The following is a 72,089-nucleotide window of genomic DNA, read 5'->3' on the forward strand; positions in this document are numbered from 1 at the left end:
CTAATAAAAATAAAAGAGGGGGAAATAAATCTATAAGGAAAGCAGAAAAGTACTGAGAACATTGTAAACTTAGTACTTCAATAATTAGAGTCTGATCTTCAAAACACCATGAAGATTAGTGTCAACTCAGCTGAGAACAAAAATGTTAAAATCAGTCATAGGAATAATAAGCTAATTGGATTGGAATAATAACATTAGAGGTGATAAAGTAGAAAAGTGAGCTTAGAATATTATTTTGATGACATTTGCTAAAATGGGAAGTAAGGACTGGACACTAATTAAAGGAAAATATAAAAATGAGACTTTCTCTTCTTTTAATGTGGGCATTTTAACAGCAGCCAATTTTATTTACAGAATGTTAATAAAGAGATCATGTTTCAAATTAAGATTAGAGTATATAACCTGAGAGACCTTTTAAACTGACCTACTTAAGAAATTCCAAAGATGTTGAGTAATTATGAACAAGTGGCATGGTTGTTCTCAAATCTAGTTTTTTCACATAAAGCAGAGCTTAAATGGTAGTGGGTGTGTTGTAGCCAGAATAGGAAATTCTGTTCTGACTATCTTTCTACTAGTTTTAGTAACATATGATCATAATTTGGGAGAACAGTGGTTAATCTTACAAAAAAAATAGTAGATATCACAAAAAAGATATTAGAGTGACCAACTGAAAATTACTCACAAATATATAGTAGATTTCCAGACATGACTGAGGACATATTGATATTTATGGCCAAACAATAAAATTGGGGAAATTTTTCACTACTCTGGAGATTTCTTTTCTATTCTCCAGAAATCTGCTTCGCTTGCAGAGAAGGTGACAATTTTCACTTAAAATGTTAAATATGAGACAAAATGTGAAAACTAAAATATAATTACTGAAATAACAACTTATAATAAGTACACTGAAAAGTAAACTACACAGAGATAAAAATTAACTTTTCATTTTCTTTAAGGAAGAAGTAGAATCTTTTAGAATGATAATGTTAGAAGATGTGTTCTAAATCTTTAAAATAAAAAGCAGTGGAGAATAAATGGTAAAGGGAAAACATCCCCTTAATAAAAGTGAAAATATAGCTGATTAAATCAATTGGGAGAAAGAAATTGGGAAAAAATGTAAGAAGAATTCCTGACTGAAAACCTAAATATTGCCAAATGATAGGGATCCACTGAAATGCAGTGAATCAAAATAGTAACAATAATTTTAAAAAGGTACAATAGCAAACTCTTATGAAATTTCAGAATGTTCAAATACAACACTCTCTAGCAAAGTCCTAAACTGAAAGAGCCTGAAGAAAATGATTGATAGAGCTGAACACAGCTCTAATTAGCAAAATAATTAATGAAGACACCAAATCAGTTAAAGTAGAAGGGAAGGGACAGATAGGGGAATACAAAGCTAAGCGTTATTATAACAAATAATCTTCACTATTACTATTATTATATTAACATTATAGTGCTTTTATTACTAATGTCCTTTATTTATAAAATATAAGTTGAGTTCCATAGAAAGATTCAGAGCATTTCAATATTCTCTTTACCAACACTGGACATAATTCCCTCTTTTACTAACATCATAGTATAGTACATTTATTGCAGCTCATATAACTATTGTGATGAATTACTATTAAAGCACTTAGTTCTTTCACATCCCTTTAGCTTTTACCTAACTTCCTTATCCTGTTCTAGGATTCCATTCAGGAAAATGCATTATATTTATTTGTCAAGTTGCCTTCAACTGGAATATAGTAACAGATTCATATCAGATTTCTGCTTTCTCAATTTCTGCCACTACTCCCATGTTCTAATATTTTTATGTACTGTTCGTTGCCTCTTTCCATTAATAGATAAGTAATGTGGCCACAAATCTCTTTTCTTCAGTAATCTATCTCAAGCACCGAGAATATTATATGGTACTTAGTTGTCATTCATCAAATTTTGGCTCAACCATTTTAAATAATGTTCTTGTACAGGTATTTTTGTTTTCATATTACTATGCATTTACAAATTGTAATTTCTTAGATTTTTTGGTTATAAAATGATCTTAAAATATGTATGGGTATAGATATATAATATGTATGTATATTATATATATCTGACAGAGGAGATATTATGATTAAATGAAGTTAATTAGCATACATGTCACATCAAATGCTCATATTTTTTGTGGTGATAACACTTGAAATTTACTCTTAAGAATTTTAAAATATGCAGGGAACTATTACTAACTGTGGTCACCATGCTGCCCATTACATCTCAATAGATCTTATCATCCTCTAACTGAAACTTTATAGTCTTTGACCAATATCTCTCCATTCACCTCAGGATCCAGTAACTACCATTCTACTCTCTGATTCTGACTTTCATTCCTATAGTTTATAAGTGCTTTGAACTACCTTTTCAACATCTTGGGTGTGTCATGCAGTTGGCACCACTTGCCCCAAAATTTATGGCCATAGATTTCTGTGGCAACCATCAGCTATTGTTGTTATCTTCAGTCTTCTACACATTTACATTCACATTAAAGACTCTCCACACATATTCTTACTCTCTCTTCTTTTCTTGTCATCATTGTAAGTCACTTGAAGTTTCACACTCAGCCAAAAATATTCCCTGGATTAAAAAGTTAATCCAATCTTCCCCCAACTTTTTTTGTCAACTCAGTCTTACTTTCAACTTCAGGTACTTGTTCCTAAACTTTTATGTTTTAATTAAGTCAGATACTGACAATTTGATAAAGAGATTATTATAAATTTATTTCATTGTTTGCTTTTAAGATACAAGCACTTTAAAGCAGCAATCCTTATGATTTTTCATGTTTGTTGCTGACACTGGCATTTTTTAAGTAGTGAAAGAACTTAACACAATTAATGGAGATGGTTTCCCCGGATAAAATTAAAGGCCATATAATAAAGGACAACTTTAAAGTAATAATCACTATACATTACTGTCTTGTTATGCACTATGTCCTCCTCTTCTATAAAATCATTGCAGTTAGTGTCACAGTGTTATGGTACTGATGGTATTTAAAGTGATTTAATATATCACTTTAAGGATAATAGATACCACAGTGGTGTGTATGAACTTTTATCTCAGCATGTTTTTCACTTTGAAAATACAGGTTACGTATTTGACAGGGTACAATTCAGCAGAAAATGGGCAGATACCATGGACATTATATTCGGTGCAAGGAAGATTCTAGCTACCATACTTGGTACCTCAAGCCAGGGAGTATTTAGTAGGGAGCTCTAATATAATGATAGTATCAAACCGTCTGTCTTGAAAGCCTGCAACAGAAAGGCCTGCAGCTGTCTTATATGCTTAAAAACAGACATTTGAAGAGTTAAATAATAGATTATACTTCACAGCAAGAACTAATTAGTGATAAACTACATAAAATTTATTTTTTTTGACAGGATAACACATTTACATGTGAGCTGTGACAATGCAACAAAGGTAGTAAGTTTCAAAGCTTTTGGTTTAATGATTTATGTGTCAGTTGTTCAACCAACTGGAAGAAGCCTGTTTCATGTGCTTTGAGAGTAGCATAAATTTTCCCTTTGAAAATTTCTATTATAGGATTAAAACTGTTTTCAATGTAGCATGGTTTAGATACTTATTAAGTAGTATAATTAACAAACAAACATAATTTTAGAATCTATATACCCAAACAAATGTTAATGTGGTAGTTTTTATATTTCTCATTTTGCTGATTTTTTCCTTTTGATATAGATTGACCTTATCCAAAATGTCTAGTATAATTTTCTTTTGTAGTCTCCTAGCAGGGACACATGTTTCTAAGTGGCCAATGTTCATGAATTATTTTAGAATTTAAAATATGAAAAGGTTGTATGAAAAGATCAAAGCTGCTGCCACAGCAAAAGACCATACAGTGAGTTTCTAGTACTAACAGAAATACATTATCGGTAAGACGTCAGCAAGGCCATCATCCCTCTAAAGACTCCAAATAGGAAATATTCCATGCCTTGCTGCTAGCTTCTTGTGGTCAGGTCATCCTTTTGTTTGTAGATGCATGACACCAATCCTCAGCTAGTCATCTCATCATTCTTGTGTATCTTCACATCACCTTCCCTCTGCATGTGTTTTTGTTCAAATTTTCCCATATCATAAAGACACCAGACACACTGACTTAAGGCTTACCTTAATTACCTCATTTTAAATGGGTTAAATGTACAAAGACTCTATTTCATTTCTGAATAAGGTCACATTAGGTTAAGGACTTCAACCCATATTTTGTTATGGAGAATACAATTGCATCAACAGTATGGTCAAATTTGGAATGTTATTTCTGAAAATTTTATAGTCTTAGGCAAGTTACAAAATCTCTCTGTGCCTCTATTTCCTTAACAGCACAGTAGAATTCTAGTGAAGAATAAAGGATACTAATACAGGGTGATAGGCATGGATCAAATTTCAGTTTTTTTGCAGGCAGATATCCACTTTTCCCAGGAACATTTGTTGAAGAGGCTGACTTTTCTCCCATCGTACGTTTTCTGCACCTTTGTCTAAAATACAGCGAGCATAGTCGTGTGTGGATTCATATCTGGGTCATCTATTCTGTTCCACTGGTCTTCATGTCTGTTTTTGTGTCAGTACCACGCTGTTTATATTGCTACACTCTGTAATATAGTTTGAAGTCGGTATTGTGATACCTCCAGCATTGCTCTTTTGGCTCAGTATTGCCTTTGCTATTTGTGGTGATAAATGTCATTGGAATTTTGATGGGTATTTGGTTGAACATGTAGATTGCTTTTGGTAGTGTAGTGATTTTTACTCTGTTGATTCTACCAATCCACAAGCATGGGAGATCTTTCTACTTTCTATAGTCTTCTGCGATCTTTCTTCAATGGTTTGTAGTTCTCCTTGTAGAGGTCATTTACATCCTTTGGTAAGTTTATTCTTAGGTATTTGATTTTTTTTTTTGAGGCTATTGTAAATGAAATTTTTTTTCCTATATTCTTTCTCAATTTATTCATTATTGGTGTATAGAAAGGCTACTAATTTATAAAGTTGATTTCATATCCAGCTACATTGCTTGTCTTTATGGTGTCGTAATTTTTGGGTGGAATTTTTTGGTTCTTTGTGCTATAAGATCAGTCTCAGACTGCCAAAAATAACATGTTCATCCTTATATACAGATTATAGACCTAAAACAAATATAGTAATATTATTGTACATGGGTCACACTCTAAGGAAAGAATATGTATGGGAAGAATGGGGAAAGGAAAGGAAGCCTAAAACTTGAATGTGTTTGATGTACTCACTGTATAGAAATGAATATACTAATCTTAAACTGGCAGAGATCACTATGGGAAGGGGGCAAGGAAGTAGTGAAGAGGTCAGGTAGAGAGAAACCAATATAGGTTGTAATACACATGTGCATGGAAGCAATGCTAAGAATCTCTCTGTACAGCTATTTTTATCTTAAACTAGCAAAAATGCAATGTTTTTCTTATTATCTCTTAAATTTTCTCTTAAACAAAATTGGAGAACATGAGGGCAGAACAGGTTCTCCCCAGAAGCAGGGGTGAGGTGAGGTGGCCTAAATAATGTATACAAATGTAAGTAAATTTAAAAACAATGAAATAAAATAAAAAAAGAATAAAGGACATATTTAATAAAGGAACTAAAGAGTGAAAAAACTTGGAAATAAGACAGATGCTGGCAAACACAACAATGGGATTGGACTATGAGCACATGATAGAAGCGAGAGCACACAAGGGAGGGGTGAGGATAGGTAAGACACCTAAAAAATTAGCTAGCCTTTGTTGCCCTTAACGCAGAGAAACTAAAGCAGATACCTCAAAAGCAACTGAGGCCAATAGGAAAAGGGGAACAGGAACTAGAGAAAAGGTTAGATTAAAAAGAATTAACCTAGAAGGTAACACCCACGCACAGGAAATCAATGTGAGTCAATGCCCTGTATAGCTATCCTTATCTCAACCAGCAATAACCCTTGTTTCTTCCTATTATTGCTTATACTCTCTCTACAACAAAATTAGAAATAAGGGCAAAATAGTTTCTGCTGGGTATTGAGGGAGTGGGAGGGAAAGGGAGGGGGCGGAGTGGGTGGTAAGGGAGGGGGTGGGGGCAAGGTGGAGAAATGACCCAAGCCTTGTATGCACATATGAATAATAAAAAAAAAGAAAGAAAAAAAAAGACAGATGCTGTATTTGTGCAAGACAAATAAGAGTCAATATTTTAATTTACAATTATGTTGACTGTTCAGTTAAGTACTGCAATGATATGGTGTGTCCTGGCACAGTCCTTCACCAAGCCAAGTTCCCTAGGTTACACCCAAATCAATAAACATTTCATGTCACTCCCTATACCTGTATGACATATTACCTTAGTCTCTGGTGTCTAATAACAATGACATGAGAAGATTGGTGGGCTATGTCACATTTACATTCCTACTAGAAATCTCATCATCCATATAGAAAAGAAGCAATGCCAATGTTTGGAAAGATACTTTATTTATTGTTGAGGTGCTTCTTCAGTTTCAAAATGAAATTATTCAGAACTGCTTTTTATATCTCTCTGTCTTTCTCTAGGTGATAATGTATAATCCTAAGTGTTTTAAGAGACAGAGATAGCCTGAGTTAAAATGCTGGTGAGAAACATTCACTTATTCTGGTGACAGGGTCACCTCTGACATAAATAGGTGCAGTTTGAAAATCCAAGGTCTGATCTCAGAAGTTTATGCAGTTCACTAAGACAAGATCAACTTTTGGCTCAAATGTCTACTTCAGGCCTGTGGAGTGTGGGCAGCAAACGTATGTCAGCCAAATCTCCAAACAAGCAAAGAGTATGAAAGAGAGTGGATTTACTTTGAAACAAAAAGCTCAGAGAGTTCACCTACTAGAAAAAAAAAGCTTTTAGGAGGATGGGAAAACAAATAACAGTAGCAAGAATACATATGTTTTATGACTGAAACCAGAGGACTCTTCTTCTTAAAGCAGCAAGCACAATCTGCAGACACAGCACACAGTTCAATATCAACCATCCAGATGAGCTAAGGAAAAAAAAAAAGATGAAATGGATTTAAAAACTTTTGTGAACAAAATCTTAGATCAGTCATGGGAATGATGCATGGCCACTATCTGAAAGGTATGTAGAAATGATGGAAACAAGACAAGCCAAAGCAAAGATAAGATTTGAAACTAGATCCCTTTAATACCAAGTGTGATCCTAAAGATCTCTGAAAGTAGTAGTCAGAGAAAAGTTACACAGGCATAGTTTCATATTCCATGTCTGAACTACACATACTGTTCACTGTCAGCCTGTGTGGTTTATAAAGAAAGCCTGGACACTCATCACATATCTGTGATGACTGCAATGAGTTCATTGATATAACTATTTTTGGAGTGTATAACTGTCATCTACATATGTACGATCAAACAGTTTTTTATGTGTTTGTTTGTTTGCTTTTTTGGTGAGAGTGGGGTTTGAACTTGGGATTTTATACTTTCAAAACAGATACTCTATCACTTCAGTCACATTTCTAGTCTATTTTTCTCTCATGGAACCATGATCTTCCCAATCTTAGTCTCCCAAATAGCTTAGATATCAAGCATGAGCCACTGGTACCTGGCTCAATTTATGTTTCTAAATTTGTGAAGATTGGAAAATGGAAACTAGATTGAGGACCAGAAGAAGACAAATAACTTGATCATATCACAAGATTTTTACAGAGGCTAAAGAGCTGTACAATGCTATTTTGAAATTCAATAACCAAGTTTTCTCTATCGAAGTCACATGAAGTTAGATACTTAAGCTAATATAGCTGATCATGTTGAAAATGGCATCTGTTTCAAAAATGATACAATCATTATACAAAATAAAGGAAAATTTAAAAAAGAAGAAAGCATTCCTAGTTGGACTGGCATGGAATGCTGGATGGTGTTAATGACATCCTTATTTATAGTACCTCTCAGGTTTACCATCAATTGACAAAGCCCACAGAATGCTATTAGTCTTCCATTGCTTGATCTAACCTAGCTCAATGCAAGCTGCTCCAATGAAAATGTTTTATTAAAATGACAATACTCTGCTATGGGTTCATACTGAAAAAAATCTGCTTGCATTATGTATTACTTTAGCTAACACTGAATGGTCTGAAATGAAGAAACATCAGTGATGTTGCTTCTCCAGGTCTACCTTTTGGGGTTTTTTTTGTGTGGTGCTAGGGCTTGAAAACAGGCCCTACACCTTAAGCTACTCCATCAGGTTTTTTTTGTGATGGGTTTTTCCAAGGTGTGGTCTTGAGAACTATTAGCCTAGGCTGGCTTCAAACCCCAATCCTCCTGATCTCTACCTCCTGAGTAGCTAGGATTATAGGCATGAGCCACCAGCACCCAGCTTCTGGTCTATCTACAAGGAGACATAGCATAGCCTATTAAGTACAAACTTTTGATCTGCAGCTACGAGGTATAAAGAAGATACTCAGAATCTGAGAATTTCACTCTGACATCTACTCCAAATCATTACATAAAAGTGAAAAATGACTGGGAACTTTCATATAAGTAAATCACAAAGCAGTGAAGATATCAATAAAACTACATTTACCACAGAAAAGGCCAGGTGCTCAAGCCATACAGAAATACAAATCTTTGTAACAATTTTCATATCTTAATTGATTCCTTTGAGACTAAATCTTCATAAGCACACTGAGCTAGAAGAATAAAGAAGTTACACCAACTGTTGAATATGAATGTTTCAAATATTTGCTGCCCTTGATAAATACAGGTTACTATCTACTGAGAAAAAAATGCCATGACCCTTTGGCAAGTCATGGTTATCTTGTAATAGGTCTTCTCTGTATCATATTTACAATGGGAAATACTTGCAAGGTTTCCATTATGATAGAAGTGACACTTCTAATTAACACATAATTCTTACCCAATAAAATCCAAGTATGTGCTTCTGTATAGATAACTACTGACCTTTCTATTTAAATTATTGGGTAATGTGGGAATTTTATGTACAAGAATTGTCCCCTGGAAAGAAATTATTGACAAATACAAATGAATGCCAAACTTTGTATCATAATGATGGTAAGGTATGCTAGTCCAATATGAAATATTACTCAGCACTGCATTAGAATCATGCATAGTTCTTAGGCACCAAGTATACCACCCTGAATTCAACCTTTACTCACATTTATAGGCCATCACTAATTATTCACTATATAATTAGTTAAATTAGATATCTCAGACTAGACAAGAAATATTTAGCCATGTAGTATATCTCCTTATGAAAACAGGTACAATAATATCATAAACTTCATGTTATATGTGAACGTGCCTAGATTTCCTCTAGATAGAGGAAAGCATGTAGTTTGTAGGTTCTATACTTAAACCCCCTAATCATACTTTCTTGTCCAAGGAAGAGTTCTACAGGGCAATAGGGCCCAACAACCCTTAAATAATTAACACGGCATTTGACTAAACTCCTCTCTAACCTGTCTCAGCTCCAAGGCATTCAGAAGTTAGAGGATTGGGAGCAAGGAATATTTGAAGAGGAGCAGTCTTGAAATTCTCTTTTACAAATAGCACAACATTTCAGAAGACTGGTACACTTTTTCTCCCTTTTTACCACACCTACTTTGATTTGGCATGTGGATGGCTTGCTTGTATAGTTGTACTGAGGGTGCCAGTATACCTGGTCTTAGATCCTGACTTTTTAAGTTGAATAGTACTAAGTTCATATATTATTTTCCTAGGATTTCCATAGCAAATTACCACAAACTATGTGGTTCCAAAGTAACAGAAGTTCATTCTCAAAGTTTTAGACATTAGATGATTAAAATCAAGATATCAGCAAGACCATGCTTTCTCACCTTGCTCTGTTGGTTGCTGGCAATCACTGCTATTCCTTGGTTTCCAGCTGCACAGTTCCAATTTCTGTTTCCATGGTCACTGGAAACAGAAACGCCTTATTGTGACTGGTGTATCTGTGTCTTCAATGATGGTTTCATTTCTGTACATTTGTTTTTATATTTCTTCTCCTTTTCTTTATAAGGTCACAAAATATATTGGATTTAAGGACCAGGCAACTATAGAATAACTTTGGTCTAATATATCTAACTTCCTCTCTTCTACACTATCACAAATAAATTGATATTTTGAAAGTACTAGTGATTAGTAATTCAACAGACTGCTTTGGAGACACATTGAACTTCCCAGAGTCATTTGCTCATTAGCCTTAGATCACAAATAGGATAAAAATTTCTTAACCCTGGGGACCTGGTAGAACTCATCAGTTTGCAAAAAAGTGGTCATAATTTCTAGCACTATCCTTTTCTTAATAACATTTATCACAAAGTTTTCAGATCATTTAAAATAGGGCATTAAAGGAAAAGAACTTTAATATTTAGAGAATGATCACATTATAAGAAATGTTTCAATCAGATGCCATTTTATCTATTTCTATGTAGTAGAGTTTGGCAATGAAAAATAATAGATAAATCTAATTAAAATATACTACTGGAATGCTTTATTTTAAATTATGTGTCATTTTGTAACTACTGGATTACACTCAAATTCGTAGTTATGGTTTAAAAGAATCAGAAAAAAAAATCATGTAAACCTAAACTTTGGCCTGATTCTTTCTGTTGCAGTTATTTTATTCCAAAGTTGAGATGTATGCAGGTTTATAAATACAGAAAATAATGTATAGGGATCTTTACTGTCAGTTTCTTATACATTTCCCCACATGAGAAAATATTTGAAGCAAAATCAATACAAAAATTATAACCTTATAATAAATTGAAAAATTTAATATACATAAATAATTTCTTAAAATTGAAATTGTTTTGACCAAACACAAATAAGAAGCCAAAATCTCATATTGATCCTATGCTCCGCTATTCACCTGTAACTGAAAATTGATGGTATTTTACTACTTCAGCTTTTGTAGACCCTGTCTTTACTAGCAATCTCACAAAAGTACTAAATTATAAACATTTTTATTTTCACATAGATTGTTGATATTGCTGGGAAATTATGACAGGGATTGTATAGTAGATATTCTAGACAATACATATTTCAAATACAGCTTTTGGTCAGGTGTAGTGGTTCATAACTCTATCATCTGAGCACTAAGAAGTCTCATGGTAGGAGTATTGAGAGTTCAAGGCCAGCCTAAATTTTATAGCAAGACAGTATGTCAAAAAGTCAAAACAAGAAAAAGAAAAAGAAAAAAAGCTAAAGTCTTAATTTATGACATCTAAATTTTATTTAGAAAATATGTCATCATGATGAATATATACATGGCAATAATAAATTTGTGGTTAAATCAACATTGTATTTTATAAAATGTATTCCTCTAAGCAAATTCCTGTGTGTGCATGTGTATTTTCTTCATTAATATCACATAACTATATTTTAGCCTCTATATCTTTGGTTCCATGGAATGCAATTTATATGTCATGGGATTAATCCAAATGCATGAAGGATACATGTTTGAATTTACATTGAAAATATGTACAGTTTCTAAAGATATCCACTTTAGTACAGAAATTTTAGAGACCCATGTTGACTAAGGAATTAGTTTTCGATTGAGTACAGAATCAAGCAACCATTGAACTTAATGCAATACATTACAATATTATTAATTTTTTTCTCCTATATAGTTGTTTTTAAGGAAAATGTAGTTACATATATACATTTAAAATATATTATACTACAATCACATGACATGTAAAGAAATACAAGTCCCCCAAAAGCACACCCAAGTTATACATAAAAATATATTGGTCATTTTTCAAGTGAAATGTATAAAATTTACCACTCAGTTTCGATCTGTTTCTGCCTATTATATATCTTCTTTTTAATCAGATACTTCAAGACCCATTTTTTATATTTGTAGCTGATAATTTAAACATAGTTGAGGAAAAAAAGGTTGTTATATTAACCCAAGCCTTTATAATCAAAATGTGTTACATTAACAACCAACATTTGATTATGAAGAGAGTGTACATATCCATTTTCCAGTACAAATTATCATAAAGGCTAAAAAGTTCAGTTACATTTGAATTTGAAATAATATTTTTCCTCTGTTCTTAATATTATGGTTTGGACCTTAAATATCCTCAAAACTCATTTGGTGAAGGCTTGTCCCTAGCTGATGATGCTATTGGGAGATAGTTGAAAGTAAGCATTGGGACCTAATTGGAAGAAGTAGCATTGTTTTAGGTCATGAAGGGTGTAAACACAGGCAAGAGATCATGGACTACAACCTCTGAAACTGTGAGCCAACATAAATTTTTACTTTTTTAGAATGATTTTCTCGATGTTTTGTTACAGAAATGGAAAACTGACTAAAACACGTAATATCTCAATTATACCACTTGCACATAGAATTGTGCTTCCTGTTACATGTGCCAGCATTACTTTGTAACATTATAGTAAACAAGAGATGTACTACATAATTCAAAATGTTAGTAAGAGAGATTAATAAGAATTATATATTAACCTCAACTTTTGTAAATCTCTTGATTTTCTTGAAAATAATGGTCCTTTCAGAACAAAAGATACCCATGGATATTTTTATTTAATGTATTCATATACATTTTAGTATCAAAAATATACCACTTTCAATTTAATTTAAATGAATTTTCATCATCTCATTCAAATAGTTCTGATTTTAAATATATCTGATATTCAAAATTTCATTCGGGAACCAAAATTGTTATGACCAACTCTGTTTCTTAGTACATCTTTTATATTGATTAGTTCAGATACCTTTGTAATCTACTAAAGAAACATATTTTTGTGTTTATGTAGAGCATATTTGTCATTTTTACCCCTCCAGATACTATTAGAACACCAACATCTTTACACAGGCTTAGGAACAAAAATACATCTAGATATCAATGTCAACCCACTTTATAAAAGTATGCATTCATTCTTGGTCTATGCAGGTCTATTTATCTTTTATTTATGTTAATTGCAGTTAACTCTTTAGAAAATTCTCAGAATCAATTTATACAGAAGTATTGGATTTAATGCATTGACTCTTCAAGTTAAAGAAAGTAAACTTTTTAAAGTTATAAAGGTGAGTAAGCATTTAAATAAATATAAATCAATACTAAAGCATGTATACTAGATGTGAAATCAGTTTACCAAACAATACCAACATTCATCACCCTTTATCAATGTTAATTACTGCTAATAATTTTAACAATATCTATAGTTCTATTTATACCTATTTATACCTGGATAATACAAAAATTATTCAAGAGTTGTCTATTTGGTAGTAAGGTTTTAATTCATCATCTCTTTATAAATTCCTTTTGCATGTCATATGGTGAATAGATGGTTTTACCTTTCATCCAAATGGTCTAAAAAATAATACATTTTTATCTTTATTTGAAAATCATCAGGGAGTCCCATCTTATCAATTCTCTACCCTGTCTATGCTCTCATTGACTAATCTCTATGAACTATGTTGTATCAGTAAACTTTCTTAGCCTTGGATATCAAATTTATTTTGGTTAATGGGAGATAATTGCATGAGTTTTCAATTACCACTGGAAGAACTTGAAAATTCATTCCCTCTCTCTCTCTTTGTCTTCTGAGATGGAGTCTTGCTTTCTAGAGAGGGCTGGTGTAGAATTCAGATCCTCCTTACTCAGCCTCCTGAATGCTGAGATTGAAAAATTTTGCCACCATATCCAACTCTCTTCTTATCTTTTATTAAGAAACCTCTTTATTAAACTTCCATCAAAATTGAGTATGTGTGAGTAATTTGCTCCTAATGTGCCCAGACATATATGTTTAAATATTTTTTTCAGTTGGACATTGGAAGAAAAATCCTTTTCCTGTTTGGATAAACTCCATGTTACTTGTATAGTACTAATGTATGTTATTTATTATTAAAAATAGAAATATGGGGGGAGAGGGAGGGGTCATAGGGTGGGGGGAGAAATGGACCAAACAACGTGTGCACATATGAATAAATGAATAAAGAGAAAAAATTAAACAAAATAAAATAACTACTTTAAGACAAAAAAAAATAGAAAGACCATATTTAGAACAGTCTAAATGCCTTAAACTAGCTCTAATCCAACTTCAGTTTTAAGAAAATGTTACCAATTTATATTAATTCCTGAAGTTTTTCATTATCTTCCTTTTTAAAAAAATTATGCATTTATTCACATGTTGCATACACTTTTTGGGTCATTTCTCCCCTCTGCACCCTTCCTCCAACATCTCCCCCACTCCTCCACTCAGTTCCAGGCAGATCCTGTTCTGCCTTTACCACAAATTTTGCTAAAGACACAAGCATAATAAGAAAGACAAAGCATTTTTGCTAGTTGACTTAAGGATAACTATACAGAAAAATTCTTAGCATTGCTTTTATATACACATGTGTTATGACCATGTTGATTCATCTCTAACTGATCTTTGCACTGATTACAGATCCCCTTCTCATGATAACCTTTGTCACTTTAAGGTTTCTGTATTAGTTCCTCTGGAATGGGGACATAAAACGCTTTCATGTTTTAGGTTTTCTACCTATTCCTATATCTCCCATATGTGCTCTCCCCTTGTCATGTGATCCAATTCCAACCACTTTGTTGCATTTGCCCTAGATCTAAAGTCCGCATGTGAGGGAGAACATAAGATTTTTGGTCTTCTGAGCCTGGCTGACCTTGATCAGAATGATGTTCTCCAATTCCATCCATTTACCTGCAAATGAAAAGATTTCATTCCTCTTCATGGCTGAGTAAAATTCCATTGTGTGCAAGTACCACATTTTCTTGATCCATCCATCAGTAGTGGGACATCTTGGCTGTTTCCATAACTTGGCTATTGTGAATAGTGCCACAATAAACATGGGTGTGCAGGTGCCTCTGGAGTAACCTGTGTTACATTCCTTTGAGTATATCCCCAGGAGAGGGATTACTGGATCATATGGCAGGTCTATGTTTAGATTTTTAAGAAGTCCAAATTTTTTTCCAGAGTTGTTGCACAAGCTTGCAGTCCCACCAGCAGTGTACCAGGGTTCCTTTTTCCCCACATCCTCACCAACACTTGTTTTGGTGGTGTTTTGGATGATGGCTATTCTAACAGGGATGTGGTAGAATCTTAATGTGGTATTGATTTGCATTTCACTTATGTAGCCATAAAGTTGGTGAGCATATTTTCATGTGCTTTTTTGCCATTTGAATATCTTCTTTTGAGAAAGTTCTGTTAAGTTCAGTTGCCCATTTCTTAATTGGTTCATTGATTTTAGGAGAGTTTAGTTTCTTAAGTTCCTGCATATTCTGGTTATCAGTACCTTGTCTGATGTACAGCTGGCAATTATTTTCTCCCATTTGGTGGATGGTCTGTTCAGTTTAGAGACTGTTTCTTTTGTTGTGCAGAAGTTTTTAATTTTATGAAGTCCCATTTTTCCATCATTTCTCTTACTTGCTGGGCTGCTGGTGTTCTATTGAGGAAGTCCTTGCCTATACCTATTGGTTCCAGAGTGTTTCCTGCTCCTTCCTGTAGTAACTTCAGAGTTTTAGGTCTGATATTTAGGTCCTTGATCCATTTTGAGTTGATACTAGTACAGGGTGATAGACACAGATCTAGTTTCAGTTTTGTGTAGATGAGTAACCACCTTTCCCAGCAACATTTGTTGATGAGGCTGTCTTTTCTCCATCATATATTAATGACACATTTGTGAAAAATGAGGTGGATATACTTGTGTGAATTCATATCTGGGTATTCCATTCTGTTCCACTGGTCTTCATGTCTGTTTTTATGCCAGTACCATGCTGTTTTTATTGCTATTGCTTTGTAATATAGTTTAAACTCAGGTATTGTGATATCTACAGCATTGCTCTTTTTGCTGAGTATTGCCTTGGCTCTTCACAATTTCTTGTGTTTCCAAATGAACTTTAGGGTAGATTTTTCAATCTCTGTGATGAATGACATTGGGATTTTGATGGGAATTGCATTAAACATGTAGATTGCTTTCAGTAGTATAGTCATTTTTACTATGTTGATTCTATCCATCCATGAGCACAGGAGATCTTTCCATTTTCTGTAGTCTTCCTTGATTTCTTTCTTCAAGAGATTCTAACTCTCCTTATAGAGAACATTCACATCCTTTGTTAAATTTACTCCTAGGTATTTGATTTTCTTTGAGGCTATTGTGAATGGAATTGTTTCCATATATTCCATCTCTGTTTGTTCATTGTTGGTGTACAGAAAAGCTAATGATTTTTGTAAGTTGATTTTGTATTCTGCTACCTTACTGTAGCTGTTTATGATGTCTAAGAGTTTTTGGGTAGAATTTTTTAGGTTTTTAAGATATAAGATCATATCATCTGCAAATAAAGATATTTCAACAATTTCTTTACCTATTTGTACTCCTTTTATTTCTTCTTCTTGACTAATTGCTCTGGCTAGAAATTCCAGTACTATGTTGAATAGAAGTAGGGATAGTTGGCACCCTTGTCTCATACCTGATTTTAGGGGGAATGGTTTCAGTGTTTCACTATTAATACAATGTTAGCTGTAGATTTGTCATATATAACCTTTACAATGTTGAGGTACTTTCCTTCTATTCCTAGTATTCTTAGAGCCTTTATCATGAAGTGGTGTTGGGACTTGTAGAAGGCTTTTTCTGGATCTATTGAGATGATCAAGTGAATTTTGTCTTTGCTTTTACTAATGTGCTGTATTAAATTTATAGATTTGTGTATGTTGATCCACTCCTTCATCCCTGGGATAAAGCCAACTTGGTCATTGTGTATGATCTTTCTGATGTGTTGTTGGATTTGGTTTGCCATTATTTTATTAAGGATTTTTGCACCAATATTCATTAAGGAATGTGGCATGCAGTTCTCCTTTTTTGGAGGTGACTTTGTCTGGTTTTGGAATGAGATTAATATTGGCTTCATAAAATGAGTTAGGCAGTGTTCCTTCCCTTTCTGTTTCATGGAACAGTTTAAGGAGAGCTGGTATTAGTTCTTCCTTAAGAGTCTGATAGAAATCAGCAATGAATCAATCATGTCCTGGACTTTTCTTTTTTGGGAGGCTCTTGACTGCTGCTTCAATTTCTTTTTGTGTATAGATCTGTTCAGGTAATGAATATCTTTTTGGTTCAGTTTTGGTGGTTGTAAGTTTCTAGAAATCTGTCCATTTCTTCAACATTTTCAAATTTATTAGAGTAGATAGGCTCTCAAAGTAGTCTCTGATGATTTCCTGGATTTCTGTGGTGTTTGTTGTTATCTCCCCTTTTATGTTTCTGATTTTATTGATTTGGATTTTTTCTGTCCTCGTTTTAGTCAGGTTTGCCAGGGTTCTGTCAATTTTATTTATTTTTTCAAAGAACCAGCTTTTTGTTTCATTGATTCTTTGTATTTTGTTTTGTTTGTTTGTTTCTCTTTCATTGATTTCAGCACTTATTTTAGTTATTTCTTTCCTTCTGCTTGTTTTGGGATTTGCTTGTTTGTGTTTTTCTAGGGCTTTGAGTTGTAGTATTAGGTAATTGATTTGACATCTTTTTGTCATTTTAATATATGCAGTCATGGCTATAAACTTTCCTCATAAGACTGTGTCCCATAGTTCTGACTGGTTGTGTTTTCATTTTCATTAACTTCCAGGAATGTTTATTTCCTCTTATTTCATCAGTGACCCATTCATCATTGAGCAATGTGTTTTTCAGCTTCCAATTGTTTGCTTGCTTTTTACTATTGTTTCTGTTCTTGATTTCTGGTTTTAATGCATTGTGATTCAATACAATGCATGGGATTTTTTTATATTTTCTTATATTTGCTGAGGCTTGCTTTGTGTCCTAAGATATGATCAATTTTGGAAAAGATTCCATGGGCTGCTGAGAAGAATGTATATTATGCAGAATACAGATGAAATATTTTGTAGACATCAGTTAGATCCATTTAATCTATGGTGTGATTTAGTTCTAGGATTTCTTTATTGATTTTTTGCTTGGATGACTTATCTATGGGTGACCAGGGAGTATTAAGTTCTCTCAGTATCCCTGTGTTGGAGTTTCTATATGTTTTTAGATCCTTCAGACTATGTTTGATGAAATTCGGTGCATTGACATTGGGTGCATATAGTTTGATAATTGTTATTTCCTTTTGGTGTATTTCCACTTTTATTAGAATGGAATGTCCTTCTTTATGTTTGATCAATACAGGTTTGAAGCCTACTTTGTCCAAGGTAAGTATTGCTACCCATGCCTGTTTTCGGGGACCATTGCCTTGGTAAATCGTCTTCCAGCCTTTCACTCTCAGCCAGTGCTTATTTCTGTTGATGAGGTGGGTCTCCTGTAGGCAGCAGATTGTTGGATCTTCCTTTTTAATCCAGTTTGTCGATTGGTGTCTTTTGATGGGTCAATTTAATCCATTAACATTCAGCATTAGTATTGATAAGTACATGGTGATCCCTGTCATGTTGTTGTCTTTGTTCATTAAGAGTTTGGTTGTGTAGCTGAATCAATGATACTATTTTCTTTCTTGCCCTTTCTTCTCCTTTGGTTTGGTATTGTCTGCCCTTTCATGGTTTTGTTTGCTTTCACTTTCTGTGTGCAGAATTCCTTGAAGGATCTTTTGTAGTTATGGCTTGGTGGTCATATATTGTTTTAGTTTATGCTTATCATGGAAGACTTTTATTGTTCCATCTATTTTGAATGATAGTTTTGTTGGGTAGAGTATTCTAGGGTTGAAGTTATTTTCATTCAGTGCTTGGAAGACTTCACTCCATTTTCTTCTTGCTTTTAATGTTTCTGTTGAGAAGTCTGCTATGATTTTGACACATTTATCTTTGTATGTTACTAGTTTTTTCTCTCTTACAGGCTTCAATGTTCTTTTTCTAGTCTCTGTACTTGTTGTTTTAATGGTAATATGTAATGGGGTAGTTCTATTTTTGTCAAGTCTGTTTGTTGTTCTGGAGGTTTCCTGTTCCTGAATGGGCATGGTTTTCTCTAGATTTGGGAAATTTTCTTTGATTATTTTGTTGAATATATTACACATTCCATTTTTGCACCTCTTCTCCTTCTTCAATTCCCATGATTCTCAGGATTGGTCTTTTGATGGAGTCAATGAGTTCTTGCATTTTCTTTTCACATGTCTTGAGTTGTTTAACAAAGAGTTCTTCAGTTTTTCCTTCAATTGCCATTTTATCATCAATTTCTAAGATTCTGTCCTCTGTTTATTCTATTCTGCTGGAATGGCCTTCCTTTTTGGTTTGTATTTCTGTTCCATTCTTTTTTCTGAGGTTTTCCTTATCATGGGTTACTTCCACTTTAATATTGTCAATTTTTGCCCTTAATTCATTTATCTCTCTGTTTATGGTGATCTCAGTTTCAATTTTATGTTTGTTTAGTTCTTCTATGATTTCATTTATTGTTTTCTTGTTTTCTCATATTCTCTGTTTTTGTTGTCTTGGAATTTCTTGAGTGCTTCCTGTACATTTTGGTTGGCTATGTCTAGTAACATCTTTATGAAATTCTCATTAAGTACTTGTAGGATTTCTTCTTTCAGGGTGTTCAGGTGGGCTTCATTGGATTCCTTGGTATAGTTTATCTTTGTTTTGTTGGAGCCTGGATCTGGGTATCCATTTTCTTCATTTTGCTCTAAATCCCATACTACTTTATTTTTGGCAGAAGAATGGTATTCATCCCTTTTTCTTCTTTCCATATTTCCACTTGGTACTGTTTCTGTCCCTGGACTATGTGTAATTTAGTATTAGCTGGGTTACAATATTAATACTAACAAAACCAGGAGAGAAGGATAAAAAAGAGAAAGAAATGGAAAGATAGAAAGAAGAGAGAAGAGAGGAAAAAAATGTGATAGTGGATGATCAAACAGCAAACCCAGGCAGCCAAACTCTTAAAGATGGGAGAAAAAAAAATCACCAGTTCTGGAACAGTATACAGTCTTAGTTCTGATGTTATTCCTTTATCATCCAGTCCTATCTTGTGTGTTTCTTATGCAGGTTTGGAGCTTTCTAGTGCTGGCCCAAGCAGGAGCTTGGTGGAGCAGTTATCTAGAAAGCCTGTACAGCTGGTGCCCAGTCCAGGGCAGGAATTCCAGCAGTTGGGTGGACCCAGCAAGGGGCTGAGGCCCGGCATGGTCCAAGGAGTGGGGTTCCCATTGGTGTGTGGATCTGGCAAGGGACTGTGGCCTGGTACAGCCCAAGGGGCAGAGAGCCTGGCAGAGCAGAGCAGCGGTTCTACAGGCCTATGGGGCAGGAACTTGGCAGGCCGGCTGTTCTTTTATTAGATCGTGGTGTGGAGAAGCCTTCCAAGATCTTAGTGTTTAGAGTGCCATATTTTTGGCTCTCCCTGGTGCTTTACCTCAGCCAAGCATGTCTCCAGTGTCTCAGCAGAGTCCCTGGTTCAGGAGCTCACAAGGTCTGCAGCTCTGTCCCAGTAACCATCTTGGATCTCCTTTCATTTTCTTTCATCCATGACTGTAAGCACTGGTTTTGGAACTGCATCATTCTGTTCCAGAAAATATTTTTTCAATGTCAAGTCATGTCATTTTTCTAGAGCAGAAGTTGAAATTTCTAGAGTGGTGACTCCCTTATTTCATACCAAATGTAAATCATACCTAAATATTTGAAGTGTTTTATTTCTGGCTGCATATCCTAAGATTTAGGAATATGAACAAAATAGTATGATTTCATCACACAGAATTCTTTTTGTTTTTTATTATTATAGATTAGCCCCCTTAATTAAAAATGTAAAAACAAATTTTTCAAACTGTTTTATTTTGTAGTGCAAAATGTCAAATCCTAGATTCTTTCATGAAATTTTTAGATAGATTTGACACTCAAATTGTACAGTAACATTGACAGGTTTAATTTATTTTCTTTTCAGCTACATTTTATTTTTACTTTAGAAGATATCCTGGTATATTTTCCCTTTTATCCAAACAATATTTTAAAGGAATCACATCAAAAACTTGCGCAACTAAACTGACAAACACACACATTTTCCCATGTGATATATCATTTGGAATCTAGCTTACTTGGGAAATATTTTCATAGATTACCTCCTTATTCAGAAAAGTGGAACAGGTATGAGAATTGGCAGTAGAACAAAACCTACATTCAAAATAATTTAGTAATGCTCAAGTAATATTTAAAAAATCTATCACATTCAAATTATATATTTTTGAAACATAAAGTGACATATAACCCTATTTTAATTCTAAGAAAAAAATAAAGAATGAAGTTTTATTAAATATACCCAAAAACTATTACAGAAAAATTACAGTGGTAACTGCTAGTAACAGACACTAAGTAGTAAGAGAAAAAAGAATTTGATATTAAGATTGTGTATTGCTAAAGGTATAACAGACCAGATGGGATGCATCCTAGAGATTATGAGGGAACTTCCTATAGAAATTTTATGCTTGAACCACTAATATTTGAAAAGTCTGCAAACAAGTGATATGTCCCATACCTGTACACAGTTAATTGGTTCTGATTTTAAGAATGATAATAAGAATATAGCTAGCAATTGTAAGACTGTCAATCTTGAATTCAATCCAATATTAAGATTAAAAACATTAGCGACATGATCTATGATCATCTCACTGTTGGTTGTTAGTAATGCCTAACTAGATGAGTGGAACATAATGTTTGACAACTATTACGTGTCTTAAATGCTGAGCTGGTAAGGGAGACTCCAGATTCTTATATCTTATCATAGAAAGATAGGACTAGTTGGTTTCATGAGGTAACATGTTAGAGACATGTTTTATAGAAAAACAACTTTAACAATCTTAAGCTTTTTATCTTTCCAGGAGTGAATAAAGAACTATAATTGCTTCTTAAGTATAATGCCAAATGGATAATCTAGTTTGTTGATTCTACAGAGCCATAAAGCATCTGACATATTAACTGGGAACTATATTTTTTCCTAGCTAAAGAATAGTTCATACTTCAAACTAAACTTAGAACTTCATTCAGATATACCAACAATTCACTTGATTCTATAAGAAAAAGTCATATATGGAAAGATCTTATTTGGGTAATTACTCAGTGCAGATAGATATGACGCTCTCAAGCTACTTGATTTGTTGACATTGGAAATTATTTCTTAATTCAAAATTAATGTATAGGTAGCAAGAGATGTGACTTTATATTCTACTAGAAACTTAAGAAGACAGAAATCATTTATCATCTTACCTCTGAGTCCTAAGGACATAGAGGATTTACATAATTTTCCAATGCTACCTCCCAATAAGAACTGCTGTAAAAGAAAATTTATAGATAATATAGTCACTACTTCAATGCATTTAAGAGCATGCTGACTTTACTTGCTGCACTCAGGTTTTAACACACACTGAGGTTCTAACCTAAATTCTAATCCAGAATTTCTGTTTTGTCAAATCTTGAAATGTCTCACATTTCAATATTTTTTCACTTTTAAAGAATTCTCCTTTTATACAAAAATTATATTTTATGCTTATCTTCTTTATCATCTTTCCTACTTTTGTGGTTACTCCATTATAATTTGCCTTTAAAACCCTTAGAAATAAAAGTAAGTGGATGGTCAAAATTCAGCAAAATGATTTTATTTTCCTTCAGCACTATCTTTCAGATATGTTTTCAACTCTCATCAAAGCATCATGAGTTGCTTTAACATATATATGTATATATGCATATATATGTGTATATATAAAACATATGCCATTGATTATTATCCAATTGTGTATTTAAAGTAAGCTGAACAAATTTAATCTTGTTTTAAATGTCAATTATGTATATAATTATCATTTCAGTGTCAGATAGTACTTGTATTAATGAGTCAGTACAGGAAGCAAATGCATCCTACTTTTTCATTTTTTTACCACCTACTTATTCTTTTTCAATTAAGTCTTCAAGTTATAGTTCTTAAGTGAAGAAACAAAGAAGAGAGGGTAGAGGTGTATTACTTAAGCTAGTATTTCTGTAATCCTTGAGTGATTGTCTATGCCCAGTTTCTGGTTCTTTGAAGAGTGGTTGTATGACTTTAACAGGTTGCTATGTCATGGGATTTCTTGTAATATATTTCCTTCATAGAGGAGATATCTGTCTTGTGACCTCTTATGTGACAATTCTCTGATTCTTGTAGTTTCTTGATGATATGCTATATTTTGTTCTAATAAGTTTCAAGTCTAGCCTTCTTTCTTGCTGAATCCTTAGGTCTTCAAGAAAAAAAATTTTTTTACCAAGTCAAATAATTCTTGATCATGAATTGCATCTGCCTTCTTTGATATGAATATATCAAAGAATTATATGACTATATAATGCATTTTACTGTACAAAAATAAGCACACAATGTAGACCACTAAATCACTTTCTGATTTAGTGACCAGGGAATAGAATGTCAGTCTCTTTTTTGGACATGTCCAAAATCTGTTTTTAAACCTGTAAGAGTCCTTTCATTATGTTTGGAGGAATAATGAACTTTCTTCCACATGTTGTATACCTTTCAGCATGAGCACAATCCTTCTGAAAGTTTCAGGTTTACTCACGCATTTACTCAGGAGCTACCACCTGTTAAGTACAGGTGTGGTGATGGACTGAAATGACTGTTGCATCTACTACATTGTTCCACTGTAAGTTTGTGTATACTGTTAGTTCATATCTATCTGATTGGTAGACTAGGTGCTTTGTTTTTCCAATATTCATCTCTCATTATAATTGTAATGACACAATAAAATTTTTGCAAGACATAGTAACATGAAAATTATGTTTAGTCTCAAACCATTACCTTTATGAAAAATTTATTTCTATTTTCTTATATTATAAAATACATTATTAATTATTACCTAAAAGTGCCTATCCTAGCACTCACAAATCACAGCATATTATTTATACTACTTTTTTGTAAGTAGAGAGATTGTCCATTTTTCATTGTTGATTCTAACTAGATTGTTTGTTTGCTTTGTTCTCTCCCTTTTCCATGACCACTTGAGACTCTATGATATAATTTTACTTATGAATCAGTCAGAATTATGATTTCTCTTGACTAATTTGTCTATTTGTCACATTCACTTTGTTGCATACCACACATGGGAAAGGGTAAACAAAAATGTCTACTTTTTTATTTACATCAGATGAGAAAGTATCATTTAAGAAAAGAAGGGGAGATGAATGAGAGCAGTAGAGGGCTTGAATTCAAGTAGATACATTTGACACATTGTAAGAACCTTTGTAAATACTCCAATGTACTCCCACTAGCACAACAATGGTGAATAAAATAATTTAAAAAGACATGAATATGAAAAATTGATACCACTATACATATGAAACCAGAAATTTCAACTGTATCTTGAAATCCATGCAAATTTTGTAGGCAACTAAATGTCTTATTCACATAATGCCCCTCCAAACTTTCCAGTAATCTACTCCACTAATCATCCTGGTGAAAATAATCTACTCATAAAAACAGGAAATCCCTTCATCAATAGGATATGAAATATTACATCTTTCACTCTTCTGCAATTGCCATATTCTCAGATAAGATTTCTTGTCCTGTGGATTATACAATTAGTGACTTTATTCTGAATTCTGAATACATTACACAGTGCATATGGATGTTTTTCTGCTTCATCAATGAGGTCTGTTTTTCATGACTGATTATTTTGAAGATTATTGGTCACTTAATTTTTGTACACACTTTAACTTGGTTTTCCTGTGTTTGCTCATGAGTGGAACAGGACTATGGAATTTTAGGGGAGGAATTTCCCAGAAAAGAAGTGTTCTTTTTTATATTGTCATGTTATTTACTACCAGCAATGTTAACTTGGGTCACTTGGTAAGATTGCATCTACCAAATCTCTTCTTTATAGAATTACCATTTTCCTGTTCCATACTCTATTCTTTGGAGATTTGTGATTAAATTGAACCCATAATCACAGTCAGGAAGAGTATTAAGATCAATCTTGTAGAATGAGATGCTACCTGAACACATTTTTTGGAAGTTTAAGGAAAATTTGTTCCTCTTACTTCTATTAACCTTATTTCAGCAAATCCCTCATCTTTCCGTAATTCTTCATGTTCACCACTAAATGTCATATCCAAATTACCAACACCTCTCAATTTCACAATTCCATTATATTTCCTCTGAAATACCCAGAGTAGATCCTATAAACTTCAAGGCCTCCTCACTATGGATATTATAATCTGCTCTTTGGTTTGACTACTACTATCCTTCTAGCTATAACTTGGTTTATGATTTCTTTTTCTCTCTCTCTTTTTGAATCACCTTGACTTTCTACAATTTCACTTACTTGTTATTCTCACTCATCCAAACAGTTGCAGGTGGGAGCCCTGTATCTGAAATGTTTTTTCCATTCCATTTCACATATGAAATATTTGTTAGTTCTTGTAATAGTAGGAAATATTTTCCTGATATTCTTACTCAAATTGTAGCTCTCAGTATCTCTCAATTTGAGGACTTGTCATTATTGTAATGGAAGATTTTTGTGTTTGATAATTTAATCAATTAAAACATATTTATTACAAAAGCTGGAATTTATCTGCTGCTGCACTTTTGACATTATACCCATAGCATGAAACTTAGAGTCTGCCACTTTGGTGGTATTCAATGAGTTTTGGCTGAATTTGTTGGAAAATAGATGAAGGAAGGAAGGAAGGATAGAAGGAACTAAAGAATGAAGGAACAGGGAAGGTAGGTTAGTTAATAATATTTTGGCCAATCTTATTCAAGAATACTTATCTAAGGAGAATCTGGGAAAGGTAAAGTAAGCATTGATGTTGGTGAATGATGCATTATTTGAGTTCACATTTTAATTTTTATTGTCTTTTTGACTACTTTTTTCTGTTTCTATAACTTTGCATATATTTCAACATTTTAACCCATTTGGTTCACCTACTGTTACTTGGTATGAGTTTCTTCATTGATTAGAAATTCATGTTTTTCTTTAATTTGTTTTTTTTTAATCTTGAGTTTTGTTTTCAACTCTTCAGATTACAGTTTACAGAAATCTAATTGAGGTTACTTCATATAAAGTGAAATATTTTGAAATAAGTGTGCAATATAAAATTCAAGAACACATTAAGGATGAGAGGAGTAAGAACAAACACAGGACAAAATTTCCACAACTACCTTCTTTTATTCTTTTATCTGTTTCTCTCTGTGAATATCCTTATTACTCTTTTACAAAAGATTACACAGCATGGTTGATATCTTGTATTTGTACTCTACTTTTCATCATTCTTTCTTAATTTAACAAATCATAAATTTTGTTTGTCCTAATTAATTTGGTGACTGAAGAAAGCCTCTACCAAGTAGTGATTTGAATTAAAAAATGTGGTAATAAATTCTCAGGTGATGAAAAGTATTGATTATATAACTTCTGATTTCAATTAGAGCTTTCTACCTGAAACTTAATGTAGAGTAACTCATTGGAGTAACTTAATATTCCAGCTATAAAACAAAGATGAAACACTCTTCACAATTATAGACAAAATCAAATTAAGTAACCTACATAAAATAAGCATATTAGTCATAATAACATTTAACACTTGTAAAACTCAATATGGAATACAAAATTTATACAAGTATTTTAAAAACTGATATTTGTCACACATCTAGATACATGAAATATTCAGAGGATAAATTTTGTTTATTTTTATGTTGTACTCAAAGAAACAATAAATCAAAAGATAGCAAATTGATAGTTTTACCAGATTTTTAAGTATAAAAAGTGCATGAATCCAGATGTCCAGCTCAAAAGGAAATGATATATTTAATTAAAATGCAAACACATATATGAATCAACAAATATAACGGGAAAGCAAAAACAGACAGAACTCTAAAAAGTCCATGAAATTTCAAAATGGAATGACATCCTTTTGCATTTTCTATTTCCTATTTTTTTGTATGGAACATAATTTTGTACAAAGTTGCTTTTGCACTTGTGACTATAGCTACAAAAATTCCTACATAAGATTGAAAATATGACAGAAATTTTATTTCAAAACAATTTGTACCTTACATGATAAAAATCTAATGAATCAATGCTTTTTATTATTAGCATAAAATCATATTAGCTGAGGGTTAAATTAACAAAATATTGAGTAAGTTTTCGGCCTTGTAGACTTTTAGTTAGGCATGTAATTTTTCCTCATAAAGAATCCATTAAAATCTATTTTAAAACTTATCTGTTGATAACACCATCACGTTTCTATTGAAATGTTAATGTGAGAATAAAACCTCATTACTCTGAAAAATCATGTGGTTCACAACACAATGAAGGAATCCCAGTTACTAGCCTCCAGTACACATCAAACGGAATTTTATTGAGAATAGTTTCCTAGACATCCTATCAATCAGAAGAAGGTGGGAAGTCTGTATGAGACAAGGAAATAACTTTCTCAGTTTTATTCTGTCCACTTTGAGAAACAGAGATATACATTTGTCATAATTAAAGCACTTTGCAGAAATGGCTTTGTGACATAGATGGTGATTCATGAAATTTTTTCTTTCCTAAAAGATGTCATCTTTTTAAAAATTATGAAAATTAGACGAGTAGATATACGACCCACACCATATAAAGTGAATTCTCACAGATTCATGGTAGTGGTGTGGCTTTTCAGCTTTTAAAAAAGATAACTTTCATTTACAAAGTTTTTCCAAAGTACCACAGGACCAAATACTGGGAAGAGGAAAAGGATATGATAAATTATCCCAAATGAAGGACATTTAGATATTGACAAACAGCTGTACTAAAAATGAACATAGAAGAAATGAAATTGGTGTGTGGCATTTTAACACTCATAATCTCATGTTCTAACAGCAAATTTAAAAATAAATAAGAAGAAATAGAACTATATTGAGTGAATAATTATAACATTGTCATTAAAATTCAAGTATACATTTCCTTCTTTAAGCTATGTCTCTGATAATTCCAGACTCTATTTTCCTTTCTTATTCTACCTAAGTAATATTAATAATGAAGAATAGAGATTCTTCATCTCTCTGAACTTCAAGAATACAAGTCTTTCATCAGTTACCTTCCATGATAACTTAAATTTGAATTTAAATGTAGGAGGAAATCATAAAATTTTTGATAAAGGACACAATCTTATCTGCATTTTTAAAAGCATCACCATGACTGCTATGGAGAAACGAAGGGTGACAGTGAAAATGAAGGTAATTTAAAGTTAAGGCTGATAGACAGATGGATAGATAGATAGATAGATAGATAGATAGATAGATAGATAGATAATCTGAATGTGGGTATAAAAATAAAGGTTCACAGAAAATTCTCCAGGTTGGAGAAAGTACAAAGCTTGAAATATAAACTTGGAAGTTATCAATATAGAGTTCAGTTTTAATGTCTTAAAAACAATTAAGAGACTTTCCAGAAAGTCTGATGCTGACTACATTCCAAATCTAACGATGAGCTACTAAACACATGCTAGCATGTAAATATTTTACCATACATTTTTATATTAGCTGAGATGATCATATTGAAGTATTGTAATGTTATATCAACACAAACCTAATCATACTAAATGCTTCTAGTCTAAGAATCAAGAGCAATTTCTTAAGAGTAACTTTTAACTCACCAGATAGTCTTGACTTTTGTCTCACCCACTGTGTAATTGAATATTTGGTTTGTTAACAAAGTAATGATTTGTTAACAAAGTAATGATGCAATTCTCACTACTATCACCTTGGTCAAAGCAAATTCTCAAATGCAAAATTCTCCTAAATTGTCTCCCTGGCATTGACTCTTGATGTCCCTTGGTTTTTTAGCAAGTAAAATGTTCAGTAGAAGTTCATTTGTATACCCTTTGCTTAAAATCATTCACTTTTATTGAAACACAAAGTTGTTGCAAGTACATGAAAGCTCTTCAGATTTTATCTTGACCTCGGTTCTCTAAGTTTCTGCCTCATGAATTCCACTTCCAGTCAGGTTGGCCTGTTTTCTGATGCTCCACAATCAACCCTTTCTCCTGCCTCAGGATGTTTTTCCTAGCACTGTTTTTCACCTGAAATGCAATTCACCCACACATTTACATTCCTCCCTTAGGTGTCTTCTTTTGTGACTTCAACTGTTACCATTCCAGTGAGGTCTTCTGGGTGAATGCAAATTATAGTTGCCCCTCAATGATCTAATGTTCAACTCTCACTCTGAAAACTTTTTTACTTGAATCATTTCTTTTCTTGACTCACTAGAAAGTTACTTCCATAACGGAATTTTTTTTTCTGTTTTGCTCATAATTGTAAACCTAATGCCACATATAAAGAACAATTTTGTATAAACAACTAGAGATACTCCAAATCTGGACATAATTTTATTAATAAGGTATAATATAAAATTAACATGTACATAATTGTATTATGTTAAAAGTAAGGAATACATTACCAACTGGTTTATATAAGGAAAAGGGTACGATATTCTGAAACATTACTGCAATATAAATAAATAAATGAAATAAGTAACACTTTTGGCTGTTCACTGAGTACCTGGTGTTGCATTAAAGACCTTTATTACATTATTATAGCTTAACAAAATTCCTATGCATCCACAGTCATAACACCTTGTATTTCTGATCCCAGAACATAAACTGATAAGCACTACCCCATCCTCCTTCTTGTTTAAGATTGTATATTCAAGCCTGTTTCCAAATAATGACCAACTTTGAGGCTGCTTGGAAAATCATGTGCCTCATTCTTTACCCTGAAATATCAAATCTCAATCTTCAGGGGGGTAAATAGGAATCTTTTCTAAACAAACAAATAAGAAAAGTCTTTAAGAGAACTGATATGTATCCAGCTTTAAGAACAATGTACACAGAATATCAAAAAATTATTCAGCCAGAAAATAAACCACCTAGAAAAAAAAGTTTTATTCATTGGAATTATCAGAAGTTAAAGTTAAAACACAAAAAAGGCTTTTTTTTTTCTATCTCATAGACATAAAACTTCACAAATTATTTCCCCGGCTTCTGAAATAGCAAACTAATTTCTGCAAATGAAATTAGACAGACAATAGGATTTGAAATCAGCAACCACACAAGCAATGTGCATAAAAAGAATAAAAATACTCCAAGGAATTATTTGTTTAAATAGCTAATATACACTTTTTAATTAAAAAAAACCACCAAGACCTTTTGACATAACAGAACGTGCAGTGTATATTCAGAGGTATTGCAAGCACAATTTTTTTCCAGTCCTTCACAAATTAACAGTGAGCAAAAGGAATAAAAATGTATTGAGCAATATAATCACTCAGGGAAAAGAGCATTTGTTCTTGTGCATAAAGTGATTTTCTTAGGCAGGCTGAAGGAACATGAAATATACATAAAACACTAGTGCTGTTTGCAAAAATCCCAAAGCAAAGGTAGAAAAGAGGTCCATAGAAAAGTACTTTAATAATATGTGATGAATGAAATAAAGCTCATTTGAAAAAGTTGTGATATGTGTGCTTAGAAATGGAATTAGCATGATATAAACAGTAAGTAGCCTCCAATTTTATTGTGATACAGTTGGCTACCCAAAGTTGTGCAACTTGACGGTGTGATATACATATACAGTGTGACATTTTCACAATTAAGCTAATTAATTAACATATCCAGGAAAAGTTCCCTGTTCTCTCTTCCCTTCCTTCTTTTCCCCTTTTCACTCCTTTCCTCTCATTCTCTCTCATTTTTTTCTTTTTTTTTTTTCCTTGCCTTTGCTTTCCTTTGCTTTTTGTGGTAAGAACACTTAAGGTCTACCTTCTTGGCAAATATAAAGTATACAATATTGATAAATATAGTGACACTTTTATGTGTTAGATCTCTAAAATATGTTTTTCCTCTGCTCCTGAAACCCTTTACCCTTTGAATTATCTTAGTCTCTCTAACCCAGCCCTTGGTAATTATGACTGTCCTCTGTTTCTATGAGTTGGACTATTTTCGATTCCACATATAAGTCAGAAAATGCAGAATTTGACTCTCTCCATCTGGCTGATTTCACTTTGCTTAGTGCTCTCCATCTTTATCTGTGTTGTCACAAATGCCAGGGTTTTCTTTTTTCAGAGCAAAAATTATTTTAAAGCCCCATAGTTTTAATATACCTCATTTTCCTTATTCATGCCTTTGTTACTGGATGTTTAGTTTCCTTCATGACTTGGCTATCATGAACAATGCTGAAATAAACATAGGTTAACAATCCCACTCATGGTTCTAAATCCAACATTTGAATTTTTATTTCAGCTTCCACAGTGGCAAGTCTGAGGGTTGTTTATGAATATTTCAGTTTATTTTATTTAATCTCAATATTGCAGGATTATAACTGGTTACATGCATAGTTTATTTGATGTTACACTTTCCAGCTCATTTAATCTTTCATGTGACTAACTTGTAGCCATGAGATTTGAACAAGCATAGTTCAATCCACTAAGAACGGAATGTGTGAAACTCACTAATCTTGTTCTCATTGTAACAGCCATGAAGAAAAACAGCAGGCATGGCCTCAGAAAGGCTGTGTAAGGTCGGCAGGTTGGTTTCACCCTTGTCAATCGATATCCTTTGAACTGTGGTATAAGAGGAAATTACGATTTTATCTTGCTGGTATAACTATACTTTTAGTTGTCTTGTCTTGAATAGTATCAGCAATTGTTTTCATTTTAATTTAATTAATTGATTATTTTGCAGTCTGATTTTTAAACCTAGGGTCTTATGCATGCTAGCAACCACTGTACCCACAAGGATGGTAGGCAAGCTACACCCCAGAACACATAAGCAGTTCAATAACCCATCTACTTGCAAGCCACACGAAATTCCTTGTTACATGTATATTTCATTTATCACAGATTACTCATTATGAAAGAGTTCCATTAATATTATATGGAAGACTAAACTCATTAACATATACATGGCACTTATTAACACATAATCACTAAATACTGAATGTAAAGGAAAAAACTGGCTTAATCTGTCCAACTTCACTCATTACAACACTTATAGATTGTAATCTCTCAGTTTATATTAAGAAACATCTTATACGTAAATTTCAAAGATCAAGTTGTTACAGTCAGTGACTTAGTCCAATATAGTTTTTGTTTTTTTTATTTTATATTTAATAAGTATATACTCAATACTCCATTGTAATACTTGGAATATACCTCAAATTCCATAAAATCTCTGTTTGTCTTAATCCAAAGTATTTGGCCATAATGTTGAATTATTCTTATAACTTTTTAAATTAATTCACATTAAGACATGAAAGAGATTTTGATTACTTTTTCCATCCTGAATTGAACCTATATAAACTGGCTTATCATGCCATAAAAATTAAATTTCTTCATGATCCAGAATATCACATCATTTTCTTATAAAATTACTGACTTTAAACTCTATATCCTTCTACTTTAATTTGTTATAATTGTTACAGGAAGTATGTTTTCTATGTTAATAAGAAGTAACTCATTACTGTGTATGAAGTGCATTCATGGTAAATCAGTTTAAGAATTCTAACAGTATTTTCTTTCCTTCTTTTTTATTTTAGAAATCTGTAGTCATCATCACATCACTATAGTATACTAGAGTTTTGGAAAGATGCAACCAATTTTATATCTTTCTCTTACTCTACACAAGCACATTCACAATTCATGAACTCTACTGAAATGGTGCATGTACAAGTGAGACTAACATGGAGTACCAGCCTAAGAAGGCAGCAGGGAAAGTTGTTCAGTTGGGAGAGGGAATGGCGGTAACAAGCTGGGAGTCATTAAATGATGATTGATGTATGAAGGTATGGATCAGAAAAGAATTCCCAGAAGAGGACTTGTGTACTTCAAAACAGTTCCCGAAATTAAACTTAAGTTAAAGGAAAAGGATGCCAGACATCAGGTGTTTGATTGCATGGCTATAGAGTGAAAGATAAGAATTTGAATGAAAGCATATTTTAAAAGAATAAATTTGCAAAACACAACACTTGTTTTTAAATTTTATTTTTCCTCATTCAGAGTTCATAAAGTCTAAATATTTGTATTTATTTCTGTCGGTGACTATTAGCCAGCTCAATTCAAACTGTGTTATATGACAGATAATTTTGTGATAAAGATGAACATAAAATAGATCATTTAGAGAAAAACAATCTTGATGTAAACTAGAGCATCTCATTATTCACACTGGTTCTGTTAGAAGCAATTGAGTTGAATTAAAAAATATTGAAAAAACAAGATAGTTTAGTGACAGCTTTGCAACTATGAACACATGTCATCTTGACACATCATTTTATCAAAATATATAGATTTTTAAGTGAAAACAATTTTATTAACAGAAAGCTCAATTTTAAATTTTCACTATATTTTCTAAGCAATGTAGAAAAACTTACATGTAGCAAAAGGTTAAATGTGTCAAGAAGGTAGATTTCACCACAAAACAAGAGAGTTTATGGTTAGATCTGACAGTTTTCTAGAAATATTCAACATCACCCTTTTTCTCTGCCTCCAGTGCAGTTAAGTGATCTTCTGGGAAGCTGTGTAATCTGTTTATCTGAGAAAATTGCATATGACTGGGATCTTAAAACCCTCTGGGTATTTTTATCATCTTGTTCTTAAATATGACCACTAAGTAGGCTGCACTCTTGCTGATTTGGGTTTTAAGGTAGCTATTATATATTTTCCCCATATACTTTGGTCTGAAAAACATAGCCTGTTATGTGTAAAGTGTAAACAACCAAGTTAAGTGCACCCACAAGCTTGCTAATGATCACAATACTCAAACACAGTGAGCATAAAAAAGTCCATGTTGGTATAAGTTGTCTTTAAACATTGCATTTATTTTATACGGTAAAAATTAAAATTACTAAGTTACTCTTTAAGGATCATTTGAAAACTCATTTTACATGAGGTTGTGATATCATTGAAACTGGAGTAAAATATTCACAGCCATATAAGTCATCCAAACTACTCCTAGGTTGTGTTACAGATTTGAACACTTGCTCCACATTCCTCCATCTTCTACACAGAGTAAACTAAGGGAATTAACTTTGCACCCTGTCAGAGCAATTCATTTGTTGCAAATCCTCTATCTGTGAATATGTAGTAAATTACATACATACATACATACACACATACAGAGTATACATATATATATATATAGATAGATGCATATATATTATAGTCCTATTTTCAAAACTGATTCTGCAGTATTCATAAATAATAGTCCATCCTTCTGATTTTCATTTCAAAAGGATTAAAAAATGATTTACTTTTCAGTTTACAGAAATTTGTACTCACCTAAGTTATTCCATAAATCTTGAAGTAACTAAATGATTTTGAAATAATTCCATTGTAATGGAAATTATGATCTTGATTTAAGCTCAACTTATCATATTTTTCTCTCTTCCTAAGGCAAAATATTAGCTGAAGAAAAGTCAAATGTGTCATCTCCAAAACATCATCTCCAGGACCAATGTCAAGGAGCTTTCTCCATTTTTTTAGCTAGTATATGCAGATGTTACTTTTAAGTACATTTCAAGTTAATTTTTATCTATTGTGTCAGAACAAGTTTCAATTTCATTTTTATGACACGTGGATATCTAATTTTCCTAACACATTTACTGACAAGCACTTCTTTTTGGTGGTATTTTCAAATATTAGTTCAGTCGACATATATGGGTTTATTTCTGAACTTTCTAGGGTTTTTTTCCATTAGTGGAGTTGGACTAGACCCTGCACTTTTCTAAGCAGGTGCTCTACTGCTTGAACAGTGTCCCCAGCCCTATTTCTGAGCTTTCCATTTTGTCTCATTGATCTATACATATGTATCTGTTTTATGCAAGTTCCACACTGTTTTGGTGATCATAGTTTTCTAATATAATTTAAAGTTAGGGAGTATAATGCCTACAGGTTTGTATTTTTTCATGGTATTGGTGGATACATACAAATTTTATGATTATAAAAATTTCTGTGAAAATACCAGTGACATTCTGATGGGGGTTGTACTGAATCTGTAGATGGCTTTGTGTAATGTGGACATTTTTATCAATATTAATTCTTGCAATTCATCTACATGGATATCATTCATTTTATTTGTGTCATCACCAATTTCTTTCATCATTATCTTATACTTTTGAGCATACAGCTCTTTAACCTCCTTGGTTGAATTTATTAAATATTTTGTTTTTCATAATTCTATCATAAATGGAATCTTTTTCTCAATTGTTTTTCCAAAAGTTTTAAGTTAATTTAAAAACACACACTAATTTTTATGCTGACTTCATGTCCTCAACTTTGAGAACATAGAGAAAAAGTTGACATTGTTTTGTGCATTAGTTTTTGATTTGACACCAAATACACAGGCAGCAAAAACTAAAGTGAGAATACAAACTAAAAAAAATTCTGCATAGTAAAGAAAACCACAAAATGAAAAAGTAGCATATGAAGGAGCAAAATATCTGCAAACCGTATATCTTGTAATGGGTTCATGCAAAAAGCACATTCAATTCAAAAGTAAACAAAAAATCAAAACAATAAAAGTGAGCAAATTAGCCGAATAAACATTTCTTAAAAGAAGACACACAGTCAATAAGTATATTAAAGATGTTCACCATTATTAGTCAGCAGAAAAACATAACTCAAAAACACAGTATTCTAACATCTCTCATATGAGATAACATATATTAGCAAAGCTGTGCAGAGAAGTGGTCCTTGGACACTGATGGTGGAAATGTGTACTGGTAAAATCATTATAGAGACTTAAGGGATGTTCCCTTCATGTTTAAATACAGAAGTACTATATGACTAGCAATTCCACTTCCTTGTAAATATCAAAAGGAAAGGAAATCAACACATTGAAAAGCTATCTGAGCTCTCAATATTCATTGCAGCACTATTCACAGTATTGAGCCATGAAGGAGAATTGTGTATCCATCAATAAAATGAATGGGTACAAATACAACACTATTCACCCATAGGATAGAATAAACTTTCAATATTTGCAAGAGCACTGGAGTGTTTAATTAAATAATGGTAACACTGAAAGACAAAATCTCTATGAACTCTGTTTTATGTGGTGTCTTCAAAACTTGAACTCATAAACGTAAACAGTAGTGGTTACCTGGGGCTGGAAGAATTAAAAACTCCGAGTGGATACAAACATTCAGTTTTTAAATGAATAAGTTCTATGCACCTAATATACAGCACAACTAGTGATCCATGTATTAATTATTTGGATGTGATACTCACTAGGAAATTTACATATATGTATCACTTGGATATAAATGTATTTAAAATGTATACAAATATATGTGTTTGTATATATATATATGTATGTATGAATTATTTGTCATTAATTTTTTTAAAAATTAAATGAAATTATTTAAAAATCAAAAAAGAAAATTTAAGTATCTAAAATCATGTGATATTTAAAGAATTCCAATAAAATCTGTACATGGAAGTGGTAACATAATGTCTACCATTCATAAAAAACTGTTCAAAATCATGGACCCTACTTCAGTGAATTGTAACTCTCATATATTCATGCAAGAATAGTTAAAATAGAAATATATAAGGAAGTTAAGACTAAGAGATGAAATATTGCCAACAGCTAAATACAGATTGAAAACTGCTGATATATCATGTGCAGTTAAAAAGGACTCTTAAATAAATATAAACTTAAATTGATGCAAATTATTTACAGAAATAGAAACAGATAAATTCATGAATTTTTTTAGATGATAGGTAAAATAAAATGTAGTTACAGGGATCCTACAGACCAAGGATCTGACACAAGCATGAAGGAAACAAGTAAAATGAAAGCTACATCTGAAGGCTATAGTACTGCATGTTGTAATGGGTATGGAGTATGGGTGGGGTGGGGATACAGAAAAGTCAAATATTTCTTCCTATATTAGTCATAGAAGGCTCATAATATAATATGACTTTAAGTCTGAAGTAAAAGAGGGTCAGATATGCATTATATTAAAGGTGGCAAGACAACTGGTTAAGTAATCTATTATACTTATGTTCAGACCACAATGCATGTAGTAAATAAATGCATGTAGTAAATAGAGCAATAGCTGAATGAGCGTGCATCAGTGTGTGATGTATTAATAATATATCTAAGCATATTTTCTTCTCTTTTATGCCCATCAATAACAAAAAAAGGAACTACAGAAAGGTGCCAGCAATAGTAAAAGAAGTTATTTAATGAAGATAGAGTAAGAATAGGACTTTGATAGTAGACAAATTTTCATTACAGAGCATGAGTGTACCTTAGATAATACACACTCAAAGAGCATCTTGGTCAAACAGATAAACAGCACCATTGTTGGGATGCAGGATTCATGAAGCAGAATACAATTTAAAATTTATACTGTCTGAAAGGTTTTTCAATGCATAGGTCAAATAATTACCAATTAATTTAATTTATGTATTTTTTTGGCAGTTGATTTTCTTTATATTACCTGCACTTGCAATAGCTATCTAGCTTATTTTACAAAGCATATGGTTAGGGTCACTGAAATGAAAATAAATTCCACCAAAAAGGTACTACCTCAAAGCATGGATTACTTCAAAACATGGCTTTCTGAAAAATAATAGAGGTTTGTGGATGGTTATCTGAAAAGAAACCTGTATTTGTGGATTTAACATAACTAACTATGTTTTCACCTGGGTGACTTTGGAAATGGTTGAAATCTGAAATGAAAATAAACAATTCATAAGCACCATACTCTAGCTGGTAAAGTTGTTTTCTAAAAGGGTATGAGTTCACAATTTTGACTCTGCTACATATGAATATTGAAATTGAACATTTAAGTTAATGGGAAGTGGATGCTAAGAACCACATTTCTTACTGTTGAATGGAAGGTTACAGATAAGTAACAGAGTTCTTGAATAATCTGGTAATAATATGGATGGAATTTTAGATTTCACTGTAAACTAGGCTTGTCAGTAATAAATATGTTATTAAATATAGAAATAGCTATATTTATACATAAGAGTATGTGTATATACATGGCTAATGCATAAACAAATACATAATGTATATATATGTATGTGTTCACATCCATTGTGTATACTTACACGCAAAAATTATATATGTTTATATGTGTGTGTGCAAACTGACTTCTTTCATTAGCAGATAAGAATGCCTATAAGGAAAGACACACCAGTAATAAAAAAAATGTGTAATATACACATCTTGAATTATAATACCATTTCCTAATAAAGAGAAACTGGATTCTGTAGAGAAATGACAGATTATAAGACTAGGGCATGAGAAATAAAAGAGGATCCCAGACCATCTTGTAGTACCATAAAGTAAGAACATTCTCTCAAACAAACCAAAGGACAACACACAACAAAGGGGCTTAGGTCAAAGGGACAGAGGCCAGAAGTTCTCAATGGTTTAAACTAGAATAATTTTGAAAATTAAAGCACTATAGGGTTATAATTCAAAGTAAAAATAAGTATCTATGAATCCACATTGATACAATCAAGTGGTTAGACAAATATCTAATGGAGGAAAGATAAATGTTCAGTTCCAAACTATTTCAAAACATTTATGTTAGGTACATATGCTGTTCTCAAAATAGTGCAATAAAACTGTATGTTAGAATGACTTCTCTTCAAAGAGGGAAGAATCAAAAGTGTAATTAACATTGGGGGACTTAGTAAACAAACATTAATTTGACAAGTGATTAAGATTAATATAAGTTGTGATAAATTTTCGTCATTTTTGAGACAATGCAATAAAACATGTTTTCAGTTTTGTCATCTGGTCTACCTCCTCAAAAATGTATAAGCACAACCTAGACATTAGTAAAACAGGACACAAATGATAAATGAAGAGTATTCTATATACTATCTTTCCAGAATTTCATAAAACGTTTAAAATAATAAAAAATAAGTCATGTCTAAGACACTGTCATGGTCAAAATTAACTTAAAGCATCATGGAGACTAAAAGTTAATTTGTATTAGAATTAAAAGATATTACAAAGTATTTAAATAATGTATGTTTTTTTCAATACCATGCATTGATACATACATATATATGCACATTCATATAAAATTTTTTTTCTACACATGCTAGGAATACACTTGAAAGGAAAGAGCAAGGAGGATGGAGGAACATAGAAAAGGAGAAAGAGCACAAAGGAGGATGGAAGATGAAGGAAGGCATACAAAGAAAATAATTGCATTATTATATTTAATTCTCATTCTTCTTAACCCTGGTAAATTTAGTATGTGCATGAGAGAGAGAGTGTGTGTGTGTGTATATTCCAACAAAGGGCAATGACTTACATATGTTTACTACCATATTCTCATTTTCTGTTATTAATAAACATTCATGTTGAATGGTAAATTGAACATTTCATTAATCCTTTTTCATACTAATTATGAAATCATTAAACAAATTTATTTTAAAATTTTGCTAAATAAAAACACATCTTTGCCAGATTATATAACCTTGATGTATCATCTCCATGCCATAATTTGATGCCCATACTTAAAAATGTTGGAAACTACTGACTTATCAAACATTGTAGCAATCATGTATGCTGACTCTGATCTGTATTTATTTTCCAGTACAGGGGATTATATCCAGGACTTTGCACATGCTAGACAAGTACCTTACCACTTGAGCTATGCCTCAGTCCTTTAACTTTTTATTTTTGAGATATGCTGGTCTTGAAAATGCAATTCTTCTGCTTCCATCTCATATAACTTGGGATTACAGATAAGAACCACCTCTCCTGGCTTGGTTTTATTTCATGAAAAACACCATTTAATGCCATTGTAAGGAGAATGGAGTCCAGAAATGCAGATAGAGGATCTCTATAAACTTTAATATTTGAATCTCAAGTGGAAACACAGTGAATCATACTTACTTCACAGAATCACTGTTGCTAGGATTTGGTCAACAATGTATGGAAAACAAGCAAAACTATAAGCAAATAGGTCATATTTTTCCCCATAATTTCTCCATCCTTCAATATAATCAGTAAGTAACCTAAACTAGAATTATAAAAATGTTTTATAAACTCATCTGTATTGTCATTTATAAAATATGTTATACGTAATTAGGACTTAACATTCTATAGACATTCAAAACAACTACTGAACATAAATACAAAATTTGTAAGAGCACAGAATTTTAATTAATTAAATTGACCACAGAGTGGTTAGGAAAGTATGACATCTGTGAAATGGAGTTCCAGCTCAAAATAATATGTTACAACTCCAAAGTCAAACAATATTATGGTGCACCTACAGTTGGTTCAAGAGAAATAAAATTATCACTGAAAAAAATATACAAGGAAATTATTCTCTAAAATCATATGATGCCTCAGCATAATGCAGAGGTTCTTTTTAGCAAATAATGATTATGCAAAAAAATTGAACTGGATTTAACTTTATTGATGTTCAACTATTTTCTCTGAAAATAAGTCATATAATTTCTATGAAGCTTCCACTTCTCACTTGTAAAATTAGAGAACATGACCAAATCATTGATAAAATTCCATTTGATTTTGAATTCAAAAACAATACAAATGGTTGGATCACATATAAATTAGAGATAATTCCTTAGAAATAACACATTTAGAAGGTGAATTTCATGAAAACTTATTCTGATATTAGAGATTACATAGAAATACTAAAATCTATTGATGTTTATTATCTTATTTATTAAATATGTTTTAAGCCAAAATATATTGAATGAAGTATAGTGATTCAGTTTGCCTTTTTGTTCAATCAAATTTAAGAACTGCATAAGATAAAAAGAACCATTTTCCTAATTTCAATCAGAACAGATAACAAGTTCAGATCAAAGTCTTAGAACTACTGTATGTGACCATTTTACCTGTGATAATAAAGGAGATTCTCATACAAATGTATTTTGTGTTTTTATTCTTTGCAGCAATTTCCTTTGTTCAATATGGAAGATATTAGACAGTATACTACTTAGTTTATAAAATGAATGGGTTCTCTGAAATTCATTCTCTGAAAGAATTCTCTGAAACTTAATTGCTTAGTACTTTACCATCTTCATTAACATAGCTTTGTTTCATCATTTTGGTGCCCTTGATAGAAAAGACATACCTTACAGAAAAGTCAATGCTTACTATGCTAGCTTTTAATGTTTTTATCTGTCCCATTTTATTAATCTCAATAATTTAGCCCATTTACATTTGTATATACTGTTGGTGTAAAAATATCAAAAATACTGTAATTTATGTTTGCTTTTGTAAAAGAACATTCCAAGTTTTGTGAACATGAAACGCTTACTTAACATAATTTAATCACAGTATTGTATGCTTTCAGATATTTAAAAATAAATAATATTTTTAAAATGTCATAAACCTTTAAGAAAATTCTGAATGTATTATAAATTTTTTCCAATTATAATAAGGATTATTTTTGAAAATGTTTTGCATTTGATTGGATTTACATGCCTCCCAAAAAGACATTTTCAAAGCTGACAAAAAATGAGCTGAACAAAATTTGATCTTCAATGGCCCACTTTCCAATGCATGTGCTGACTCTTATTCTGAGACAACTATGTATATTCTCAGTCCTTTTATTTTTACTCCTTGTTTATTTTTTTAGATCTCAATTTTTCTTGTAGTTTTCCTACTCTTTCAACTTGTATGCCTTTTTTTTCTGTTGAATGACTTAAATATATCATAATAAAACAATGCCTATTGCAAGTAGATGATAATGGTTTTGTGTTACACATTTACAAAAAATAGTGGACATTATGATGTTTTTTGTCTTATTCTAAGCTAAAATTTGAACCACATAAAAGTTCTACTTAAATCATGACTAAGATAACTTTACTTATGTTAAAATCAAGTGAATTTTGCCTTGTATTTTATGGCAACCTAATATACTTACACTAATATGTTGTTATTTCCTTTGTTTCATTTATGCCAAAATGCATTCCCTATAATATTGAGCGACAATGAAGCTGACTAAAATCCTTGATTTTCTTTTATTGTAACTTCTGAAATCAATATAAACTATAATAAAGATTGATGTAGTTTTTATGAAAAAGAGCCTCTTTAGTTGACTGTAGAAAAGCCTGTCACCCTACAAAGAAAGAGATATGTTCTAGCTTTAATATGTATTTAGGCAAGAAATATCTCCTCATTGCTTACTCTAAAACAGAAATAACTGAAAGCCCTTCACGCCTGAATTGCAATTATATTGAAGTGCTCTACATAGGGAGCTATATGATAATGAAATTTGAAGGATATTTTTGTCTGGCATGTAGAAGGATAAATTAAAACCAGCTGAGAAGTGCTGTTTAAGAGAACACTTCTTTATGATGAAAAACAAACACACTTCCAATAGCAATTTTTATGATAACTAACAATGATGACTATGAAAGCACTTAACAAATTTTTTTAAGTATATGAAATCTTTCTTTATATATAAACAATATGTGAAAATAGTTTGTACATATTTGGTACTCCTACTGTCAAATTAATAACAGCGACTTTGAAAAGCAGTTAAATAGAATTACTTAGGAGAAATTAATGGAGAACACATAAAAATTCCGCATACATAAGACTTGAAGAACCTAACACATTTGAATTTTATTTTAGGAGTTATTGCTATCTTTTACCCTTTTTAGAACTTGAGTATCATGCTGTTTCCACATATAATTACTATAATCTACATGCTATGTTCTTAATAAATGTCTTTCTGTAGTCTGGTAACAAGCTATGGGATATGTCTTAAGCCATAGGTCTTTTTATATATTGCACATAATTGAAAATAATGAGATAAAAGTCCTATGAGTATGTCTTTAGTCCAAAGTGTAGGCATCCCACCTAGGAATAGTTATTTTTCTAAGAAAATTAGAAAAATGGAAAGATTTTGTAACCATATGGTATTATTAGTTTATGCCTTTTTAAATCTTGAGTTTTATTTTTATTTATTTCAGAGTTTTTTAACCAAAACTGAATCACATTATAGCACTTTGAAATCATAGATAATACTGGAGATTAATTTAAGGAAGCACTATTTTTAGTAATAATCAAAAGTAATACATTAAGCATAAGTTACACTAAGGAAGTAAACTGATAAACCAACATGGGTTAAGCACAATAGACAGACAATTGGGTAAGGCAAGGAGTGGACACTGAACACTGGGCACAAGGATGCTTAGCAAAATGCATCCCTTATCAGTGTTACCAAACTGAATTTCCCAAGAGGAATCTGAAATCTAGAACTTTATGTAAACCGTCGCATTTTTTTTAAAGAAGGTATGGCACAAGCACAGCATTTCAGCAATTGATAAGTGAATTCTCAGATCTAATTTCATTCAAATCAAATATAAGTTTCCTTGTCAGAATTTTATTGTATGCAAGGAATGAATTAAAAATTGTAAATTAACATACAGCATTTTATTCAGTTACATAAAAGGAATATTCACAACAACATTAAAAGGATGATTTTAGTTCCAACTGCCTGCTTTGCTCTGACATTCCTAAGCAGTGGTGGCTCACAGTACAGTATGAGCATTACAACACTAAACATTACATTCTTGTGCCTAGAGAAGTCAGAGGAAGATAAGAAGACTTTTACACTTCTCTACAGATGAATTTAAGAGATATCACATAGCATTTGCTATGGTTTGGTAAGTGTGCCTCACATATAAATGTGTAAAAGGCCTGGCCACCCAAGTAGGAGGTCCTATGGCTATTTAAGAGGTGGGGCCTTGTGGGAGTCTTATGTCATTTGGGTTGTGCCCCAAAGAGGATTGTGGGACCAAAGTCCACCTCAGTCTGTTTGTCTTTGGTTTCATAGGTATGAACAGTTTTCTCTGCCACAAACTCCCCACTACTGCCTCCCAGCACCCTGGCCAGAAACCTAATGCAATCTGTTTACTTGAACATGAACTGGAACCTAGAAAACAGTGAGCAAAAATAAATTTTTTTCTTTATACATTATTTTTCTTACCTATTTTGCTATACTAATAGAAATCTGGCCAAAGCAATTCTTCTTTATTTGTTCAACAGGGAAGACCTAATCCCCATAAAATAGGTCTCATAGAAAGAGTGTGATCTCATTTTATGTGAACAATAGACTAAATTTTTGGGGGAAAAAAGTTTTGTTATAGAAAACAAGAAATGGAAATAAATATATGCTAAACAGCTAAATAACTCTACGGCAGCATCACTTAAGCGTATGAATCAATATGTTAGGTTGTCTTCCTGATTGACTTAGTATAAAATGTTAATGCTTCTACCAATAAGAATGTGACTTTAATCAAGCTACCTCATCTGTACAATTGAGATTGTAAGGCATTTACTCTTATGTCTATCACTGCAAGATTAAATTCAGCTCTTCTATTAGAGCCTAACACATAATATATATCAGGAAATATCAGCTATTTTTAATGATATTACGAAAGATGAGAGAAATCACAGTTGTAAGGAAAAACATCTACTAGGACTGTGTCTTAGAATACCATTCTACACAGATCTACAGTCTCAAAAAAGCCATCCATTCCACTGAACCTACCCAGTGACTTAAAGTTTACTAATTTCTCTAGATTTTAAAATTGCTTAAAAGACCAAGCAGAGTTCACACCATAAAGGAGCATAAAATGAAATAAATGTGAGGCAAGAAGGTAACCTTCAGAAAACTCTATTTGTGTAAAGTTTCTGGATTTCTCCATTTCGTGGATGATGACAGCAAGACCAACAGTGCTGAAATAATCTTCACAAAGTCACTTGGCTAAGAGATGTTAAAGCAAGAGTATGAAGTCAGAAAGCCTAAACTCCTAAAAGCTAAAAACCCATTGCAAGGTAAAGACAGTTTTCCATTGAACTGGAGGTGAATTGGAGGTCAACACTAATACATAACTTTTCACAGGGATATGCAGAGGAATGAGCATATGACTGAGCATCAGGACAGTCTACAGGTTTATGGTGGTGCAGCGATAGAAATAAACAATGTTGGTTTGTTTTGATGGTTTTCATCTTTGGGCATAAGCTTAACTTTAAAGGTTGTCTCAGTTTTGTGAATTTTTTTTGCTAGGAAACAAATCTTGAATAAAATTTAATAGCAAGGTTTAAAACTTTCAGTCAGGCCAATTATTTTTAAAAAAAACAACTTAAAAAGAATCCCATTCTTATGTGGCAAGAGAAAAGACAACTCACAGTAGTTTAGACAAACATAATCTGGAAATGGTTGTCCCTGGTTGTGAATATTATTCCAATGGCTGCTTCAAAAACATCGTGTTCAAAAAGTAATAGCATATTTGGTTGTCTTACAAATAATCAACTTTATTCATAACATTTAGAAAAATGCTGCTGATTCTTTCCTTCTTTTCTTTTTTTTCTCTATTTTGTTTTGTTTTGTTTTGTTTTCAATTGCGGCAAACCTTAAAGCAGCATCTCATGCATACATAATAAAGATGAACACAAGATTGAAACTAACTGAGCTTTTTTATCTCCAAGAGCATTTTAAAAAGGGACTCCATCAATCAAAACATAACATTCTTTCCTCTGTTTTGTTCAAGACATGCCTTATAATAAATGTACCCTCCAGCTATTTTCCATGCTGTCTCAGTACCACTGTTGCTGATTATATTTAATGGCATGCTAATGCCTATATTTAACCCTCCCACAATTCATTGTTAAAATTAGTCATTATGGAACTGATCACATCTTATGTCTTTGCATGTCTGAAGCTTGCTGAATAAAGACACTAGCCAATTCATGAATGCTATATGCCAAGAAAGCATGTTTCAAAGCAAAAAAATCCCAATTGCTTTTAATCTAAGGAGGACACAAAATGCAAGAACAAGGCAGAACATTTCTCTTTGTAAAATTGTGAAAATCCTTGTCATTTTACAAAAGGATTCTTGCTGCTTAGTTCTTTAAACAGAAGCAATTACACTTAGATTTGAGAGATAGTGCTCTTAAAATAAGAAAGTAAGGAAAAAACATCATAAAATTGGAGAAGTATAGCATGACATAGAAAAGGGAAAGTGATAATAATTGTTAAAATATTTCACTATTTTTAAGGAAAGTGAAATGAGAGATATTATAGAAGAACAAAGTAACCAAATGTATTCCTTACATATAAAGAAAATGGATGTGGTATTTGTATGCAGCCACATGGTAGACAATAGCTCATAGGCTTTTGTTGTTCATACACTAATCTAGATAATTCTGTGAGCAATTTTGTAGATATGGTTAACTTCTGTGATCAGTAGACTTTATATAGAGGAGACTGCTTAGATATTATGTGAGTCCCATCCTCTTTGTCAAAGGCTTGAGGATAAAACTGAGTTTTCCAAGAAAAAACAAATAGTGTATCAGAAGCTGACCTTGTGTGTCTGCTTGCTTGCCTCAGCTACAGAACTGGACTTGTCAATCTTAACAAAATAAATAAGATTCTGTATCTCTCTCTCACACTCGCTTGCTCACTCTCTCTTTCTCTTTTTCTGATGCACAATTTATATATATCTGTGTGTGAATAAATAGATGTAGACATGTATGTATACATGTTTATTCTACTGCCTCATTTTCTTTGGAAAACTCTCATTGATAAAATGAGTAAACTTGGTAAACAAATTGCATACTATGTTCAATGAATGGTTTTATATATATATATATATATATATATATATATATATATAGTCAATGAACAGTTAAATCTCAAACTTTTTTAACAATTTTTGTCTTGGCAAAGTTGCCACTGTGCTTTCAATAACATCACCTAAATTTCACCTAGTCAGTAGGATTTTTCTTTGTCACACCTGTTAAGCAGAATTCTGCCCACCCCCAGACATCCATGTCAAATATATAAGACATGTGAAATATTATTGTACTTGGAATATGTCATCAAGTTAAAGATCAAGACAAAAATTGCTTATTCTGGATTATTCAGGTGACATCACAAGTGTGCTATTAAGAAAGAGACAAGTGAGATTTCATGCAGACACACACACAGATAAGAATGCAATGTCAAGACAGCAGCAGGGATTGGATTCACAAAACCACAAGCTCAAGAATGCCAAGGCATCCAGGAGAGCTCAAGGAAGCAAAGAATTGGTTCTCCCATTGAGCCCCAGGTGGTAGCCTGAGCATGTTGAATTTCAGACTTCTGGTCTCCAGAAATGTGAAGAAATAAATTCTTGCAATTTTATGATGCCAAGTCTGTGGTAATTTATTCCAGTACCCTTAAGAAACTAATATTATACCCTATGAATTTATAGGTTTATAATGTTTAACAAGAAAAAAAATAAAAGCCATTCTGCTATGTTGTATAATTGGGCAAGTGCCTTAGTTAAGCCTAGGTATCAAGATTATAACAAAATTAAGGAATTCATTCCATTTACTTCTAAATCCCATGGAAGATATTGGTCTATTCTGAACAGTATGGGCTTTCTCAGTAACACATAATTCATAATTGCTAGGTTCTCAGAGGAAGGTGAAGGTGAATTTTCACCCTTGTTCATGCTATAGCATCCTGTTTCTACAGTATTTCTCCAGATTATAAATAGTGGTCACGATAAGGTCTCACATTAAGGTTAAAGACATTAACTCTCTTAATAAAATTTTAAAATAAGTCTAAGCGTTATTCTTAGTATAAAATGACACCAACCTTTCTACAAGTGTGAGGTCAAAAGAGTGTCTTTTACTACATCTTCTGCCTCTATGATAAGGAGTCCCAGAAAATAATCTTTACTACCCTATAACACTGTAACTTTTCCACTGGCAGATTTAAAGTCACTAAGCCTAATACGTGTTTTTCTTTTTTCAATCCCACATAGTGCATAACAATACTAATCACCTCCTATGTTGCTATCTCTATAATATTCTGTGCATTCCTCATTCATTTTTCTTTTCTCAGTTTGACGTAACTATTGAAATTCTACTCTATGGTAATTCCTGTTCATTTAGCTCTTTATTTCATGTCTCTCGCCATAGAATGTAAACTGCATAATACAGTTATTTTCAGTCATTTTGTTTAATGATATGTCTAGGACTGTATCTAGCTCTAACTTGTGGTTCAACAAATATTTATCTGATGAATAAATGAGGAAATTCAGAATTAATCCTTCTGACCACTTTTGTTTTTTCCTGAGGGAAAATAATACTAACTTTAAACATGGTGAATTGTATCTAAAATCAGATTTTCCTTCAACTAATTGTGGGATATAGAAAAAAAGAGCAGCTTCAGTATATTTGTTTTGAAGACACAAATGGTAATATCGAATATATTATAAGCTTTTATGATAATTAAGACTATTATAAAAGGTTATAAAGAATTTTATAACTATGTGGTAGGTTGTATGATTCCATGGGAGAGAAAGAGAATAAGAACAAAGGAAAGAAAAAACATTAAATATAGTCATGCTGATTAAGAAAACAAAACACTACTTCTTCAAGCAGTTTACCAATTTTAAACACAGACACACAGAGACATACAGACTTTTGAAAGTGTCTTTCTATTAGAATTTGTCCAAACTTTGATATTTAGTATTTACTTCCTGTGTGTAGGAAAAAAAGATTATACTTGTAATTAAATGCCTAAGAGTAGGTGAAATTGTTATTTTAAAAGAAAAAGGTCAACAGCTTATGTCTTTCTGCAAGCAAACATCATAGTTGTTTTTCTTGACACTTCCATCAACTTATGACCACTTGGATCTTTGTGGTTACAGACCACCTCCTCCATGAACACCACCAAGAAAATTCATAGACAGAAGGTTTCAATTTGAAAATCTCAATCACCAATTTGTCATCCTTTCGTTCTTTACAAATTTGAGGTTTGTTTCTATATCTATGTAGTTCCTTCAGCTACTTACAGTTATGATGAAACATAATAAATTTGGAGACTAAAATAACATGGTAAGCTGATTCTGGGACACTCGTTCTGGACAAGTCTCACTGTCTCTACTCCTGTTCTTTGATTGATTACCTGAGTCCTGCTGCAGTTCTTCTACTACCTTTTTATTGTAGCAATTATCCTGGTTCATAAAAACATGACCTACCTCTTCCAACTAGACCGAACCTGTAAGTCTCTAGTATTTCCCAAAAATGTAATCAAATTATGCAACATTCAGTTAGTCCATTGGTTATAGGGGAGCCCTTATAATCCAGTTACCTTTCAATAATTGGTTCTATCAGGTACGTATTAAGCCTTTTACACATGGACCTTCAAGGAACATTTAATATTCAATCCATGAAACACCACTGCCCATCTTATAATATAAAATGCATTTAGTCCATTTCCAAGAGTCCTCAAAGTTCTAACAGGTGAAGCTCAGAAGTTTAATTCCAAAGTCTCCTTTGATAATTAACCAAACTTTTAACTGGGAACTTCTGTTAAATTGAAAAAGAAAAACCTTACATACAACTAACGTACAGTGGTTGTAGAGGTATAGAGTAAACATTATGGTGCCAAAGGAGATGAATAGGATCATAGGAAGGAGGGATGAGACCAACACATGATAAAAACAAAGCACAGCACACACTCAGTCTCATAGTACATATCAAGTAGCACATTGGCACAGAGTGGGCTATGAGCTCCATAGAACCCAAGAAGCCCTATGTATATCTCAGCTTGTGGCCAATAGCATCCCTCTTGGGATGACTGTGATCACATCCTGTGGTTCTGCCTGGAAGATATTACATGTTCCTAGCATATCCAACTTCTTGATGTCACTCAGATAATATTATCCATCACCCTTTTGGGAGCTGCCTACAGGGAATCTATTCCATTTTTCCTCGCCAATCAGGCTTTCCTCTGAAACCTGTGTGGAAGCCACCATGATCTTTTGACTTTTGCATTCTCCATGACTACAAAACCTGTACATATGAGCAACATCAGGTTCTGCAACCTGTGGAATCAGTAAGAGGACTCCCCCTGGAACCAGTGGTGCAGTGGCCTCAGAGTGCCTCAGAAGTCAAACATGGTAAAATGAATCCTGGAGAACCAATTTCATGGACAGCTCTATGCAATCAGCATTCTCCAGTGTTCTCTTCTCAAAGCATAGTCTTTCAATCCAAGTGAGTGGTGCATGCCTATAATGCAGCACTCAGAAGAGAATGGAAGGAGATTTGTGAGTTTGATACCAGCATGGGATATGTAGCAAATTCAAGACCAGTCTGAGATGTATCATGAAAGCCTGTCTTAAAAGCAAACACATAAATGAACAACAGAAACAATGACTGGAGGTCACTCAGTGGCAGAGTTCTTGCCTAGCATGTGTAAGCCTTATGGTTTGATTCCCAGCACACAAACAGAATAACATTCTTTCAAAGGAGTTTACAGTTCTTTTACACCCTTCAGCCTGTCTGGCCAATCCCTGAGATATCTTCAAGGTATCTTTCCTAATGTCTTAATGCAATGTACTTGGTTTCCTTGTAATGGTGCTAATTTCCTCAGCAAATACATCTTCCTTTGCTCTAAGTTTAAATGTGCTTATTTTCTAGCAAATGTCCAAGCTTTTCAAACCCTTCTGTTCAAGTTTTTGCTCCCTATTCTCATATAAATCTGACAAAAAGCAGCCAGCAATATCCATGATATGGTTTGAATGCTGAGCTGACTTCAAATTTCCTCCTTTTAATTAATCATTCTATCATCTTTAAACTTAGACTCTTACAAAGTCACACTGCATGGACAAAATGCAAGTGCTTTGACAGAATGCAGCGTGAATGGATTCTATGAGCCCAGTTTCCAATAGAGTCTTCATTGTCATCTGAAACTTCATGAGTACAATCTTTAGTTTCCACATTCATATCAGTATTCTAATCTTCTAAGTTCCCTTTGGAATCACCCATTAAGCTACAGTTACAACATTATAGAATTTTTCTGGCTCACTTCTCAAAATTTGCACAAGTTCTTCCACAAAAAAGTGCCAAAATCTTCTGAACTACATCATTACTCTTGGTACCAACTGTCTGTTTTAGTCAGCCTATACTTGCATTTAGAAGACACTCTCTACAGATACTCTTTCTATTCATCTTTCCCAGCTCTTTTATTAACACACACATATACCTACAACCTAAGATCTGTATCACTCAGCTTTCAGTTTCTGTAGTAAATATCTGAATAATCATCTTGTAAATAGAAAAGTTTCATTTTGGATTATACTTTTAAAGGTTTATTCAATGATGATTGCTTGGTTCTATTTCTTTTGGGTCTAATGGAAACAAAACACATTACAGCAACAAAAAACTTTACTTCATGACTGGGAAACAAAACAGGAAGAAAAGAGACTATTCTCTTCAAAGGAAAAAAAACCAATAACAAGGTGACTTATACTAAGCTTGCCAACTTTTCATATTTCAACACTTCCCAATAGAATCAAGTTGGGGACTAAGCCTTGAACACATGAGCCTATGGAGACATTGAATATCCAAAGTATATCAAGATCTAGTGGCTTCTAATAAGGGCTGTAATTTCATAATTTTAAAAGTTGTAGAAGATTATAAGCATTCCATAGATAAATACATAATGGTATTGTAATATAAATACCTCTTGGCTGGGTGCCAGTGGCTTATTCCTGTAATCTTAGCTACTGAGGAAACAGAGATCAGGAAGACCATAGTTCAAAGCCAGCCTGGGCAAAAAGTTCATGAGATCCTATCTCAAAAAAATCCATCATGTATGTTCTCCCTCATATGTGGACATTAGATCAAGGGCAAACACAACAAGGGGATTGGACTTTGAGCACATGATAAAAGTGAGAGCACACATGGGACGGGTGAGGATAGGTAAGACACCTAAAAAACTAGCTAGCATTTGTTGCCCTCAACGCAGAGAAGCTAAAGCAGATACCTTAAAAGCAACTGAGGCCAATAGGAGAAGGGGACCAGGAACTAGAGAAAAGGTGAGATCAAAAAGAATTAACCTAGAAGGTAACACACACACACAGGAAATCAATGTGAGTCAACTCCCTGTATAGCTATCCTTATCTCAACCAGCAAAAACCCTTGTTCCTTCCTATTATTGCTTATAGTCTCTCTTCAACAAAATTAGAGTTAAGGGCAAAATAGTTTCTGCCGGGTATTGGGGGGGGGGGGAGAGGGAGGGGGTGGAGTGGGTGGTAAGGGAGGGGGTTGGGGCAGGGGGGAGAAATGATCCAAGTCTTGAATGCACATATGAATAATAAAACAAAAAAAAAATGTAAGATGCAAAAAAAAAATCCCTCACAAAAAAGGGCTGGTGAAGTGGCTTAAGTTGCTGACCCTGAGTTCAATCCCCAGTACTGCAAAAATAAAAGAAATCTCTATAATTTCTATTGTGATTTATTTCCTACATACATAACAAGTGAAAACCCATCTTGAAGAGAGTGAAAATAAAGATGTAGATTTTTTATAACTACTTTATTAATGTCCTTACTCTCATTCCATCAGTTTATTGCCACTAGTTTAAAACAATTAAATTCATACATTTAATTACTCAAGTACCCTAACTTCAACTATACAAAGTGCCAAGTTCTGTTCTTTTAACAAGATTTATTATATATCAGTATCCAAAACGAAGAATAAAAAATAGCATGCTCTGATTGAAATATTATCTCAAATAACTTTACTTTCTCCATTCTTTCTGCCACTACTTCTTGTAAATGTCTTGGTATTTCATAAGTTTCCTAACATATCATTATTTTGATTCACAACCATTTCTAATTTATTATTCATTCTGAATCTAGAGATACCTTTGAAAAACAAAAATTCCTTCATATATATTAATAGTACCCTATCTTTATATTCCTTTTCAAATCTTTCCCTGTAATGTGTTTACATTTTCCCAATTATGTTCATTACACTATAACGGAAAAGCATGCATTTATTAATTTGTTAACAAATATCTATATTTATAACCTCACTGCCATCAAGAATCAGTGTTAACGAGCTAATAACCGTGTGTGTGTGTGTGTGTGTGTGTGTGTGTGTGTGTGAGAGAGAGAGAGAGACAGAGAGAGAGAGAGAGAGAGAGAAAGGGAATATTGGGATGCAATGAATACTAAAATACCTTACTCTGCATTGCTTTCTTCTTCTCCCAGTACCTTCAGGTACGGGGAATGTGTTAATTTGCATGCTTGTCAACATTTTCAGGTCACAATAGTAGCATTTTAAATATTAATGTTGGAGGGCATTCAAGTGTGTCCTTGCAATGGCATATACCTTAGGAAACAATTTACATTCTATATGATTGTGGTAGAATGAAAATGGAGGAAAAAGAGTATTTTAGGTTCTTTTTTAAAGTTGTGTCGACTTCCAGTTACTTATTTAGTGTCTTTTAAAAATAATGAATGCATTCCCTGCCAACCAAATTCTGCAAAGTGAAAATCAAGCATGTTGAAAGGTACATTAATGTAACACCTGAATGGAAAATGATGGAATATAAACATTTTAGCATATTCTGTGCCAGTTTTTCCCTGTGCCTGGATAACTCCTCTATGTTTACATAGAAAATTTATGTCATTAGTATCTAGACACATGGAACTGCTCTACATTTAAGGAAAGCTCATTAACAGAAGCACTGAATGTACCAAGCATGTGTACCGATTTGTGCTGCTTCAAAACTTTTTTTCACTTACATTAAATAAATCAATTTGAAAATCAATTATCACACAGAAGCAGCTTCTTCTCCTGTGTTAACATTTAAAGATATGCGCTATTGTATTCCCTAGTAAAAAAATTTAAAAATTGGTAGCACTTCTATATGGTTCATTTTGCTTTATTACCCAAGTTATTTTGGGGTTGGAGGTGTGGCTCAAGTGATAGAATGCCTCTGTCACTACCACAGGGTCCTAAGTTCACACTCCAGTACCAACAAAAAATAGTAATCATCATCATCTACTTTAAGAACTGTTATAATTTTTTTAATATTTTATATTTTCATTAAAATATTTTCTGTTGGACTTATTTGTAGTGTAACCTATAAGTGTTTCTGATGCTTTAAACGTGCAGTGACATAGATTTTAGGAATATCGGATGCACTTAAAGATTTTTTGTGGGGTAATAAAGGACAATGATGGAGGTGAATTCAACTATGATGTATTAGAAGAACTTTTGTTAATGTCACAATGTTTCACCAGTATAACAATAATAAAAAATAATAAAAGTTTTTGGGCAAGTCATTGAATATTAAAATAAAGGACACAGGGTGCTGTGTACTACTAAATTGCAAAGATTTATGTATGTTTTGATGTTGCACTGTAGGTAGATTTAATGTCAGCCAAGATATCCCACAACCCACGAATGGATCAAGAAAATGCGGTATTTATAAACAATGGAATTCTACTCAGCCAAAAAGAAAAATGAACATTTATCATTCGCAAGTAAATGGATGAAAATAGAGAACATCATCTTAAGCGAAGTCAGCCAGGCTCAGATTGCAAAAATCACATGTTCTCCTTTATATGCGGATTAAAGACCCAAAGCAAATGCAGTAATAATGTTGGATATGGATCACACATTAAGGGGAAAACACACACAGGAGAAATAGGGAAAGGAAAGGAAACCTAAAACTTGAATGTGGTTGATGTGCTCCCTGTTGAGGAGTGAATAAAGTAATCTTAAATTAGCAGAGGCCACTATGGAAAGGGGACCAGAACTAGCAGAGATGTCTGGTAGAAATGAACCAATGTGGGTTGCAATACACAAGTGCATAGAAGCAACATTAGGAATCTCTCTGCATAGCTATCTTTATTCCAAACTAGCAAAAACAGTGTCTTTCTTATTATCTCTTAAATTTTCTCTTCAACAAAATCAGAGAAGAAGGTAGAACAGGTTCTGCTTCCAAGTGGGGGGTTGCGGGCCTGGGGAAGGGGAGCGTGGTACAAACAATGTATACACATGTAAGTAAATGTAAGAATGGCAAAATAAATGAAGAAAAAGATAAAAATAAAATAAACAAAAGGTAATAAAAACTTGAAAGAACTTAAAAAATGTAATTCCTTCCTTTTCTTTCTCCCTCTGTGCTGTTTGGGATACTAAACAGTGGAAAATATTTGAGACACTCCATACTAGAATGGAAATTTTAAGAACACATCTTGCAGGTAATGTAGTAATCTGAATTGACCCTTCTGTAAATACAGGCCTATCTATAGTGGTTTGTTTGTACATGGCATTTAGTTTAAGTGTCGCTCCAAGGAGATGCAGCTAACCATTTGATTATTTGCAGCATAAATCTCACCACAGTATTTTTCTTCACATATAAACATGCACATACACATTAGCACACACACACACACACACAAAAAAAAACTTGGCTAGAAATGGGAAGTAGATCACACACTGCATATACATGAAGAATTACATTTGATTTAATAATTCCATTATAGGTTTCTCACAAACAGATACTGAAAATAGATCTAAAAATAGGTTTGATATTTAATGAAAAAACCCTTTTCAAACAAGATCTTATTTCCTAACTAACTTTAGTATTTTATTTGCTTTTATTTTTCTGCAATATATTTTCAATATAAGGAATTTGCGTATTTGCATATATATCATATATGGAAATAAATACCATACTGTAAAAGATAGTTGTTTAAATAGAGAATAGTAACAATGTAACAGGAAAATACCACTCTGAATGAAATTTCACTTTAATTAAACTCACAAATTAATGGATATGTGTCTTCAGAAGGAAAATGTATCTTCTGAAATACTTATTAACCCAAATTCTAAGAGGTATATACCTTTTGCTTTTAAAGCAATATTCACTAGTATTTTTCGTATTTTGCTTTTTTCAAACTATTAATTACATAGCTCCTCCTCGTAGTCTTTTTTGCTTTTTAAGTTCTCTTATCTTTAGACAGTACCTTTGCAAGGTCTCCAATAGATAATAATGTAAGAAAACAACTTGTAAAAATATTAAATTAATGAAACTATAATATACTGATGTTGATCTTCTCTTTTGTTCTCTGGAATGTGGAGAAAGAAGGAGAGAATACTCTTTCCTTTTCCTTTGATGTAAACACTTCATTTAATTCCATCTGAATGGACATTTCAGATGAATTAAAATTTTTTTTTCTGAATCATTTCTAGCATCCAATAATACTCAGAAGCATAAACATACCAGATTTACTACTATTTTATTTTTTAGAAATAGTTTTTAAAGTACTTCATTCAAGTATGTGTGTTTACGTGTGCACGCATACATACTTGTATGTGTAGCTGTACTAAGGCTTAAACAGAAGGTTATTATTCACTAGACAAATGTGACAAGATATGATGTTGTAACTTGCTATTAAACATAACTGATATAATTATATTAAATTAATTATGATATTTTAAGATTAAGAAGTGAAAAACGTAGTTTTTAAAATAAATTTTTAACATAAAATAAAACATGATTGTATACTTCTATATCTAACTAAATTTAAAAACATTAATGAAGATATCACATAAGGAAATTTACTTTCTAGAGTCCTGAATAAAAAACTTACTATACTAATATTCATTATGAACTCCAAATCCTTAATGAATAAAACAAATTGCTTTCTAGGTACACTCTTTTCATAGTTTATACAAATTAGTATCTTTGAAATATTTCTTTAAGTAAGAAAACATAAGTTGTTTTGTCAATATTACTTGACAGATGTCTTCAACAAATATTTGTTAATTAACACACATTTATAAAACACCTATCCATGAAAAACATGTGAATGTTATGCAATATTAACTAAGACCAGTTTCCAAAGTCATGGGAATAAAGACACTAGAAAATAATAAAAATTGCAACTGAAAATAGTGCAGCGTAACGCAACAGTGCTCTACTTGTGTATGACAGAATCCAAAGGGAAGTCACGTGTGAGCAATGGGACAAAAGTTGACAAATGAGAGTTACCACAAATCCAACATGAGTGATGAAAAGAACATTCTCAGTGAACGCTAGTCAGAGATTCGGTTTGGAAATGTTAAATATGAAAAGCATATTCAAAGTCCGAAGCAGAAATATGTAGTGTCAACTTATTTATTGGTCTCAAAATGTGAAAATTTAGTAGAAAATTGTGATAAGAGTATCTGGAAGATTGTTGTGTACACAGACACATGCGCACATACATACAAATATACCTGTGTACACAGTCATATACAGAAAACTTGGGGCAAAGGAAATCAAATTGTGAAAACTTCCATAATCATTACATTAAGAGCAGAGAAAGGATTCCAAATAAAAAGAGAAAAAATAAAATGACACTTGAATAACACTAGAGAATACAATTCCATTTGGAGATGGATGAGAGCTCAAAGCATCTATTTTTATTTGTTTAATTTCTAAGCAGTACAGGTTCATGACATTTTTGTTAAATACTTGGACCAGATGTAATTCAGAACATTGAATTGGTCTGCTGTAAATATGGTAATATGATCTTTGGAATATATGCCATAAAACACCTTCAATGGGCCTAACACTCTAATAGAACATACTAATTATTCAGCAACAAAATGTAAGGGTGTTCCAGTAAAGTAAGATAAATACAGTTGTAATAACTTCACATTAATTCAGATAGGATTTATGTGGCAAACAATTCTACACAGAAAACTTTGAAAACTATTTTCTTTCTTCTTTCTTTCTCTTTCTCTTTCTCTCTTTCTCTCCCTTCCTTCCTCCCTCCCTCCCTCCCTCTCCTCTCCTCTCTTTTCTTTCCTCCCTTCCTTCCTTTCTTTTTTTTCTTTCTCTGTCTTTCTTTTTGAATTAAAAGAATGAGGGTGTTTCATCCTAGGACTGTACTATAAAATACCATTGTTCTGATGCTAACATGAGCCAGAAGAAAAAAAGACTTGTGATGGAAAATATACGTAAGAACTTTAATAAAGTGAATCTTTTATTATTGTTAGCAGATGGGTTTAAGCACCTTCATGCAAATTGGGGTACTTAATTGTCTCTGCACAATTTGAAAATTACCAAGGGGAATTATAAAATTAATTGTTTAAAAGGATTCAATTCCCAGAAATTCAATTTTTTTACCTCTTCTAAAATTGTAGGAGTGAATCTTTTTCCTGTATTTATCCTATCCTCTTTTTTCTAAAACAAAATTTCATTCAACATCTTAATATGATCATCTTTTTTTGATAGAATTACTTCTAAAATAGCAAATAGCAAGGACATTCCAATGACACTTCAATGTCTCAATGTGTCCCTTGTTTTCATGTTATACATATGTATACCTGTCTATTCATCCATCAATTAATTCATTTATCCCTTCAGTCTCCCATCCACATCTGGCTATAATCTATTTATCTATCTATCTATCTATCTATCTATCTATCTATCTATCTACCTTATATCACCTACTTTTGTATATATCATGTATAATTTATGAGAATTCTGGAATTTGAAATGTGGCATATTTATCAATGCTGATGTTTTTTGAAATAAATTTATGTAGGAATAAAATGCAGAAAGTAAGTAACATGGTTTCCTTAAATGAATTTTGTCTTAGTCATAATTTTTTAAGGAGAATAGTTTCATATAGATAACATCAAATATCTTTGTAGGATATTTCATTGAAAGTTCAAGAAGTACAAAAAAAGAGCATTTTCAAAGCATAATGTTAAACATGGTTGGCATTTTGTTTGAATAATTCTCATCACGGATTATGAGCAACCATTCCTATATTAACTTTTAACTTAAATTAGCTTAAGTGATGTTAACTTAAAAGAAAAATTCATCAGAGATTCAATGATGAAGCTGATTATTTATAAGCAATTGAACGTTTTTATGACTGTCAAAATTTCAGGCTAAATGGACAAATTCCAAGATTTATAATGTTTTGATATCAGTAGGTTTTTTAATCACAGATTTAAATCCTCCTCTACTATATACACAATAATATATTTAATTTTCAGGGAATTTCTTATTTTTTTTAGCAAACAATGAGGTACTACAATTTTAATTAACAAAAGCAAAGAACATTTCTATGTTAAATGCCTGACTTATTTGCTCTCTAATGACATATATATGTGCATGCTTATGTATAACAACATACATACATGTATATATTTTATCAAAACCAAAAATGAGAAATATTTGATGTATCCAGAATATATATGTATTTACATATGTATGCATACATAAATGTTTTTCATTCAATGTATCTATAGGAAACTTTGTTATGTTTATTTGCATTTATAAAAAATATATGATTTGTCCTTACTGTTTCTTTCTGAAATGAGGAAAGAGAGGAGTGGAGGTGTGGTTCAAGTGGTAGTGCACTTGCTTATCCAGTATGAAGTGTTAATTCTAATGTGAAAACCACATAAATAAAATTAAGAAAAAGGAATTGAATAGATTTCTCATTTGCTGATGTATGCATATAATTATCATAATATCTCTCATTGGTAATGTTGATTACATTTCACTAAGAAATAATTTTAATAATAACAACAAGAAATGTACCTCAGGCTTACATGAAACACTATAAAATGATTTTTATTCTTATTGAGTTTAACATAAGTAGATTCCTAGTGATCTCCTTCTTTATGACATTTTCCCTTTGTTGGTATTTGAACTACAGTGTCGGTACTTTGCCATTATACACTCTATAATCATGACACAACTTTTGCTATATATTTAATTTTTATTCTTTTATTTATGTAAAAATGTCTCTTGATAATCTTAAATATGTTTCCCAATATCAGTGACAGAAAGGAAATATCAGTACTGTAGTGCTCATTCAGTTATAGTAATTTTACACTTACTATAAGAAGTGTTACTAACTGACTGATGATGTTTTACAAAGTGATCACATTTTGGTTTTTAATTGCCATATCTGCAAAAATTTATACTATTTTCCAATGTTTTTATTAAACTTAGTTATAAATTGCAAAAAAAGACAGTAATGTATATTTATTTTAATTCATTGTCCAATATATTACAAAAAGTTTGTTTACATCTTGCAGTTTAAAATATCTCATCAAGATTGAGCTAAAATTCCTCCCAAGACTTTAAACAATATTTATCTAAACAATGCTGCTGAAAAAAATTAATGTATTAAGACTTGTTGAATTGTCCAAAGTCAAACAACCAGTTTGAAAACATCGCTTCTGGAATAGATTGGTTGTTATAGATTTCTGCAGACATAGTATAAGTGCTACATGTCAGGCAATGAGGTGCAGATGTGCAAACATTTAGATTTTGTGGGTAGAACACAGATTAGTGACCTGAAATGTTTAAGGCACATTTTCCATATTTAATGATTAGCAGAAAATAATGTTAGCACTATAGAAAATGAAAATGATGATTTATTTTATTTTATATAAATAACAAAACAATTCCTGGAAAATATAGGCACTGTTTTATTTCAGCTTAAAAACCAGGAAGTGAATAGTATATGCCCTGAGTTATTTTTCCAAAATTCCATTCTCATTTTGTCTTTGCTATATTTCCCAAGTTTAAATACTAAAATGGTTTCTGCTGTATGTGTTTAAGTTACAAAGAACATTATTTTCCATAAGCGAAGCAGACTTTGGAGCTCTAATTTCTCCCAGTTTCCTGTTTGTACATTAAGGCGAATCTTCAAGTAAAATATACCACATGCAGCAAAGTTCTGACGTCTACTGCTACATGTGTTTCTTCAAAGACAGCATCTCACATGCTGATCCCTGTGCCATGCAGAGGCTGTCTCAGTCCTCTCCACAGACCCCACTGAGCAGCTTTTGAAGTGCCATATGTAACCAAAGAAAATCCTGGGATGCATCACCACAGTATGAATTCCAGCTGCAAGTAAGCTTCCTTCTGCAGCTTTGGGATTGGAAAGTAGTCACAATGGACCATCTATCTTGACAAAACAAGAGCAAGAAGAAAATGGTTAATAGGAAAAATAAAGGAAGGTAAGGCTCAAGATAGCCTTTATGCACCTACTCTATGGAACCTCTCCTAATCAGCTGAATTTAGTATTAGCTATTCTGATATCCTTATGACAAATGATAAACAGAAAATAATGATTCTAGATCATTGCTTTTAATGCTTGTCCAACTATTTGCTCTTTTTTTTTTACTTAGTTCACCCTAAACTTTGCTCCACTTCTGAATGTATATTTTAAGTACTATTTACAATAATAAACATAACACAAATTTTATGTTGCTTATTTTAAAGGGAAATAAACAAAATAACAATTTTGATACCTACAGATGCTTGGGAAGTCAGAATACAAACTGGTCCTGAGTGTGATGAAAGGAACCATTTACAATATCCAGCTCACAAAAGTATTGGCATGTTGTATTCTTTCCCTGTTTGGCCGGAGCCAAACTAATTCTGGTGCATCTCATTCATACCCTTCCACCTCCGCTTGATCCACTCCTTTTTCCCTCTCTTGCTCTCACTCTTGTTCTTTCTCTCGATTTTGCATTTCATAGTTGTCTTTCTGAGCCTGTCTTAGCTTTATGATCTTAAGTTACTTCTGATAACATGGTTGTGTTCTTCATGGTTAAATGATACTTCACTGTGAACATTTCCCTACTGTACTCGCATGTTGATAGAGGCCTAAGTGGATTCCATGACCTGGCTATCGGGAACAACTTTGCAATGTATGTCGGCATCTCGGTGTATCTACTGCATACTTCCTTTCATTGTTCTGGGCATATAAATAGGAGTGTTATAGATACATCTTATGGTAGTTCTATTTTTGTTTTTTTGAGGAGCCTCTATAATGATTTCCAAGGTCAGTAGAATAATTTAATTTCGCATCCACAATATCTAGAGCTCTTTTGTCCCACATTCTGATCTTCACTTACTGATTTTGTTTGCTTGCTTTGGTTTTTCGATGATAGCTATTCTGACTGGAAATAGATGGATTCCCAATGCCATTTTGATTTGCATTTCCCTAATAGCTAATTATTGTGAATATTTTTTCATGTTTATCAGCTATATGCAAATCTTTGAGAACTGTGTTTAAACCATTTTCCCATTTATTGTGTGGATTATTAATTCTTTTGGTTTTAAATTTTGAATTCTTTATATTCTCTGTAAATTCATTCTCTATCAGATGCATGTCTAGCAAAGATCTCCTCCCATTGTTTAGATTATACCTTCACTCTTAATTTTTCTTTTTGCTATGCACAAAGATTGCATAAAGATGGGATCGACACAATCCCATTTATCATTTGGTTATTGTTTCCTAACCTATTATAACACTATTCAGGAAGGCATTGACTATGCCTGTATCTTAGTGTTTTCCCTATGTTTTTATACAGTAGTTTCAATGTTTCAAGTCTTGCACTACAGTCTTTGGTCAGTCCATTTTCAATTGATTTTTGTTAAGAGTTAGAGATAGAGCTGTAGTTTCAGACTTCTACAGTTGTATATCCACTTTTTCTAGAACCACTTAAAGATGCTGCCTTTCCAGTAATATCTGATTTTGGAATTCTGTTGAGAATCAGACAATCGTAGCTATGTAGATTGATTCCTGGATCCTGTATTTAATTTCATTTTTCCGCCTGTAAGTTTTTGTGCCAATATCATGGTGTTTTTTAACTATAACTTTAGTGTAATTTGAGGTCAAATAGCGTGACACCCCAGCATTGCTATTTTGCTCAAGTTTACCTTGGTTATTTGAGATCTTTTTTGCTTCTGCATGAATTTTAGGATTGTTGTTTCTATTTCTTTGAATAGTGTCATTGCAATATTTAACAATGATTTATTTAATCTGTGGATTGCATTTAGTAATATGTACATTTTCACAATATTTTTACTGCTGATGTGAGAATGTAGGAGGACCTCCCACCTTCTACTATCTTAGTTCTTTCTTCAATGTTTTATAATTTCATTGTATAAGACTTCCACAACTTTGTTTAGCTTGATTCCTAGATTAAAGGCTACTGTAAATGGGATAGTTTTCCTAAATTCTTCCTCAGCAAGTTTGTTGTTGGTGCATACAAAAAAAATTGACATTTTATGTTGATTTCATACCATGCTACTTTCCTGAAAGCATTTCTCATATCTAAGAGATATTTGTTAGTGTTTAGTCTTTTATGTATAGTATATAATCATCAGAAAATAGGGAAAATTTGACTTCTTTCCTCTGCGTTCCTTTTATTTATTTCCTTTCCTTCATTGCTCTGTCTAAGATTTCAAGCATTCTATTGAATTAGTGGTAAGTGAACACCCTTGCATTATTCTTAACGTTAGAATAAATGCTCTCAGTTTTCCTCCATTCAGTATAATGTGGGCTATATGTCTGTCATGTAAAGCCTCTACTATGATGAGGTGTGATCTTTGTATTCCTAGTTTCTTCAGGACATTTATCATGAAGATATATTGAATTTTGTCATATGCCATATATCATATGACATTTTTCATCAGATGAAACAATCATGTGCTTTTGTCCTTGATTCTATTTATTGCTATATTATGCTTGCACATTTTCATATATTAAATGATATTTACAGTGATAGAATGAAATCAAACTTGTGTCTTAAGGGCATCTTAAGAATTGGCCAGATCACAACCATAATTATTTCAAGTTACTAAGCAGTAAACACACTTGAAAGACTTTCACTTGAGTGCATCTGTACGGCACCCTGCTGTCACAAGGTCACCTAGGATGTGGTTTCCCTAGGTTGTTTTAATATGTTCAGCCACCCTGGCACTTAGAGTCCAATGTGGCCATTGTCTAATGGGTCCTATCTACTGATCCAGCCGGTGACAGATCTTACCTCATCCATGAGATGCTGGTTTTGGTGATATGCAAAATGAAGAATCACAGCATTATTAAGACCTCCTACCAGATTTCAATGGAAGTCCTGGGAACCCAAGCAATGTGTGACAATGTCATAATTGCTGCAGAAAACTTCTGAGGTGTTGATATGTCAAGATGTGAGGCTGAAGCCAAAGATGCAATGAAAATATCAGGAAGTTAAAGATTCTAGGAAGGTGGGTTGTGTGGCAAGTTATGCTACAGGGAATCAGTGGAGCCAGACCAAGAGAGGCTATGTGGGTTGGAACCAGCAAAACCAAAACAGTGGTGCTGGTCAATGCCATTGGAGTTGACATCATTCCACCATGATCCAGGTGCCAGACACTGAGCCACAAGATTTAGTTCTGCCCTGGTGGTTTTTAGTCTTGCTTTGGTCAAATTCTTCCTTATGAATTGGGTATGTTTACTCTGTGCCATTGTATGTTAGAAATATATAACTTGTTTTTGATTCTGTAGGTGCTCACAGCTAAGAGTTTGCTGTACGCTTGGAAGAGACTTGAATTTAGAATTTAACAAATTATGACTTTTAAGGTTATGGGGACTCTTGCAGATGTATTGAATGCATTTTTCCTTAAGTAATGGACACGAACCATTTTGGAGTGTCAAGTTAACAGTGATGAACTTGTGATGCCTGATCTTGATAGTCAACTTGATTTACAAGTACCTAGGTGATTAGTAAAACACCTCTACCTCTTTGTGTGTTTCTGGGGTATTTCCAGAGAAGATTAACAAGACTAACAAAGGACAAAGACCCATTATGAATATGGGTGGCACCATCTCATAGGCTAGGCAGGTGGATGGACTAGGATAAAGACACCTAGCACAGACATATTCTCTCTCCTTCTATCTCTGTCTCTCTCCTTCCTTCTCTCTCTTTCCTCCACTACTATAAGGTGAGCATCCTCTCCTTTACCTACCTTACTTTTCAAAATACAGAAGGACCACAGAATGAAATCTTTGAATTCCTAACCCAAATTAAAGACCCTTCTCCTTTATTTGTTTCTCTCAGGTATTTGTTACAGTGATGGAAAAATTGGGTTAGGATTCACTTGACTCTTTAAGTCAAATAGTATTTTCTTTTTATAAAATCAGTTATGGTAACATTCAATACATACTTGTGTAAAATACTTGTATCCCCTTCATGTTTTGCTTTGTTTGTTAATATAAAGTGAACTTCTTTGTCTCCTGGCTTAGTTTTCTTTCTTAGATGTAAGTATAGCTACCCCTGTTTGCTTTTAGCCTCCATTTGCTTGGTATTTCTTTTTCCATTATTTCATTTTCAATCTGGATTTTTCTTTGCCAATGAGGTATATTTATTGCAGGTAGCAAAATTCTTTTGTTTATTCTTGTGTTGGGTAGGGATACCTTGTGGCATTTACAAAAGCTCTTAAAATATATCAAATATATCATATTGGAATTCACCCCCTCCTTCATTCTCTTTTATCATCGCTTCACCATTCCTGGAACAGTTTCAGCAGGTATCATTTTTCCATTTACATATATGTGTACACAGTATTTGCACTATATTTACCCTCCCACGCTCTTTCCCCACCTCCTTCTCCCTCCCACAAATACTAACTCTCCCAGGCAGGACCTGTTTCACCCTCCTTTTCTCTGATTTTGTAAAAGAAAAAGAAATAACATTTTTGTTTAAGATAGTTACACAAAGAGTTCTTCTGTTATGTTTCTATGAATATATATATTATAACCCCCGTTGTTTTATCTCCTCTATTTTTCTTATTTCTACCTTAGTCTCCTTCTTATGGTGGTTTCATCAGGCTTTAAAATCCTGCCAGATGCCAGTGGTTTACACCTGTAATCCCAGCTACACAGTAGACAGATTGAGGAGGATGACAGTACAAAGGCAGCCCTAGTCAAATTGTTCACAAATCCCTATCTCAAAAAAACCCACCACAAAAAACAAAGGGCTGGTGGAGAAGTCAAAGTGTAGGCCCTGAGTTCAAGTCTCAGTACTGCAAAAAAAAATCTGTATTCATTCTTGTATAGAGAGTACCACAACCATATTCACCTTCTCAATTTCTTTCTTTTACCTTCCCCCTCTTGTATTGTGACCTCCCCTTACCATGACCTGTTTTTCATAATATGGCTATATTTTTGTTAGGTCTGTATTCCACATATGAGAGAGAACCTGCGGCTTTTGTCCTTCTGAACCAGGATGACTTCACTTAAGATGATGTTCTCCAGTTCCATCTGTTTACCTACAAATGACAACATTTCATTCTTCTTTGTTGCTGAATAAAACAACTCCATTGTATAAATATAAATATACATATATATCATGGTATTTATATTTATATACCATGGAGTTGTTTATTTTTTAACCCAGTCAACCAGCAGTCAGCCTAACCAATCTGCATCTTTTTGTTTGTGTGTGTGTGTATGAAAGTAATAGTAAAATTTATTATGTCATGAATACACTTTCAAGAAAATGAAAGTGGGTCATATCAGAAAGGATGGCCCTGAGTTTGAGAATGAGAACAACCAAGTCTGCATATTTTAATTGGATAATTAATACTACTCACATTTAGATTTATTTTTGAAAGATATACTAAATCCTTTCATTTTGTTGTTTTGTGCTACTGATTTCTTCCTAAAACTCATTTCCTTACCTACCTTTCTACTTAGATTTGTTTTTCCCATATTCTCCTGAACATGTTTATCTTCCTCTTCTAGAGTTAGGATTCCTTTAAGTATCTTCTACACTGTTGGTTTAGTGGCCATGAATTCCTATCTTTACAGCTTTTATTGAACAGTCTTTATTTCTTCATTGATTCTGATTGACAGATAATTTTTCCCAATGCATTAATCTAAGTTGGCCCTTATTATATTTCAGGACTTTAAGCACTTGTGACTTTTAGATTTTCTGCTGAAAAATCTGCTGATTGGTTTGTTCTTTTAAGTGACTTGGTAATTCTTTCTTATAGTTTCAATATTTTTTCTTTGTTCTCAACTCTTGACACATTAACTGTATTTGATGTAGGGATGTTCTTTTCTGGTCATTTCTGATTAGGATTTAAGAAATATTCTGTATTTACATGTTTATCTTTACCAAGATTTCAGGAATTTCTTGCTATTATTGCATATATATTCTGTGATTTTTACCTTGTGTGTCTTCTTCTATACTAAAAATTCATTAGTTTGATCTTTCAATGGTGTCCCATAGGCCTTGCATATTCTTCAGTCCTTGTTTAAAATTTTTAAATTTTTCATCCATTTTGTTACCATTGAAATAAATTTTTGTGAAATTACAAACTTTTGAGAGAGTCATGCTTCCTTAGTTTTGTCATACATCTTGTCTTTCCATGTTGAGATTTGACCATCTCAGGTTGAATCATCAGCTGGAAATTTTAATCTCCCACATTCTTTCAGTTAAAGAATTTTAGCAAGATTCAGGAGAAGGAAGACTCAAAGATCATATGGAATGAAGTAAGATTATAGCAGTTTAACAAAGATAGGAATAGACAAATAGTACTAAACACAAATATTAAGAAGTAGTGGAGAGTCTTGTATGGTGGCCTATAATCTCAGTATGGGGAAGGTTGAGATGGGAGAATCATGGTATAAGACCAGCCCAGGTAAAAAATTATAAACATCTTATTTCAAAAAATATTCTGAGTATGCTATCACATACCTATAGTACCAGCTATATGGGAGATGGATGGAGGAAAATCATGGCCCAAGGGCAGCTCAGGAGAAAAAGTGAGAGACCTTAACTGAAAATAAACTGAAAACAAAAAGGGATAGAAGCATGTCTATAGTGGTAGAATCCTTGCATAGGATTGTCAAGGGCATGCATTCAAAATCCAGTACTGCCATAAGAAAGAAACAAAGACTAGAGAGGAGGAAAATGGGGTATGAAGGAGAAGAAATTATTAAATTTTTAAGATAACAACCCACAAAATACAATGAAAAAAATTAGAAGGTGGAGCAATAAGAAAGAAGAAAATTAGGGGAGAGAAATGGAATAATTAAAGAATATGAAACAAAAAAGGAAGGAGAATGGAGAGGGAGGAAGGAAAACTAGATTAAAAGTTAAATAGGAAATGCTGAGTGTAGGGACTCATGACTTCAATTCTAGCTCTTAGGAGAGTGAGACAGGAGGACCCAGAGCCAAAGCCAGCTTCAGCCCCACAGTTAAGGTTCATCTCAAAGACCCAAACCAAATAAAAGTAACAAGACAAAGTAATTATATTTTAAAAGAAGGAGATATGAAAGTGAAATGTAAATGAAAAGAGAGAAAAAATACTAAAATTAAATATAAAAATTCATATGCCAATGTTTAAGCCAGTCAGCTATGACCAAAAAATTCTCAATAACAAAACAAAAAACAAAACCAGGAAAAGAATTAAAGAAAGAAAAACAGAAGGAAATCAAGAGGGAAGGAAGGTTCAGATTTCCTACAGTTGTGTGTACAGAAGGGAAAAATCTCAACCTATGTCAAGTAGATCTGTATGTGACCACTTCAGCAATGTGAGCTTTGACAGCCATTTGAAATTTCTTTCTTTCTTTTTGTTGCTAGACTAGCAACAAGAGGACAGGGTTTGTAAGTAGAATCAGTTATAATTATTCCTGGCTGCCCTAATAACCATGGGGTTGTGGCACTTAAGGCTAGAACTCCATAAATTGCACTGAGTCCCCAGCCCTATCAAAGTCTGTTCCTAAGCTGAAGAAATGATATGGGGCTGCAGCAATATGCATTGAACATGAGTGAGGTTGAATGCAGATGTGCTCCACCCTCTGGGCTGCTGATGCTTTGCAATTTACTCTCAAAGACAATCACTTGCTACCACTGCTCCAGCTGCTAGCTTCACAAAGCGAAGGTCCCAAACAGGAAGCAATCTATGCTTCTTTGGGTGTCTCAGATTATCCTTCTCAAAAGTAGAGCTCCTGCAACGTTTATTCCCTGTACCTAGTCCAGTTCTCAGGCCAATCCTCACTGAATTTGAACATGACCATTGCTATGGGTTCCCACAAACAGAAAAATTCAAGGAATCTTGATTCCCAAAGCTGCAAATTCACACAGGACTTGCCAAGTTGCTTTTCCCAGTTCCATTGTGCTTTTCAGATTTCCAGTTTTCTGTCTGTTTGGATTGAAATTCTTTACTGCACTGAATTCCAAGTTTGTTGTGCTTTCATACATTCTCAACCTTCATGCTTTCTTTGATGTCAATTATCCCCCATTCCTGCCCTGACATGCCTTCACTGGGTGCTCTACTACACATTCTCTTCCTCAGTTCCACTTTCCAAATTCTGGAGATATATAGATATATAGATAGATAGATAGATAGATAGATAGATAGATATATTTTTTTTTTTTTACTTTTTGTTGTTGTTGATTTATTGTTTCCTTTTGTTTTAAGTTTCACAATTGAAAACTTCAATGCCTTTCTACTATCACCCAACCTAAAGGGTAACTTCTTTCCAGGTATTTTGTTTTTGACCCCCAGACAAGCTGATTTGAATGCTCCAAATCAAACTTTATCCATTTCATATGTAGTTTCGCTCAAGTTTCCTATTTCCTTCTTCAGCTTCTCTTCTTTATCTGTTATTGAAAGTGTTGTACTAAAGACTGTTTCTCCCTAATTTTAATTAATATTTTGAGTAGTAATGAACATTTGTAAATAAATGCTTTGAATCATTATATTTTCTTGGTAAATAGATCCTTTTTACATTTTATAAAATGTTCTTTTTATCTTTTTAAGCAGTATTTTACCTTAAAGTATATTATGTTTAAAAAAATATAGCCACTCCTGGTGCATTTAATTATGATTTACATGGAATATCTTTCACTTTGAGTCTATGGTTGCCTTTAGATCTAAATTAAGTTACTTAATATAGATGGTATACACAAAGTCCAATTTCATGATGGTTTTTCTTATACTTTCTACTTTTCAAGAGATAATATGCTTTCAACCAAAACAACACTTTAAATTTGCAATTGCGATTTTCTCATAGGATAGCAAAATACCACACCATTTCCTATAGGATACTGGGCAAAACAAGCTGCATCTTCCAGTTAGCCACAGGATTAAGAGGGCAAACAGAGCACTCTATTGCACATAATGTGATGAAGCCTAATATTCTGTAAGCTTTATTTTCAACTAACGATGAAAATGAAGGATAAAATCCAATGGTACATCAAGAAGCATCTGTAGTTGGCTTCTGGTTTTCTTTTCACATTTTAAAAGATATTCACCAATCTATGGCTTTTGATTGAGAAGTATATTCACTCTCCATTTTAATTAGTAAGTACTAGGGTAAGACTTATTCTTGTCATTTTGAAAGTTAGTTTCTGTAGGTTTTATAAAATCTTTAATTCTCATTTGAACTCTTACTGTCTTCCTTGCTTTGTTTAGTTGATTTTCACAGTGCTATTCATTGCCCTCTTCTCATTTCTCTTCCATATATTTTATAGATATTACTTTTTGGTTAACCATAGCAATTATAGAAAATATCGTACAGCTACATTTTATTTTAAAATGACACATCTTAACCTTAATCCAAGTGTTTGTTATGAGCTAACCCCTAATCTTAATATTATTCATGTCAAAAATTGTATCTTTATATAATGTATACTCATGAGCATAGTTTCTTAGTATTTTTAATGTTTATATGTCATTTAAATTTTATGCATTAAAATTACTAAAGTGTGGTGATTATATTGTCCTTATAGTTACCTTTACCAGGCAGTCTTACATTTTGAACTCTGGTGATGTTCACTGTCCCATGTCCCATTATTCTCATCATCATAATTTTAGGTCTACAGTCCATGAATGGGTGAAAACATGCAAAATTTGTCGTTTTGAGGTTAGTTTATCTCACTCAACTCATTATTTATTTTGAAAATTTGAAAATATTTTATGGTCAGTTCTTGCAGTTTCATCCATGGTACAAAGAAGAAATTTCTAGAGCAATTTTCTTAGATGCTTATTTTCTTCTTTTCGATGTATTTTTCAATACATCATGTAGTGCAAGGAAGTTTCTTTTGACTTCTTTACAAACTGTGGTTTGGAGTAGCCATGGATTAGGATGAATCAAGGATAAAACTCCTTGAACATCCCTATCTTCTCAGTCTTAGAGTCCTCTTAATTTTTAGCAAGCAATTTCTGACATTTCAACTTCATTTTGTGTAGGTATCAAATACATGATTTGGTCATTCTGTAGTTCAAAAAATTGGAACCGTTTCCACTCTTGAAGTAATGTATTTAATAAAATGATTTTGATTAAGTGTTCCTGTAATGAAAAATCATTCCTACATAAATTTGAGTTCTTTCTCCCTTTGTTTAGGCCCCTGACTTGTAAAATGTGGTCAGATTTTGTTCTAGTACCCTTGAACATGCTCATTACAGATAGACCTGGAGAAGATTAGGTGTTGGTAAGAAAGTAATACTGGTAAGAAACTAGAATTCTTGCTGCATGTAGATGAAGATGTTGCTCATTCCAAATAAGACCAGAAAAAAATCATCAGACAAGGAAAGCAGACTAAACTCTGCTGGCAAAATTCTCAGAGGGATTTTTGAATTTGCTTTATTGGTCTTTCAACTTTCACTGAAAACCCATTCCTATTTTCATTGTCACATACAGTTTTTGTAATGCGGCAAAATCAATCCAGCTTTTCATTGGTGATCTGAAAGAGCACGTTCCACATCACTTTTTTTTTTTTTTGCTATATGAATCTTATGGTTAAATAATTAAAAGGAAATTATTATAGAAGCTTTCTGACAATGTAACCATTCTTTTTCCTTTCTTTCATTTTTCTTCTTTTTTTCTTTTATGATGGCACTGAGGATGGAATTCAGGTCCTCCTGCTTGCTCAATATATGTGCAATCACTTGATCCACACCCTCATTCTTTTTGCTTTTGTCTTTTCTCAAATAGGGTCTTGCTTTTTTTACCAGCTGGCCTCAAACTTTGATCCTCCTACCTATGCCTCTCACATAGCTCTGCTGCCACACTGACTTGTGCTTTGATATAGGGTCTTCACTAACTCTTTTGCTTGGGTTGGCCTCAAATGGTTAACTGTTGGGAACCAAAAGCCACAGTCTGACAAGGTGACTGTGGGTTAGCAGCATTCTGACAAGGTCGGAATCTGCAGGTGCACCATGCCTCTATCACAGTGGAAAGGAACGCTAAATGGTTTCCCTTGACTCAAAAGAAGCTTATATCTTACTCAAGGACACTGGCAGTAACAATGCAGGGTGGAAAACACAGAAAGGTTGTAACTAGGTCAGAGTGCTTTCGATGTTTAAGTCTCTTTCTCTTTTATATAAAGCTTTCTGAGAAAAATAAAATTTTGCCAGTTGGTCTTCAGCCTTCTGGCCCTCTCAATATGTGTCTTGTCTTGTCTTGTTCATCCTGCCCTGAGCCCTTTTGGGTTAAGGACTTCTGCGATCCCAGCAGTTAACCTCTTATTTCATGT

Source organism: Castor canadensis, chromosome 10 (assembly GCF_047511655.1).
Source record: "Castor canadensis chromosome 10, mCasCan1.hap1v2, whole genome shotgun sequence".
NCBI classification, from domain to species: domain Eukaryota; kingdom Metazoa; phylum Chordata; class Mammalia; order Rodentia; family Castoridae; genus Castor; species Castor canadensis.